The sequence below is a fragment of the Eulemur rufifrons genome, chromosome 5 (assembly GCF_041146395.1).
Source record: "Eulemur rufifrons isolate Redbay chromosome 5, OSU_ERuf_1, whole genome shotgun sequence".
In the NCBI taxonomy this organism is placed as follows: domain Eukaryota; kingdom Metazoa; phylum Chordata; class Mammalia; order Primates; family Lemuridae; genus Eulemur; species Eulemur rufifrons.
In genome coordinates, this window is record NC_090987.1 from 54,772,047 (window position 1) to 54,842,900 (window position 70,854).

The window sequence follows — 70,854 nt, forward strand, 5'->3', positions numbered from 1 at the left end:
GCGCCAGGCAAAGAAGGCCAGCTGCAGCCGGGCCACCTGGGGGCCTCGGCACGGCTGCGCTGTGCCAGGAGTCTGCATCGCCTGGCGCCAGGCCGGGCCTCGCAGGCATCAGTCTTGGGCACCACCTGTGCCGCTGACACCTGCCCCGCAGGCACAGGCCCTGGCCTGCAGAGTCCCGTGGCCCTCCCATCTGGCCGGCTGTGGGCACTGGAGCCGGACCTCAGGAGGACAAAGGCGCCTCTGCAGGGAAGGGCCACGAGCCCTGGATGTGGCTGAGGGGCAGAAGATGTGGCCATGATCAAGGCCCGCTCTGGGCTCCGAGGCTGCACCTGAAGAAGGGGCACTCCATGCCCAGCTGGGGGCTGCCGGGTGGGTCTTCTGAGGGCCTGGATCCCAACAGCTGCTCAGAGAGGTGGCAAGCAGAGGGGAGGACACCTAGGTGACCCCCAGCCCGTGTTCTCCAGGGGATGGCTGCGGGCTGCCTCCTTCTCCCCCATCTTGGAGAGCCCACGCTTCATCTTTCCATCCTCCCGGTGGCCTTCTGTGCTGGGCCACTGAGGCGCTGGCAGGCATGGAGAGCACGATGTCACGATGGCTCCCAGGCAACGGGCCCTGCGCCTGAGGCTGCAGCTCTGATTGGATTGACGAGGTGGGGAACAGCATGCCAGGCAGCAGGAACAGCATGTGCAAGGCCACAGAGCAGGACACTGCACCATGTTCCTTTGTAGCGGGGCTGGGCCCTCCTCTTACTGACACTGACAGGGTCTGACCTGCCTCCTGGTCTTCCCGCTGCAGTTCCAGTCGCGGGGGGACGGGGCGGGGCTGTGCTGCTTTCTCCATCATCCTTTCCTCACGCTTCCCACGGCCGGGGAGGAGGCTGCTGACTGGCAGGACATAGCTGGGCCTCTGCTGTGGCTGCGGGGGTGACAGTGGTGACCAGGGCTGGCCCTGGAGAGAGCGAGGAGCCTGGGGCTGGGCAAGGGCTTGCATGTGGCAGGGACAGTCACCCCAGGGCCCCCAGAACCCCACGGGTGTCTCCAGGCCCAGCCTCACTCCTGTGCTGCATGCCCCCGCCCCCGGGGGGCAGGTACAGGCCCTGCGGACCGCTGCAGTGGGTCTTTTCTAACGCGGCCCGAGGGGTGCCAGGGACTGAGGGAGGGGGTAGGGATGGGGGTGAGGAGGGGGCTCCAGCCAGCTCCTGGACCCTCAGGACTCCTCAGGTTGGGCCCTGCACAGGCCCCCGTCGGCAGCAGGATGAGGCGTGAGGAGACGCGGGTCTCGCGCGGCAGGCGCTGGTCTGGGTGCCGAGCAGATGCCGCCTGACCCGCACGGGCAGCGTCCCTGTGCCGCTGCCGGGCTGCTGGGCACTCCCGGGCCTTGCTGGGGTGCTGGTATCACCGGGCAGCGTTCCCCGAGTCGGGTAAGGCGCCTGGGGCCTGGGGCTGCCGGCTGCCCTGTCTCTGCCTGTCCCTGCTGGGACCCAAGTCCAGGACAGGAGCCAGCCAGGCTGGCTCAGTGCACCCCGATGCCCCCTCCCCACCGTATTCCCACCCAGCAGGCCCTGCCCAGGAGAGGGGGTGCACAGTGCACTCCCTGCCCTCCTGGCTAGGTGACCTCGTCACGTGTCAGGCGGGGTCTCACTGCTCCTCAGCCGGTTTGCTCCCTGGCTCAGTTCGTGAGGGGCTGGGAACACAGGCGGGATGGGGCCTTGGCAAGGGCCGCCTGGTGGCCGAGGGACCCTAATTAGCTTCGTCACCCACACTCTGCACAGGAGGGCTTGGCGTGGGCAGGGCTGTTGGTATCTGTTCCCCAAGGTCCACTCAGCACCCACTACGCGCAGGCTGTGTTAGCCCGCCTGGGGGCTGGGGCAGGGCGCAGGCCACCCAAAGCCTGGCTGCAACGTTCCTGGGGCGGAGTTGGAAACCTGCCCAGCATTCCGGCCGAAGCTCATCTCGGGCCTGGGGTCGGGGACACGGCGTGCCAGACGTGCGAATGTGTGTTCACGGCGACTGACGTTTATGAGGGATGGGCGGCAGGACTGGAATGTACACACGTCGACCCTGAGTCCGGTTTGTCCTGGGGACCTGTTTCACAGCTGTCACCAGAAAGCTGTCCCCGATACCAGCAGGACCCACAAGGGGAGGGTGTGCGGGCTGCAGAAACAAGCCCCCCGGGAGGGGCGGGGTACGGGTCCACCGACAGAACTGCAGGGCCCTGGGCGGGCTCGGAGCTGGCACACACGCGCCTCACGTCACACGGTGATGCCTGCTGCACTTGCGGAGGCGCCAAGCCACCTGGTGACAGACTGTGGGCGCTGGCCAAAGAAGCACATGTCACTCGGTGAGAGCACAAGACTGCAGCTGCCTGACCCTTGGGGCAGTGCCGTGTCCTCACCGAGGACAGACAGACTGACCAGCAACATGACCCCACGGTCCTGAAGGCAAGGTGTCCCCGAGGTAGCTGGACGCCCTGGGCCCTGCCAGGGCGGAGGTCCCACAAAAGGTCTCCTGTGCCCATGTGGCCACTGTGGCAGGTGTCAGGCACGGAGCTGAGGTTTGCAAAGCAGTGAGGCGCCGCCTCCGCCTCTTCCTCTGCCCACGGGGCCACCTGCGCAGGGCTGCAGCGGCTTCTGCTGCCTCCACGTCTTCCCCTCCTTCAGCGCGGGGCCTCTCAGGTCTTCCCCAGCATGGCAGCTCTGCAGATTTACGCGTGCGGAGAGCGTCAGAGCCCGGTGCTTGCCACCTGCAGCCGCCGCTCTCCCCGACACGACACACCGCCGCCTGCTCCACACGCTCAGCGGGCCGCCTCCCACCCCAGGGCTGCCACAAATCCCTGTAGCTCAGTCCTCAGAACCCACTGCGATGGAACATTCCAGCCTTCCCTTGGCTGTGTCAACATGCTGAACAAGCAGGAGGTGTGTGTGTTTCACTGTGGCATAAAAATTTGGACTGGCAGTCCCTGGCCCTGGGACGTGCATCTTGACTGCCCACAGAGGCCTCCAGCTGTGGGGTCTGGGGGGCTCAGCCTCCTCTCCCCACCCTGGTGACCTTGGCTTGGTCCTGCCTCCGCCCCATGGGCTGGCCAGGCTCCCAGGAGGCTGATGACGCAGGTCTCTCTGAAACCCCTCGGCCCTGTCCTGGCCCCACACAGCCCCCAGCCCCTGTCCTGGCACGAAGACTCACCGTAGAGATTTCCACCTCTCTTTTTCTGTTTGGTTCTCTGGGCTCTCACTTTCATAAGAAGCCAAATAAAGACCTAGACAAAAAACAAAGTGAAATTATGCAATTTTGGTTGATGATAATAACTGGTTCTACACCCAGGGCCTGACCTGCTGTCTGTATTTAGTGTAAACTTTTCATTTGGAGACACTTATAGATTCGTGTGCAGTTGTAAGAACTAACACAGAGACCCTGTGGCCCTTCACCCAGTCTCCCCAGTGGTAGCCACCAGCAAAGCCACAGTGAGTACAGTCTAGTGTGAACTGCAGAGGTTCTCACCACCACGGGCACAAAGCGGAATATTTCCATCCCCGCCAAAGGACCCATCGCCAACCTCATCACCCTCCCGTCGCCCCTTTATAGACAAGCCCGCTCCCCACCCCCCCTTTCTGAACCCCTGGCAACCAGCAATCTGTTCTCCATTTCTATATTTTATAGTTTTAAGGAAGTCGTATAATGCGACCTTTTGGGGCGGGCTGTCTTCAGTCAGAGTGACTCTGGAGCTCCACCCACGTTGCGGCGGGATCGGCAGGGGAGCAGCAGGTGGAGTGACCGTGCCACGGCTTGGTTAGCCATTCACCCACTGAAGGACGGGGCTGTGTCTAGTCTTCGGCCATAACCAAACAAGCTGCTATAAACATTGGTGTGCAGGTTCTGGCTTTTGTGTGAACATGAGTATTAAGTTCTCTAGAATAAATAAATACGCGTGCCATTGGGGGGTCATACAATAGTTGCATATTTGCTGTTATAAGAAACTCTCTGTCTAGCTCTATATCCTATAGATTCTCTCCTGCTTTTTCTGCCTAAAAGTGGTACAGGTTTGCATCTTACACTTAAGTCTGGGATCCATTTTGAGTTAATCATTTGTGTAAGGTGTGAGGCCCAGGCGAGGCTTGGTTTTGGTCTGTGGATGTCCAAACGCTCCAGCACCATTTGTGGAAAGGCCGTCTTTCCTCCATTAAATTGCTTATGCACTTTGGTCAAAAATCACCTGGCGTATTTGTGTGGGTCCCTTTCTGGGTCCTCTATTCTGTCCCAGAGAGCCACGTGTCACCCTCCCCCAGTGCTGCCCCGTCTGGCTCGCTGCGCTATGTGATCGCAGCCTTACCGGCAGGTAGACTGGCTCCTCCCACTAACTCTCTTTTTCCAAATTGTTTCAGCTGTTCTAGTTCTTTGCCTTTCCATAGAAATGTTAGGATCATCTTGTCTACATCTCACAAAACATCTTGCTGGGATTTTGACAGGAATTACATTCAACCCGTACTTAGGCTCTGGGAGGAAAACTGACCTTCGCGGTCTTCCTCTTCCAGGGCGTGAACACCACGACTCCCGTTCATTTAGATCTTTGACTTCTTTCATTGGCATTGTGTAGTTTTTAGTGTACAGGTCCTGTACGTTCTATATATGTTTTATTTACACCTATGTATTGTATTTTCTTTCTTTTATTTTTTTCACAGTCTTTCGTATTAGTTTCAGGGCAAACTGGTGCTATAGTTTGAATGGTTTTGTCCTCTCCGAAATTCATGTTGCAACTTTGTTCCCAGTGCAACAGTATTAAGAAGTGGGGCCTTTGGGAGGTGATTAGGTTACGCGGGTCCCACCCTCACAGATGGAATTAGTATCCTTATGAAAGGGCAGGAGGGAGCAAGTTTGGCCCTTTTTTTGCTTTTTCTGTCACATGAGGACGTAGCACTTGTCCCTTCCCCCGTGGGAGGATACAGCTTGAAGGCTCCATTTTGGAAGCAGAAAGCAGCCCTCACCAGACACCAGATCTGTTGACGCCTTGACCTCGGACTTCCGGCCTCCAGAACTGTGAGAAACAAATTTCTGTTGTTTGTAATTACCCAGTCTAAGGTATTTTGTTATAGTGGCTCAAACTGACTAAGACAACTGGCTTCATAAAATCAATTGAAAAGTTCCCTCCTCTTCTACTTTCTGGAAGAGCTTGTAAAGAATTGGTGTTAATTCTTTAAATGTGGTAGAAATTTCCAGTGTAACCATTTGGGCCTGGAGTTTTCAAATTTCATCTTTGGGAGTTTTAAGATTACAAATTTAATTTCTTTAATAAGGTATAGGGCTATTCAAATTATCTATTTTATGGCAAATTGTAGCGGTTTGTATTTTTTGAGGAATTGATTCATTTCATCTAAATTGTCAAATTTATGTGTGTAGAGTTGTTTGTGGTATTCCCTTGTTATCTTTTTGACGTGTACAGAGTCTTTAATGATATCCCTTGTTTCATTTCTGACACAGAAGGTCCCTCTTTTCTGCAGGGGTTTCATTCCAAGACCCCCAGTGGATGCCTGAAACAGTGGAGAGCACCGAACGCCATATACACTGGCTTTTTTTTTTTTTTTTTTGAGACAGAGTCTCGCTCTTTTGCCCTGGCTAGAGTGCCGTGGCATCAGCCTAGCTCACAGCAACCTCAAACTCCTGGGCTCAAGCGATCCTTCTGCCTCAGCCTCCCGAGTAGCTGGGACTACAGGCATGTGCCACCATGCCCAGCTAATATATATATACATATATATATCTCTCTATATATATCTGGTTTTTAGCTGTCCAGATCATTTCTTTCTATTTTTAGTAGAGACGGGATCTCAATCTTGCTCAGGCTGGTCAGGAACTCCTGAGCTCAAACAATCCACCCACCTCAGCCTCCCAGAGTGCTAGGATTACAGGCGTGAGCCACCGCGCCCGGCCTACACTGGCTTTTAATGCCATTTCCATCTTAACTAAGAACTTTTGCAGTTTCAGGTGCAACAGCAAAACTAGCATGAATTTCTTTTTCTTTCTTCACAATTTCATGGATAGATTCATTCTTACCATAGATCTTAATAACCTCCACATACTATTTTTTTTGCTTTCCTTAAGTCGAGGACTTTCACCTTTCACTTAAAGGAAGGACTGTACAGCTTATCTTTGGCAAATCTAAATTGCCAGCATCACGACTCTTGTGCTTTGGGGCCATTGTTAAGTAAAATAGGAGTTACTTGAACACAAGCACTGCAGTACTGCGACAGTTGATCTGATGACCAAGACAGCTGCTAAGTGACTAATGGGAGGGGTGTATCAGTGTGGAGGTGCTGGATAAAAGGACGATTCACGTCCTGGGTGGGACAGAGTAGAGTGACGTGAGATTTCATCGTGCTATTCAGAATGCTGTGCAATTTAAAACTTAGACTTGTAATTAGCCGGGCGTGGTGGCACGTGCCTGCAGACCCAGCTACTCAGGAGGCTGAGGCAAGAGGATTGCCTGTGCCCAGGACTTTGAGGTTGCAGTGAGCTATGGTGACGCCACGGCACTCTAGCCCAGACAACAGAGTGAAACATTGTCTCAAAAAACCACAACAAAACTTATGAGTCATTTCTGGAATTTTCCATTTAATATTTTTGGACTATGGTTGACCACAGGTAACTAAAATCATGGAAAGTGAAACTGGTTAAGGGAGGACTATTGTATTAGTTGTGTCTTCTCTTTTCTGTCAAAAGGTTCTTTGCTAGAGGATGGCAATTTTATTGTTCTTTTCAAAGAAAAAACCCTTTGGTTAATTTTATTTTTTTCTGTTTACAGTTTCATTGATTTCTGCTCTTACCAGCTCTTATTTCCTTCCTTTTTCTGGCTTTGGATTTAATTCACTCCTTTTTCTAGATTCTTGAAGTGGGAACTTACATTATTGATTTGAAATTTTATTTTTTCTAATGTGTATATTTGGTGCTACAAATTCCCTCTCAGCCCTACTTTAGCTGTGACTTGCAAATTTTGATTGTATTTTTATTCTGTTCCATTATGTTTGATTTTCCTTCAGACTCTTTGACCTATGGATTATTTAGAAGTGTGTCGTTTAGTTTCTAAGTGTTCAGAGATTTTCCTGTTGTCTTATATTACTGATTTCTAATTTGGTTCCCTTGTGGTCGGAGAACACACTCTGTGTGATTTCAGTTACTTTATATTTGTTGCAGTTTGCCTTATGGCTCAGGATATGGTATACCTTGGTATATATTCTGTGGGAAATTAGGAAAAATGTGAGTTCTGCTGTAGTTGTATGGTGTGTCCTATAAATGTTGATTATATTCTGTTGTTTGATGGTATTGTTTGAAGTCTTTGTGTTTTCTGATTTTCTATCTAGTTCTATCAATTGTTGAGAGAGGGGTACCGAAGTCTCTGCCTATAATTGCGGATTTGTTATTTCCCCTTTCAGTTTGATCAGCTTTTTATTTGCCAATTTTGCAGTTCTGTTGTTTGGTGGATACATATCATATGCTATGTCTTCTTGGGGAATTGATCCTATTATTATTATATAATGTTCTTCTCTGTCTCTGGTAATTTTCTTTCTTCTGAAGTGGATTTTATCTACATTAATATCACCATTCTTGCTTTCATTTGATTAACTGTAGCATGCTATATCTTTTTCCATCCCATCCCATGACACATCTATATCATTATATTTGAGGTGAGTTTCTTGTAGATAGCATATAGTTGGGGCATTTTTGAAAATCCACTCTGTCAATTTGTCTTTTACTTGGTATATTTAGGCCATTTACATTTAATGTAATTATTAATATGGTAAGGCTTAAGCCTGCCATTCTGTTTACTTATCTTTATTTTCTGTTTTGTTTCTCTGTTTTATTTTTCTTGTCTTCCTGTGGGTTACCTCAACAGCTTTTAGAATTCCATTTTGATTTGTGTATAGTAAATTCCTGAAGGATGGTTTCACAGAACATAAGATTCTGGGTTGACAGTTTTTTTCTTTCAGCAATTAAAAAATATGCCACTGTCTTCTGGCCTCCATGGTTTCTGATGAGAAATATGACATTATTCTAATTGTTTCTCCCCTATAGGTAAAGTGTCATTTCTCTCTCAATGCTTTCAAGATTTGTTTCTTTTTCTTTAGTTTTCAGAAGTTTGACTACAATATGTCTTGGTAGGGGTTCCTTTGGGTTTTCCTGTTCAGGATCACTCAGCTTCTTAAATCTATGGGTTTATGTTTTTTCCAACTGTGGGAACTTCCAGCCATTATTTCTTTGAGTACTTTTTCAACCCTGCCCTCTTTCTCCTCTCCTCAGACTCTGATGACATGAGTGTGAGATCTTTTGTTATAATCCCACAGATGAGTCTCTGTTCCAGTCTATTTTCTCTGTTGTTTAGATTGCATAATTTTTATCGTTCTAGCTTCCAATTCACTGATTCTTTCCTCTGTCCGATCATTTTGCTGTTGAGCCCAGTCACTCAGTTTTCTATTTCAATTATTGTACTTTTTAGTTCTAAAACTTCCATTGGCTCTTCCTTATGTCTTCTGTTTCTTTGGTGAGACTTTCTATCTTTTCATTTGCTTCAAGGAGACTCAAGGCTGACCGATCACCAGGGATGCCCTGTCAGGGAAGGCCTGGAGCTGAGGTCAGGACCAAGTTTCTGTCAGGAGCTATGACCAACGCTGTTGGAACTCAATATGTCTTATGTCTCTTATCTTGCTTTCCTCCACTTTGGTAGGTGGGAGGAGGGACGGGAGGAAGAGAAGGTCAAAATGGGAGCTATTCCTCTCTAATGGAGCCCAGGAGGGCCAGGGTTTTGTCTGTATGCTCACTGCCAAGCTGCTGGCTGACACACAGCAGGCTCTCAAGAAACACTATTAACTTAAGGCGTGAATGAAATGCCCGCCTTTCCTCATCTCCCTGCCATGAGACTCCCCTTGTCCCTCTCCTCATGTGTCTTTGACACATATCATTGCCCAATTTCCATGAAGAGCTCATTGGCTAATGACAACAGTCATCATAATACCTAGTATGGTAGGTTGAATGATGGCCCCCGGAGTACCCAGGTCCTCATCCCCAGGACCTTTGAATGTTACCTTCTGTGGCAAAAGGGACTCAGCAAATGTGATTAAGGATCTGGAGCTGGGGAGATTATCCTGGATTATCTGGGTGGTCCCTAACTGCAATCACAAGTGTCCTTATAAGGGCAATGCAGAGGGAGACTTGACTACAGCAGAGAGAAGTGGATGCGATGATGGAAGCAGAGACTGGAGCGATACACTCTGAAGACGGAGGAAGGGGCCACAAGCCCAGGAATGCAAGTGGCCACAGGAAGTTCAGAAAGGCCAGGAAACGGATTCTCCCCTCACAGCCTGCAGAAGAAAGCAGCCCTGCTGACACCTTGATTTTAGCCCCGCAAAACTGACTTCTGACCTCGACTCTCCTGACCTATACAAGGATAAATTTGTGTTGCTTTGAGCTGTCAAATTTGTGTGATTTGTTGTAGCACCAAACTAATATACTAGTATGGATTGCGGGCTTCACCTCTGCCAACTTGAGTAATTCTCACCGTGCCCTGGGAAGGAGATTCTCTCGTTACCCGCTTCACAGATGCGGCAGGGGAGGCTCAGAGGGGCGAGGCCTGCCTGGGTCACACAGCTGGCTGGGGTGGGAGCAGTTCAGGTGGGTTTATTCATTAGCGGCTAAGCTTCTTGGGGGGTACAGATATGGGTGAAACCCCCTCCAAAAAGTTCCTAGCTCCAAAATATAAAAAATAAAATGGCAAAGTTGAAATTATTCAAAAGCATAATCATTAAAAAATCCCTCTCCCTAATTTTTTTTTTTGGCAGCCTTTGGGTGTGGGTCACTGTGTAATATGCCTGCTGTGGTGAGCAGCCAGGCCTCCTGTGTGCTGAGGGGGCCTCTCCCGGTGAGAGCAGCTGCCCAAGGGCCACGCTGCCCCGCAGGGACAGTCAGTTCAAGCCCAGCTGGCCACTTGCTTCCCTACCACTTCTGCTTCCTGAAAGAGGGGGATCCTGGCATACGCCCACTTAGCATATTTGCAAACAAATTTGTATGACAAATGATCATGTGGGAAGAGACAGAAGTTAACAGCACACTGGAGAAAAGAGAACCCACCTCACGCCAGCGTACATTACGCACTTGCACATGCAGATTCAGCCCAGGGCAAGGCCATCCCCACGTGAGCCCTGGAGGGTGGTTCTTACCATCGCGCCCTCCTTTACAGACAGATGGCCCAGATTTGCAATGCCCAGCGGTGTCCAAACTGTGTCCAAGGAGGCACCTGGCCCCAGGCGTCCTTGAGGTCCCAGCCCAAAGCTCTTCGGGCCCATCCTGTGCTCCCGGGGTGGCAGTGGGCCAGCCGGGGGGGAAGCAGCCTCCTCCCCTGTTCCCTCCCAGAGCCAGCACAGGTGGGCATGGTGCATCCCTACTCAGAGCAGGAGGCCACGAATGGTGACTAGGAGGCCACCCAAGAGTCCCATGGCCCGGGGAGTGGGGAAGCTGTGGGGTCACCTTACCGTCCTCGCTGAAGATGGGGGCAGTGTACAAGTAGTGAGTGATGCTGGGGTCTTGCTTGAAGGGACACTCCGCTTGTTTCCACGTGATAAACTCTCCAACCTGCTTGGCCAGCTCCAGAAACTTCTGCCAGGGTCACAGAGACACAGAATGGGAGGCACTCCAGTGCCTGGGGCTCCCTGTGAGGGTGAGTGGCCGCCCACGGCAAAGCCTCTCTCTCAACCAGCAGGGGTTTCAGGGATTTGGTGAGGAAGGCGGGCAGTAAGTGAGGGAGGGAGCAGGCTTTGCCCACAGCCTTCTCTAGCAAGAGTGAATATTTTATTCTCACTGCATTTATTTTTGTGGTTATTCCCTATTTATGGCAAGTGATATGTGTTTATCTAGAGAATAATGCAAATACATTTAAATAAGATGCAAGTAAATTCTCTTACATATAATGTAAATACATTTATTTAATTTTTTAGCAGTGTGCCAACTTTAAGAAGGATTTAAATAAATAGCAGCACAGTGGTGCTTGGCGGGAGCCCCGTTCCGTGGCATCCCTTGATCTGCCCTGGCAACTAGGTCTCGCCCCTGCTGCCGCTCCCCGAGGCCAGGGCCCCATGAGCACCTTGCAACCGTACCCACCCCTGGACTCTGCTCTGAGAAACAGTTCAGGAAGGACAAAAGATGGGCTTTCCCACACCTGGCTGTGTGCCAGTGTCACTGGTAGAGGAAGCTCCCAGGCCCCACAGGCCCCTACAGTCTTGCCTAAGCCCAATCTCCTCTGCGTCACCTCCGGCCTGGGTGACCCGGGCGGGAGCAGCCTGGGCCCGCCTGCTGGCCTGGCCTTGCCCCGGCCCCGCTGGCCCTCGGGAGCAGCCAGACCTGAGGGCGGGATGAGTGGTCCGCTGGGGTGTCCATGCAGGGGCCGCTCCAGGCCAAAGCACCCAGGCACATGCGGTGGTCCCATCCACAGAGCCCTTGGGGGGCCCCAGTGCACATCTACTTTCCATAGCCCCTCTGTGTGGCTGGGGTCGGAGACCCATTTTACACAGAGAGAGACTGAGGCTCAGAGCAGCGAGCGACTGGCCCAGGACTTCCTGCCCCTTGGAGTGGGAGGCTGGGCGGGGCCTCACATCCACCCGTGTCCCCGCTGAGGGCAGCGCCCTTCCTTCCTGCAGCCTGAGGGTGCTACCGCTGCCTCGTGCGCTCTGTCTGCCCAGTGCCTGCCTGGCCCATGGCCACGCGAGACATTGCGCTGGGTGGGCCCACTTTGGGGGCCAGGACACATTGGACCAGCTGAACTGGCTTCTGCGGAGCTCAGGAACTCGGGTGTGGTGACCGAGCAAGGGATGTCCAGCCCGCTTCCCTGTGGGAACCCCGACAGGTGGGCTCTCTCTGCCTGGGCAGTGGAGGGGCTTCCTGGAGGAGGGGACACGTGAGCTGACAGCAGGAAGTGTCTTTCTTTCCCTGTGCTCTTTCCAGCCTCCGGCTGACAACCTCCCCCTGCTGCTCAGGGCCCCTCGCTAGGGCCTGCCCTGAGCCCGTGCACCGGGCCCGTGCAGCCTGTCACAGTTGCTACTGTGCCCCCCGCTGGCCTGGTGCTCTCCACGGGATGAAGTGATTCTGCTTCCCCTGCGCTGGGCACAAGGCCTCGCCTGCAGTGGCAGCCACATGTGCGTGAGCCTCAGTCTCCCCAGCTGGCGGAGGGGGGTGCTGGTAATCCTGCCCTGAAGTCGGCTGTGAACTGCTGCTCTCTGCCCAGCGTCCCGTTAGGTGCCAGTGTTCCTGCTCTGGGAACTGCTCCTGGCCTGTCCCATACAGTGGCAGTCCCACCGAGGTCCCGGGACCCTACCTCAAAGTTGACGTGTCCATTGGGGAGCCGGTTGGCACAGCCCTCGTTGAGGAAGTAGATGTCTTTGATGAGCAGGCTGAAGAAGGGAACGACCACCTGGAAGGCAGGGGCGCAGTCGGCCTCAGCCGCCCCGCAGCGCCGCTCGCCGCTCCAGGGCAGGGAGGCAGCCCCGCCAGCAGACGCGGCCCCAGGGACCCGGCCCGGGCGCCGCAGCCTGGGATGCAGCGGGCGGGGGAGACTCCAGGGCAAGCCGGAGCCTGGGGCCTCATGCGCCGTGAGGCTCACGAGCGCTCTCTGTTGGGGGCGATGCGGAACCACAGAAGGGCGGGACAGGGCCGGTGACCCCGCCAGGTCCTTCACGCTGGGGCTGGGTGAAGGACGCACAGCTGCGACAACCCGTGAATACCTCTCCCTTCGCTGTGTGTGCTCACATCTGTGTGGAACAGGTGTGAATCATCTGTTCTGAAGTCTGGTGGCCAACTTTTTTATTTTTAACGTTTTTAACAATTTGTCACCCTGTGTCTCTCTTGATGCTAAAGAGCCAATCCTGATACACTTAGGGTGAGAAGAAAAGCAAAGCATTCTTGCTCTGCTGCCCGAAGGGAAAGGCTTGTGAAGCCAGCCCGTGAGGAATGGGGGTCACCTGTGTCCCCAGGCTCCTCGCGCCCCGCTCTGTGCGCCCGCAGGCTGCCCCCCCAGAGCAGCGAGATCCCCTGCAGACCACCCTGGGGAGCCTGGCTGGGCCTACGCTGCTGCTGGGGGTTAAACTGCAGCCCTCGCACAGGTATGTTCAAGTCCTAACACCCAGTGCCTGCACGGGGGACATTATTTGGAGACAGAGTCTTTGCTGATGAGATTAACTTGAGGTCACACTGGACAAGGGCTGTCCCTAATCTAGTGACCGGTGTCCTTACAGAAAGTGGGAAGTTTGGACACACAGGAGGCAGAGATGGGAGTGATGTGGCCACGGGCCAGGGAATATCTGGGGCCCCCAGAAGCTGGGGGAGGCGGGAAGGATCCCCCCTAGGGCCTTTGGGGGGAGCATGGCCCTGCTGCCATCTTGATGTTGGCCTTCTGGCCTGCAGAACTGTGAAAACTGTGAAGGAACACGTTTCTGCTGTTCTAAGCCACTGCACACGAACGCACGCTCTGTCCTCAGCCTCCAGAGCCGGGGCACGGGCTTTCAGTCCTGCCCACGACCCCTGGGAACCGGGCCCCAGCCCCAGCATTTCTGCCTCAGAGAGTGCTAGGGTCAGCCCCCACCCCCAAGTTAACAAGGTCTTTGAGGTGAGCGCCTGGGCTCTAACAACTCTGCAAAGCACAAAAGCACGGATGGCCCACCTGAGCAGGGCAGACAGGGAAACTGAGGCCGAGAGTAGCAGGGCCTGGCCCAAGGTCACCCAGTTAGTGACTGCCAGGGCCAAGACCAGACCCAGATTTGGCAGGGTGACCGGCTGCCTGGTTTGCTCAGGACTGAGGGGTTTCCTGGGAAGCAGGACCTTCAGTGCTAAAACCGGGACAGTCCCGAGCAAACTGGGGCAGACTGGTCACTCCAGACTCACGTCAACCCCACAAACATTTGCACAGGTCTTTCCTGTGCCAGGTGCTGGGGCTCGGGGGACACTGGGGGTGTGTGACACGCTCACTCCTGACCTCAGTGTAGTGGGAATAACAAAAAAACGAGGCAGCGTGGTCTGGGAGGTCTTTGCGTGTCCCCTCTCCCTGGCTGGGTTTAGTCCCCACCTGTGCTCTCAAGCGGCCTCTCCTCACACCCTTATCAAAGGGCCCCAGCGGCGGCCCGAGCGCTTCACTGCTAAGCTGTGTGTGCACAGGAACACGCTTCATCTTCCACGTGGCCCTGCGAAGCAGGGCTCTTATCACCCCACCTGATGGATGAGGAAGCCAAGGCCCAGAGAGGCTGAGTAACTTGCACGAGATCACACAGCAGTAAGTAGCAGAAGCAGGACTGGGACCCAGGCGGTTTGACCCCAGCGCCCGTCTTACTTGCTTCCTCACTGTATCAGGGGGTGGGGTGTTCTCTGTCCCCTCCACTGCCATGGTGCTGAGTCCCCAGCCCCAGTGTTGGTGCCTGGCAGCTGGACCGTGTGGGACTGGGGAGACACGCATGACAGGTAGGGCTTTATGGCCAGTGGGACTCTGCACACAGAGATGGCTCCTCTGGGGCCTGGTCTGGGCTTCCTGGAGGTGGTGGCACTGGAGCTGGTCCTTGAGAGGCAGTGTGTTCCCTGGTGGGGACTTTTCATCCCTTCCGCCATGTCCCCGCTGGCCAGGCCACCCTCACATCCAGCCTGGTCTCCCTGCCCTCGCGGCAGCCAGCCGGGCCCTTTGCATCTGCAGGTCCGCTGCCCTTGCTTCCGGATCCAAGGAGCTCAATCAGGACCCAGCCCAGCTTTGAGGTCACCCACAGAAGTGGGCCCCGTGACCCAGACTGAGACAGAGGGGCAGACAGAAGCCGGCCACAGGCAGGAAGGAAGCATAAAGTGTGGTGACCACTGAGATCTCTGGGCCTCACCAACCCAGCTGGGGCGCCAGGGGGCTATGAGAACGTGTCTAAGCACCCTTCCTTCCTCCCTTCCCTCCTTCCTTCCTCCTTCCTTGCCATCCATGAAGCATCTCCTGGGGGCCTAGCCCAAGGCCCACGACTCTCTGGAAGTCAAGGAGAGTGTAGTTAAACTCAACACACAGCTCTGTGAGTCGCCCGCTGTGGCACCGCACCCAGCGTACGTCATCCCAGCACGCAGAGCTGGGAAGGGCTCAGACCACAGGCACATGAAGTCCCAGTCTGTGCCCCGCCCCACAGCCCCTGTCCCGGCGGTGCGGGAGAGGACGGGGCAGAGAGCAGGGCCGCGCTGGCGCCTCCCCGCAGAGGCTGCAGCCAGCCCAGCATCCAGCCCCGGCCCGTGCTGCAGGCCGGAAGCCCGTGCCCCTGAGACTGCCGCACGCGCCTGTGCCCGGAACAGGAGGCAGCCTGCGGGTGCGCAGACCGCACTGCCCGAGCCGGGTGGGCAGGAGATCGGCCCTGGGCTCTGCCACCTACTTGCAGTGGAGCTGGACTAGCGATGTCTCCTCCCTGACACTCAGCCTTCTAACCTGGGACACGGCGACGCTGAAGCCCATCCCACAGGGTAGTCGTCAGAATTAAGTCTGTGGGGCTCAAACGGCCAGAATGAGGTAGGTGCTCAGCGAAGTGAGGTTCCTGCCCTGCTGCCCAGCTCCACTCCCAGGGGTGGGGGAGGCCCACCCGTGCTGGGCTTTGAGGTCCTGCCGCGCAAGATGTTTCTCCCAGAGCAGCGGCCCTCCCGGGACCCAGAGTCACTGAAGCACTCCTAGCCTGAACAAGAAAGGCCACCTGGACAGGACAGAGCCATCAGTGTGACCTGCATCTACCTGTTGGGTGGGGGGCCAGGAAGGCCTGGGGGCACATGCGTGCCTGTCTCAGCTCACTTCCCAAACCCAACCACGGGATGCGCCCGCTACAACTCCAGAGTGACTGACGGTTTCAGGAACAGCAGTTTGTCCTGCCATCCCTCAAGCTGGAGACAGACCTCCACAAGCCCCAGCAGGGGCCTGTTCCACAGATGCTCCTGCAGGAGCCCATCTTTAAAGGTACAGCAAGTCTTGGGGTTTCCTGTCTGTGGACACGCACAACTCTGATCAGCAGGCTGGCGACAAGGTTTAAGCCAGAGGATCACTGCAGTCCCAGGGCCTGTGCATGATTCCCTGTATCGGGGGCACGAGGAGAATTTGGGGGGAGAAATAAAACTGGATCAGGATGAGCAAAGGCCCCCAAATGCAAACGTATAAAAACATGACCTGTGAACAGGCCGTTTGGTGAGGAAGGAGCTTGGTTCAGTTGCTGCCAAAAATGTAAATGTGATCTGAGGCCACATAAATGAAGGTATTGTGTTTAGAATGAGGGAGGTGAAAGATCCTGTGTACTTGGAACCACAATTTGAGCTGAAATAGAAGGGACTCTGACAAACAGAGCTGTTCAGGGACCAAAGGGACCCACAGAGGGAGGGGACTGGAAACTGTAGCATGGCAGGAAAGTGTAGCTCTGGGGCCACTGACTCGGGGGAAGAGAGGAAGGGGACGTGGGGGCTCTGGAGGACTGGCGAGCAGAAGAGGAAGTGGCTTCACTCTGCGTGGTTCCCCAGAGAGGACGGCGCCAGGCAGCCGGCTTCAGCCTCTCAAGGAGTCACTTCCTATTAGTAGAGCTGCTTGAGGGGGGAGCCGTCCTGTTTTGGGAGGTGGTGAGTTCCCCGCACTGGAGGCATGCAAGCAAGGTGATGTGGCTATAGATGCTGCAGAAGGGCAGGCCTGGACCAGGTGGTCTCTGAGCCAGTAGCCAGGTTGCCTGATAAGGCCCACCTCGGCCAAGGTGGTCTGGAGCAGGGAAGAGCTCTGCGGGCAGCAGGCCTGTGACCTACCTTCTCCCTGCTGCTGTGGGCGGTCAGGGAGCGGTGGGCTGCCCCTCGCAGGGCCGTCCTGTAGTTGCAGAAGTTCCCCGTTGGGTCCATCTGGTGCTGGAAGGAGACAGGGAGGCATTTGGGCAGCCCTGCCCAGGGGATGGCCGGTGGCACCAGGCACCCAGCTACCTCGCTTACCTCGAGGATGAAAAACTTGGCCGTCTTCACTTTGGCCCAGGTCTTCCTCAGCCTGGAGACAGGGCTCATGTTCATGCCGGCTAGAAGAGGGAGGGCTGGGCTGGGGGCTGCTCCCCGGGCAGGAGGCCTCTGTGTAGCTGCAGCTGGCCCCTGAGACTGCGGCCTGGCCAGGGCCGGTCTGCGGTGGCCCCGCCCATCAGACAGGGCGTGGGTGCTGGTGGGCACGGTGTCGAGGTGGGCCCAGCCTGCGTGTGCAGAGCCTGCGCCCATCTTGTGGCCAGTGCCTGCTTTGGGCCCTGTTCTCTGGCTCTGGGGACACACTGCCGAGCCCTCTCCAAGCACCCAGAAGGTGTGCCTCAAACACGGTGCCCTCAGGACCTCCGAGGTGGGAACACGGGGGTGACGGCTGCCTGAGGCCTGTGGACAGCTCAGCCCACACCCTCCCGCCGTGCAGAGGAGGGCCCTGACTCGCCCCCACTCCAACCTCTCTGGGGTCTTCACACTGGGGGTGCCAGGCCTGGCCGGCCCACTCACAGATGATGGCCATCAGAGAGTTGAAGTTGCCGATGTTGAAGCACTCTCGGGCCACGTCGATGAAGAACTCGATCACCTGGGCCCTCTGCTTCTTCTTGGCTGGCTGAGGACGGGGCACCAGAGCCTCAGCAGCGCTGCGCTCCCGCCCGGCCCGGCCCTTCCACTTCTCTGAACCCGTCTCCCAGCCGAGACCTCAAGGCCCAGGGAAATGGCCCGGGGCTCAGGGTCTCTGAGCTCTCCACGGGCAGAGCCAGCAGACAGCCCACAGCCATGGAGGGCTCGGGTGGGCCCAGTGCGGGTGCAGGAAGCCCCTGCAGCCCGGGCGGTGCTGAGGGGCACCTCAGGAGCAACTCAGGGGGACCCGCGGCAGAAGGCACCACCTGCCCCTCCTCCCAGTCCCAGGCGTGCTCTCCCCTCCCTGGGGGCCACACGCTGACCCTGAGGCCTGTCCCCTGAGCATCCTCTCCAACACTCTCTATGGAAAAACCGCAAAGCCCCCTCTGGTCTCAGAGCCACACTGCGTCCTTGCGCTGGGCTGCTGGGCTGAGCCGACTCCCTGGTGGGCTCGCTGCAGGCCTCACTCAGGGAACCCACCTCAGCCCCGGACCGGTGACTCGAGGGTAGGAAGTGGGCTGGGCCAGCCACGCCCTGGGTCGTATTCCTTCCACACAGACGGGTTTTTCTTGCCTCCTAAACACACAGCGATTGTCATTACTGCCACTGTGGTGCCCGTGGAGACGAGCCGCCAGACCTCTTTCCCAGGGCAGCCTCGGCTGCAGAGAGCTGCCCAGCCAAGGCCTCAGCCCGCTCTTGCCAGGACAGCCTGGGTTGCACCCGTGACAGTGACTGAGCCGGCGTGGGATAGAGGCCAACCATTTTGGCCCATCGTGGCCATGGCAGACCAGCTGCCCCCTCAGCGCAGTCCTGCCTCTGCCCTGTTCTCCTTTGCAGGCGCTGGCCCCAAATGGACACCTGTCCCCACACTCTGTCTCACCACCTGCCTGGGCTTCCCCTTTTGGTGAGAGTGGGCCCAGAGGAGGGTCCCTCTGCTGTAAGGGAGAGAAGGGGCTGGGCAGGCGGGACTCAGGGAGCAGGACGTCCAGCCCCGGCAGCAGCCGGAGACCTGATTTTTCTGTACAAGCCCCCACCGCTCACAGGCTGGGTCCCTGTGCCTCTACATCCCCAGCGAGCCGCACACAAGCAGCTACAGGCCAGGCTGCCAAGGCAGGCACGGGGTGGGGAGCAGACCCCTCACTCCTTCAGCAGACAACCCTGACCCTGTCTGACCGGCCAGCTCTACCCAGAGGAGAAGTCTCGCTGTCGGAATGTCGGTGACACCCGGCGTCCTGGAGAGGGCCCAGGCTGGCCCTGGGCTTGGAGACAGGCAGAGCCCAAGATGGCCGTCTGCTTCCCTCCCCCGTGGGCTCCTCTCAACCCCGGGCCGCCCTGGGTCGTGCCCGCCGCCAGGCCACGGGCTCTCCACTCACCATGCAGATCTCAGTTGCCACGAGGTAGCACAGTCTGTTAAACCATTTCACGTAAGCCTCCAGGTTGTTAGTCTTGTCACTGAAACACGGCTAGAAAGACACACAGGACCACACTCTTGAGTAGTTTTGTCAATAACTTCTTAGAACATGAAGTCAGTGTACGATCCTTGCAGGCAATCTGGCGTCAAAACCTCAAAACCATCCAGAAATAGCAATGCTTTGGTGTGCGTCCCCTTCTAGTCTTTCTCCTATACCCTGAATGATGTTCTTTAAAATCACGCCCACACACAATCCTCATGATTCATGAACCCTGTACTTGCGATCTGCCTGCTTCCCAAGAGCTCTGTGCAACCCTCAGCTTGTGCTGATTGTGCCGCCGTTTGCGCACAAACAATGGCAAAAAACCCGAGTCACTCAGTGTGCGTGCACACCGCCAGCTGAGGTTGAACCAGTGACGCTCTTCCTGTTTCAGCCCTCATACTATAAACAAGTGTTCTTTTTTTGGCCTGATAGTGTCTTGTTTTTTGCATTTCTGTGCTTTTTGGGATAATTTCACTGTTTAGAAAGGCCCCTAAGTGCAGCGCGGAAGTGCAGTCTAGCGTTCCCAAGTGCTGCGCTGTGCCCTGCGGAGACAGCGCGTTGGGTGAGCTTCATTCAGGCACCAGCGACAGTGCTGTCGCTGGGAATTCAATGTCAATCAACAACATATGTTAAACAATGTGGCTTTAAACAGAAACAGACACAAAACAAGGTTACATTGATCAGCTGACAGAAGGGCTGCCAGGAGAGCATTGCGGAACCTCACCCTGCGTTTGCCCCGGAGCAATGGTTTGGTGTTTGCTGATTTAGTGTTTGTAACCACGTCACAGAATCGGGAATAACAAGAATCAACTGTATGTATGTATGTATCTATCTATGTCCATCCAGAACTAAATATATATTTGCCACACGAACCTTTTCCTAGGCCATAAAATATGCTTTGGAAACATAAATTTATTTTTTGAGACAGTCTCACCGTGTTGCCCAGACTGGTCTTGAACACCTGGGCTCAAGCGATCCTCCCACCTCAGCCTGTATAGCAGCTGGGATTATAGGCACAGCCACGGCGCCCAGCTTGGAAACAATTTTTAAATTGAGGTAGAACATGCCACTGTATATATGCAACACAGTTTAAAAGATTAAACTTAAGTTTACTTAAATGTACAAGTTAAAACTGCCATGGTAACTTTCAATAAATAAATAAACGGGAAAGATGGGATGGGGGACCTATTAATCCAAAAGAAAGGAGGAAAACAAAAGAAGTAAAGAAGAAAACTAAATAGTACAACAGAGCAAATCTTTATATATCAGTAATTACAATCATTGAAATTAAAAAAGATACAGCTGCTTGCATTTTCAAGAGACACATTCTGAACCCAAGGATATAAGTAAAAAATTGAAAAGCATACATGTGATAAATATCACATAGCTGTATGAATGTTGAACACAATAGACTTTAAGTCATAAAAAGACTCTAAGGCAAAAAGCATTAGGGGAGACTAAAGGGTGACTGCACAAAGACAAAAGGTTCAGTTCACCAGGAACACGCCACGCGCTGAAACTTGTCTGCACCTAGTAGCATAGCCTCAGAATACGGAGGCAAAAATCATCAGAAAGGTGAAGTTGTGCATACGGAGAAATTGAGTCCTACAGTCACAGTGGAAGATTTTAACGTATATGCCAGCAATTAATAGGTCAGGGAGATTAAAAAAAGGAAAACAAAACCAAACCCGGGATGAATATTAATTCAACACAATCCAACACAATTTACATAGCTGAGGTAGTAAATAAATATGGAAGCCTGAACTCAATTATTTGAGACTATACATTCTTTTCAAACATTTGGAAATTTAAAAATACATTTAAAAATAATCTATGGATGAAAAATGAAATAATAATGGAATTAGAATGATAATGAAAATGCTGAAAAACATAACTTGGAGGCTGTAAATAAAAATGTATTTTAAGAGAAATGAATAATCATTTATGCTTTTATTAGAAAATAAGAAAGGATAAATACAAGCTGAACATCCAACGTAAGAAATTAGAAAAAGAATAACAGAATAGACCCAAAGAAAATAGATGGAAGGAAATAAGAGAGATTACAGAAATAGTAAAGAAAACTACAATATATACAATCAACAAAGCCAAAAGATCTTTATTTGAAAAAATTAATGAAATTGATGAACTTTTGGCAAGACAAAGAAACAAAGAGAGAAGTAAATAATAAAGAATATTGGCAAGGAATCAATATGGATGTGAAGAGATTAAAAAGACAACTACATTATTGTGAATAATTTTACATCTATAAATGTAAAATCGTAGGGGAAATGGTCAAATTTCTGAAAAATATAAATTACAAACAGACTAGAAAAGAAGTAGAAAACATAAATAGTCCTATAACCACTAAAGCAACAAGAAGAATAAGCAAACAAATAAGAAAACCTTGAATCGGTATATGAAAGTCATCCCTCAAAGAAAATATCAGGCCTATGTGGTCTCACTGGCTAGTTCTACCAAATGCTCCAAGAACAGGTAATTCCAATCTTTCACACAGAATAGAGAATAGGGAAAGAGAAACAAAGACCACACAAAAACAGTGTCAGAAAGGAAAATACCAGATCAGTCTCACTCAGGATTATACTTGCCGAAATCTAAAACAAAATATTAGCAAACCGAATCCAGGGATGTCTAAAAAAGATAATGATTTTGTTTATTGTAGTTTCATTTATCCCAGAAGTGCAAGGTTGACTCAACATTGATTTTAAAAAACTATATAAATAATCATATAACAGGTTAAATGAGAAGAGAACATGTGAGTAATAGATCCAGAAAAAGAATTCAATAAAATTCAACAATCATCCATGATAAGAACTCCCAGAAAACTAGGTAGGAATAGGGTACTTTCTAAAGCTGATGATAGGCATCTAAAAATACCCTGCAGCAAACATTATGCTCCACTGTGACACATTAAAACATTCTTTTTAAAATCAGGACAAAAGAAGGATGCCAGCTGTCAACACTTCCATTTGACTAGAGGTGCAAATTGGCACGATGAACAAGAAAAGGAAAGTGTCAGTCAGATTGGGCAGGGTTATCTGCAATGACCAACAAGCTCAACATTTCAGAGGTTTAAAATGATAGATCCTGTCCTTCTTGTCCACCTCATATTAGTGACTGACACAGAACAAAAAGAATGATGATTCGATAGGAAGGAACAAGACTATCATTATCCTCAGATGATGGGACTGTCTACATTAAAAACCCCCAAAACACAGGGAAATTATTGGGATCAATAACAGCTTACAAAATTGTCAGATAAAAAATTGATATACAAAAGCAAATTACATTCCTTAAAGCAGCAACAAGCAGATAGAAAATACAGTAAGTGCACAATTGAAATAACGCACAAATATGGAAGCTGTGCTCACTTATTTGAGAACATGCATTTGTTTCAAACCTGCAGAAATCTAAAAACACATTTAAAAATAATCTATGCAAATAGATTGTTTTGCATACAATAACAAAAATACGCATAAAGTACCTAGGGAAAAATCTAACAAAACCTGTATAAGACAGGAGAAAATGATAAGACTTAGAAAGACATCATAGAGCAGACCTAAGGAAGTGGAGAGACATGCCACTTTTATGCATTGGAAGGCTCAATATGATGAACATGTAAATTCTTCCCAAACTGACCCATATTTAATGTAGTCTAACAAAATCTCCATAGGACTTTTCATGGAATTTGACAAGTGATTCTAAAATTTAAAGAGAAAAGCAAACGGTGAGAAATAGCCCAGCCACTCCTGAAGAAGACCCTGGGGGATTTGCTTTAGCAGACCCGAGACTCATCACGAGACTGCAGTAATGAAGACGATGTGTCTTGACACAGGAATGGACCAGTGGAGCAGGGTCGTGTCCCGGAACAGACCTGCCTGTCTGCGGACAGAGCGGCAGGTCTGCCAGGGCACGCCTGAGGGCGCAGGAATACATGACGGCGCAAAAACAATTGGTTATTTGTCTGCAAAAAAAATGTGAATCCCCACCTAGAGCCATAGGCACAAAATGAATTTCAGATCAAAATGTGAAGGACAAAACTTTAAAACTTCCAGAGGAAACGTAGATCATCGTTATAGCCTAAGTGGGGTGTAGGGAAGGATTTCTTACCCCCTCCCATAAAAACCATAAAGGAAAAGTTTAGTGAATTTGACTAGGTTTAGCTTAAGAACACCTGTTTGTCAAAAGACATCATAATGAGAATGAAAAGCAAAGCAACCACCTAGGAGAAGAAAATTTGCAGTACATCTAACTGCAAATGATTATTTAGTACATGTTTAAAATACAGAAACAACAAAAAATTCTTAAAAATCCCTAAGAAAAAGACAAACCACCAATAGAAAACTGGGCAAAAGTCAGGAGCAGGCACCTCACAGAGGAGAAACAAGAACGGCCCAAACTGATGAAAAGATGCTCCATTTAACAGTCTGACAGAAATTTAAGTCTGACGATTTCAACTGTCTATGAGGATGTAGAGCAAGAATAACCCCCTGCTACGAGTGCAACCCCGGATATCCTCACCTGACAGCAGGTAATGCTGCCCACGTGCCTACCCCATGACACGTAATTCCCCTTCCTGAGTACATCCTAGGGCAACAGTTCTCAACGTGTCATCCATGGACTCCTGGGGGAGCCCACAGGGCAAAGCTGTTTTCACAATAATATGATGTATTTCCCTTTTCCACTGCGCTGAGATTTGCACTGATGGTGCAAAAGCAATGGCAGGTAAAGTTGCCCAGTAGAAGGAAAAAAACAGTGAGTGTGACTTAAGAATGTCAATGCGGCAAAACTTTTTAATGACATTAAATCTCAACCCTCGAGTACACATGCTTTTCACATTCTATGCGACGCAAGCGCACACAAGGCCTCTGCTGCAGGCAGAAGTAAGCCGGTTGTCTGCAAGGAGCACTGGATTGACCTGTGAGCCGAACTGGCCACTGTTGGGGAATATCATTTATACTTGAAGGAAGGACTGCTGGACACACCATGGTCATTCAGACTTCAGTATTTGGTAGGTATTTTCTTGATAATGGGCAAACGAACCTGTCATTTCAAAAATCTACATAAACAAAAGTTTGTTGGGGTCCTCAATAATTTTTTGTTTTTTTGGAGGCAGGGTCTCGCTCTGTCACCTAGGGTAGAGAGCAGTGGCACGATCATAACTCACTGCAACCTTCAACTTCTGGGCTGAAGCAGTCCTCCTGCCTCAGCCTGCCAAGTGGCTGAGATTACAGGTGAGTGCCACCTCACCCAGCTATTCAATAATTTTTAAGAGTGTAAAAGGGGCCCTGAGACCAAAATATTTGAGAATTGATGCCCTAGAGAAAATGTGCATGCACTATGCCAGGAAACACCGTAAGAGTGCCCACAGCAGCACTACTTACACTAGCAAAAAGCTGGAACCACACGTTTCATCTACAGTAGGGTAGGCAAGTGAATGCTACGTGCAGTTTGATGTATTTCACAATAAAAGAAGTAATACTTGGAAATGGCCAAATAGCACAGACTAAAAACCCCACCCTCTAAGAGCAGCAAAATCTCCCTCCTGGCCCTGCCTCCCAGCTGTCCAGAACCCCCGGGGCAATCGGAACCCCGGAGATTGCTCACGGACGTGTGCCAGCCTGTGTCTCCTGCACCCCCCTTTTTTTGGTTACACAGGTGGTCACGCTCTCCACACTCTTTTCACTATTCTTCACTCTTTTTCTTTCCGTGATTGGGTGATCTTGGTGATTGTTCCACACTTACAGTCGGCCTTATCCCTTTCTAACAGTTGCACGCGTTCTATTTATAGAAGTATTATAATTTGTAATCCAGTCCCCATGGATGATAATCTGCTTCCAGTGCTTGGTCATAATAGACTCTGTATACCTAAATATCTTTGCACGTTCATCTTTGTGTACACGGCTGTGAGTATCTGCAGGATAAATTCTCAGGTGTGGGAAGCTGGGGTCAAGGATGTACTTAAAAGTGTGGATGCTACTGGCAAGCTGCCCTCCAAAGTGGCGGAGCCGCTTGCACCGTCCCCGACCGGGCGTGTAGAGTGTGCTTTCCCTCACACCAAGATGCGTCCATCGTTGCTTATCTGAGAGGTGAAATGCAATCGCGTAGTTTGTACTTCTTTCACTAGGAGTGAGGGCAGAAGACACAATGCTTCACTGCTGGCTCGGATTTACCCCGTTGGAAAGCACCAGGCACCCCGCTCTCTGGGCTCCGAGAAGGGAGGGCGGGATCGTAATCCCGGTGTGTGGGGACACGTCGGGAGCGCGGGGCCGGGGTCCCCTTGCCCCTGCCCGGCAGCGCGCATGGCCCGCGCTCCCCCGCGTGGCCGCTGGAGGGCACCGGCGCCCACCGAACCCACCAGGAGCGCGCCGGCCCCGGCGGAGCCTGGCGGCACCCTCCACCCCTCCGATCCCGCCTAACCCGAGGCGCCAACAGCCCGCTCCCGGCCACCCCTCCGCCCTCTCTGGGTGGGTGACCCGCTGGGCACGTCCCGCCTCCCAGGCTCCCCCGGTTCCGGGACCCGCGCGGCTGCTGGAGGGGCGCGGGCCGCGTGGGAGGGCCCCGCCAAGCCTGTCTGTCCCACTCTGGGCCGCTCCACCGCCCGCCCAGCTGATGCTCTCGGGATCCCCCCAGAGTGGACAGTCACAGGGGCGAGGGGGTCACTACTGGTACAGCCTTCTACCTTAGTGCCAGCCAGCCGGTCCTTGTTCACAAAAGCCTGGACAAACTCCTCAGGCCCGATGTGTCGCAACCGTTCCTGCGCGGGAAGGGAGAAGAGTGGAAGAAAAGGGACGGTCTGGGGAGGGCGTGCCTGCTGGGGGCCTGCATGGCGCTCCTGCCAGGCTCCCTGGTCCCCCAGGCCACCCCACAAAGGTCTCTGCGCCTGCCCTTGACACTGGGGCGTGGAGACGCTGTTGTGGGTTGTCACAGAATTCAGTGCCATCCCTGAAGGAGGCAGCCCTCCTTTCCCGGGGCAGGGGGTCAGGGAGCAATGCCTGCGGGGGAGAACCCAGGGAGCGCAGGCTCACCTCTGGGTAACCCAAATGACCTGCTCCCCTGGGGGTGGCCTGGTGGCCAAGGGCATGGGATTGGGGTCAGAATCGAATCCTGGCTCTGTCCCTTCAGCAAATCACTTAACCTTCTGTGGCTTTAGTTTCCTCATCTGTGCAAAGGGAATGATAATGGCACCTCCCGGCAGGGAGATGGGAAAGCGAGTGAGCCAGTGCGTGCAAGAGCGTGGAGTGCGCCGCCTGGACAGCAGCAAAGACTCCGTCAGGGGAGGTTTCCCGGGGAAGAAACCTGCTTCCAGCCCCTTCTCCCACGGCCTCTGCATTCACAAGGAGCCCAGCGTGCTGAGGGCTGGGCCGCAGCACCCACTTCACAAGCAAGAAGGGCTGGTGCAGCTGCTCTGGAGAGCTGGGCAGGGCAGTGTGTCTGTGAGTTCTGGGTGGGGAAACTGAGGCCCAGGTGGGGAAGGCACTAGTCCTGGGAGGATCACACAGCAGGTGGCATTAGAACTGAACCCAGTTCCTCCCTCCCATGCCTGGACCCTCAGGCAGACCAGGGACAGGCACCTCCAGCCCTCCTGTTCCTTGTGCCAGTGCTGGGAGATTGCTCCAGGGCCCAGAGTCCTCCGGAGATGCCAGCTGGCCCAGCGTGACAGGCCCAGGCCCCAGGTTATGCTGAGAGCAGGCAGCGGGTAGCGAGATGGAAGGGGAGGTGGCTGCTGTTCCCAGTTGCTCCCTGCTCTGGGTCTGGGAGGAAGGTGGCGCGGGCCTGCTCACCAGCTCCACGTGGGTCAGCTGCTGGGCCAGCGTGTAGGGGTCACTGCAGACACCGAGGAGCTCCCTGTGGATGGAGGCTGGCGGCTTGCTCCTGTAGGAGATGGGCTTGTCGGCCCCCACCAGACCTTCCGGCCCCTGGCCCAGTGCCTCGAGCCTCTGGTGCAGAGCCTGCAGGAGCTGATGCATCCTCTTCCGGTATGCCTGGGGGCGAGGGGCAGGGTGGGAAGAGGGCGCTCAGGCCTGCACACCCAGCTCCAAATCTCCAAGGTAGGAGGAGGGCAGGCTCCGAGGCTCCAAGTGGATGGGACCTGCCCCACCCTGAAACAGGACCACAAGTTCAGGCCGGGTGGGGAGAAGGCTGCAGGGATATGGGGGGAGCCGAGAAGAGCACACATTAGGGAGGGTGGCAAAGTGTTGGGGGGCAGCTCTCCAGGCAGCAGGGCAGAGTGGGGTGGGTGCTGCCAGGACACCAGAGGAAGGGACAGAGGAGACAGGGAACAGGCCCTGCCCTGGATGACTGGCCTTTTGTTTGGCTTTGATGGGCCCATCTCCCGGGCCCAGTTCAGAGAGGCCTTCCCTGACCAGCCCTGCCGACCTGCCCTCTGCTCCCAGCAGTTCTCATCCAGGTCATCCCATGTGACTTCTTTTACGGGACCACTGTGAAGACAATCACGTTTGTTTACTCCCTCACTAAGGGGCTGGGAGGTCTGTGTTGCGACCTCTGTGTGAGCTGAGCCCAGCCCAGCTCTGGGCACGTAGTGGGTGCTCCACAAAAAGTTACTACAGCACCGCGGTCCCCTCCCAGCCAGCCCAGAAGGACAAATTCCTGCGGTGGGCCATGCCCTGGGCTGAGTACAGGGATGGAAGGGCATGGACCCCCTCAAGGGGCACCTACCCTTCCACCCCCAAAGAGCAACTGGTTATTTCCCCTTGGAGACCTCTGTTTCATGGAAATGCCATCATACTGGCTGGGTTATTAAGACATGCCCCCTGGGGTTTTCGTCCAACCCACAGAACAGGCCCCTGAGCTCATCAGCTCGTAGCAAACATCACACCCAGAGGTGGATTCAACCCCCCAGGAGCCAAGGAGTTGGCCTGAGTGCTGGCAGAGGCAGCGTGGGCAGCTGGGAGCCATGCCTCTGGCAACCGGTTTGCCATCAGCCAGACAGCTCGTGTCCAGAAGCCTCAGAAAATAACCAGTGGTGAATAGTCAGAACTGTCAGGTAATTAAGGTAGGGTGCGTTTTCCTTCATGCTCTTTTTTTTTTTTTTTTTTTTTTTTTTTGAGACAGAGTCTCACTCTGTTGCCCAGGCTAGAGTGAGTGCCGTGGCGTCAGCCTAGCTCACAGCAACCTCAGACTCCTGAGGCTCAAGCAATCCTCCTGTCTCAGCCTCCCGAGTAGCTGGGACTACAGGCATGCGCCACCATGCCCGGCTAATTTTTTTCTATATATATTTTTAGCTGTCCATATAATTTCTTTCTATTTTTAGTAGAGATGGGGTCTCGCTCTTGCTCAGGCTGGTCTCGAACTCCTGAGCTCAAACGATCCGCCCACCTCGGCCTCCCAGAGTGCTAGGATTACAGGCGTGAGCCACCGCGCCCGGCCCCTTCATGCTCTTTTGAAACACACAAGCCTGCAGCATTCTGCAGGTGTGGCCTCTGGCATGCTGGCTGTGAAGGATTGGGAGCCTTGACCGTTTCTTGGGGCCTCTGAGAGGTCCAAGGGGCCCTGCTACTGTCTGAGGACGGCGGTGCCCAGAGCTCTTGTGATGGAGGTGGCTCCTGCCCAGCCCTTACGGCAGTGCATCTTTGAGAAGCAGCCATAGGCAGCTGTGGTAGAGCCCGCAGGACAGAGGAAGGGGACAAGAGGCTGCTTAACCCTAAGCCCATGTCGTGGGGTCAGACCAGAAGGGCCTGCGGGCTAGCTGGGCATCGAGTGGGTAAACTGACCTCTGGCTCTTCCGCCTCTTGCCCACCAAAGGAACGGCCCCTCTCAGCAAGACTGCACGCCAAGATGTGGTGAGCATGCTGCCTCCCAGGTTCTGGGAAGATGGGGAATGGGGTCCAGCCATGCCAGCCCTGGGGGCACAGTCAGCCGCCTGGGAGCCCCGACCCCTGCATCACGCTCCAGTCTTTCTCCCCCGCCCAGCCAGAGTCCCACAAGCAGCTACACTGGCCACACGTGTCCTCGCCTCCCACTCACTCCTTGGCCACCCCATCTGGGTGTCACTTGCATAAGACCCTATTGTCACCATAGCTAATGGCCATTTCTCAGTCTGCATCTTCTTTGGCCACCTCCACCCCAGCCTCTTGGTTGCTCCTGCCTGTCTTCCTATCCTGGTCCTCCTGTCTCAGTCTAGACCTCTCTCTTCTCACTCTTTCCTTTGTTCCTGGGTGTTCCGGTTCATGTCCACAGTGTCATTTGATGTGCATGTGTGGACAGTGCCCACATTTACACATGCAGCGTCCCCCTCCTGATCTCCAGAGTCACAGGACATGGCCTAGCTGGACCCTGTGCTGCACACAGATGTCCTGCTCTCCCTGCCCAGGGCCAGCCTCCATGCACACAGGCTCGGAGCCCCCTCCTCCCCACTCTCTCCCTCATACCCCTCCAGGCCTCACTAGCCCTCTCCATTTCATTTTCTTCTATTTCCACGGGTCTCCACCACTGTCCCTGTGGTCCAGGTCACTGTTGTCTCCCTGGTGGCTGCAGCGGTCTCCCCAGTGGCCCCATTGCATCCATGCCAGCTTCTCTCCACTCTGGCTACAGAGTGGTCTATTCGAGGTGCAAACCTGATCACTGCCTCCCTCTTCCTTAGCTACCTCCATGGCTTTTGCAAAGACAAAAGCCCCAGTGTGGCTCTAAGGCCCTGAGGTCAGCTCTGGCCACCCTCAATGGCTCAACATATCCCTTGCTCCCTGACTGTGCTCTGGACACAAGTCACTCTTCCACCCCTTTGACCCCTTCTCCCCCCACGCCCCCCATGTCCTGGCAGGGCCTGGGCATCGTCTTCCCTTCTGGCATGTGCCCCTTGACCCCTGGACCAAAGCTCAGGCAGTGTTTCCCCAGACAGGCCACTGGTGCTCAGAGCACCACGCCCTTCCGTTGCACCACTTGCCCACTTCGTGGCTTCAGAGCCCTCAGGGAGATTATTCTATTCACGTGCGTCTCCTCTCCACAGACCACACGCTGCACTCAGACGACAGCGGGCTGCTCTTTGCTCCTCCCAGCACCAAGGGCAGGCCTGGCCCACGGGAGGTGCCCACGCACAGCTGCTGGGTGGGTGACGAGCACGGCCTCACTGCCGACCGTCAGACATTCTCCCCACAAGGCTGTCAGGGCAGACTGCAGGGGCCTTGCCACAACCCAGGGTGCAGTGCATCTGTGCCTGTCCCTTTTTTTAATGCAGGTAATTTAGCAGGACTTGTTTTTATTGAACCAATATTCATTCCTAATAATTATTTCCTGTTTGCTAATTCACTTGGAATATTTCCAGTGGTGTTAACTTAAGCTTATCTGTCTGTTCTTTCTCGAACCTTCCGCTCCCCCTCTGATGTGGGGATGGTATTTGCCCTTCTCTTCGACTTCCTCTCATTTCCTGATTTCTACACTCTGTGGGTAGATGCTTGGAGACCCCCTAGGTAAATGTGGGCAGGCGGAGACCAAAACCACGGAGAATGTCAGGGCGCTCCCTGTTGCTTGGTGAACCCACGTTTGCAGAGTGCCAGGATGTGCCCAGGTGGCACAGCACCTCACCCTCCTGCCTCGCTGGAGCCCTCTCTCCGACTGCAGCTGGGAGGGTGCCCGGCAGGCTGCGAGCTCTGGAGCTGTCTTTCCATCTATTTCCACTGCGCCATCTGCTGCATGCACAGAGCTGGGTGTGAGGGCACAAGTTGTCCAAGTGTGGCCTGGGTGGTGGCCACGGCTCTCCAGGTGTCTCCAAGTTCTCTTGGAGTGGGCGTTTCACAGCTAGAACCACCTGTCCCTGGCTAGACAAGTGCCGGCCCCTGTTCTCTGAAGTTCTTGAAAACTCCCTCCCGAGCCAGCCAGGGCTGGCATCCTCCTGGGCTCAGCACATCCTGAGCAGGCAAGAGCTCGTGAGGCGCCTGGGGCTCTGCTCCTTCTGCCACCTCTGTCCTTGGAGGGAGCCTTGGAGCGCAGCGCCAGTCTAGCAGACAGTCCATGGGAGCAAGGGGAGAGAAGACCAGTCCACAGGGAGGGGCTGTCGAGTCAGCCGCGTCCCAGAGCTGGCCCAGTGCGGCTGGAGCACTGCTGTCCTCCTGTCCTTTCTCCCATACCCGGGGCTGCCACTCTCTGGGTCTTCCCTGGGCTCCCCCAGCCTCTCTCAGCCTTGGCACTGGCCCCCCTGAGCTGTCACTACTGAGTCCAACCGACCGGGAGGCCCCTCAAGGGCAGGGCTGGCCATGACACACCCCTGGGTCTCCTGCCAGCTCAGAGTGGCCCAGAGCGAGCGTCTCAATGCAGTGGTCAGATGCTGGGAAGGCTTCCATGGGAGTCCCCAGAACCCACAGTCACGGAGAGTGGCTTCCTCAGCTCCTCTCCCAGTTTTGCTCCCAGCTGCTGAGAGGTGGTGGGGAGCAGGGGGAGGACACGGCAGCGGGGCGGCGGGAAAGAGGCTCTGATGGGGAAGCCCCCGCAGAGGGCCCAGAAGGGAGCCCCTCAGCCCTGGCCCTGTGCGTCTTCTCTACGTCCCTGAGCTCTGCTGTTCTCACAGCCCTGTGAGGGAGGGATTATCACCTCCCTTTTACAGAAGGAAATTTAAGGCTCAGAGAAGTTAAAGTAACTTGCCCAAAGACACATAGCTCTGAAAACACCTGGCTCATCTCATTACCTCGTGCCCAGAACTTTATAGCCTTTGATCCCATCTCTGTGTGAGAAATCTTTTGAAAGATAATGCTGAAGTAGTTTTGAAGCAAAAGATACAATGTCTATGGTTTGCTTACAAGAAATTTGTGGGGAGGGGAAAATGAGTGAGGGAATAGAAGAAACAAGTTTAGTAAAAAGTTGGTAACTGTTGGAGCTCGGTGATGAGTACAAAGGAGTTCCTAATTACTATTCCTTACATTTGTGTATGTTTGAAATGTTTCATAATGAAAGTTCCATGAAAGTTAAAAAGGGCCGGGCGCGGTGGCTCACGCCTATAACCCTAGCACTCTGGGAGGCCGAGGCGGGTGGATCGCTCGAGGTCAGGAGTTCGAGACCAGCCTGAGCAAGAGCAAGACCCCGTCTCTACTAAAAATAGAAAGACATTATACGGACAACTAAAAATCTATATAGAAAAAATTAGCCAGGCATAGTGGCGCATGCCTGTAGTCCCAGCTACTCGGGAGGCTGAGGCAGTAGGATCGCTTAAGCCCAGGAGTTTGAGGTTGCTGTGAGCTAGGCTGACGCCATGGCACTCACTCTAGCCTGGGCAACAAAGTGAGACTCTGTCTCAACAACAAAAAAAAAAAGTTAAAAAGTATGCCCGTATGCCTGAATTCTGGGAATAATTCGTTTCTCATCATAGCTCGCATTTGTCTGGTGCCGAAATGAGAGCACGCATGATTTCGGGGACCCCTTAATGTAAAGCTGTCCAGTGGGGACAGTCATTATCCCCGTTTAACTGATAAGGAATCTGAAGCTCAGAGCAGCAAAGCCCTTTGCCCAGGGTCACGGCGCTGTGGCTTCTGAGTCCTGACCTGACCAGGTGCTCTAAGTCCTGCGGACCCGACCTCATCATCTGGCTCCTCCGTGCTGTGTGGGCGGGCAGCAACCTGCAGTCTACCTGCCACCATCCCATGTAAAGGGCCAGTGCCAGAGGACATCCTTTTCTGGTGGCTGCTTTTTTGTGGCAGGGCAACTTGGGGATACTGAAGACACCAGGGAGCACGCCTGGCGGGGGCCGGGGTGAGGTAGGGGGTGGTCTCCTATTCTAGTCCACACCACACGGCCCTGGTGACAGGCCTGACAGGTTCTCAGGGTTGGTGAGGAGCCACTGGCTTCCCAAGGGGAACCAGCTCCAGACTTACACCCCTCCCCCACCACCCAGACGTGGTTCTGCCAACACCAGGCAGATCAAATAAGGGAGGATAATCCTGTATTGTCATATGACTTAGACCTCACTGTTGCTGAAGACCTGGGGACGTCTCCCTGGGGGAAGGGGAAAGCATAAAGCAGGAGACTGGGCTCTCAACCCTTTGCATACCCTCTATCCCACCCACCCACCTGCCATCCCCACACCCATCTCTCCTCCACTCACGTGCTATCACACACCTCCGCTTTATACAGCGACCCACCCACAGATCCAGCAATTCACTCGTCTATCCTTTCTTCCTTCTAACATCCACCCACCCACCCATCCATCTACCCACCTTTCCACCCACCCAGCCACCCACCAAACACCTTTCACCTGTACTCGTCTCTGCCCACATGCTATCTCCCCTCTATACAGTTAACCTACCCATGGTGCCAGCAATTCACTCATCTCTCCTTCCTCCTTCCTTTCTAACATCCACCCACTCACACGTCCACCCCCCCCACCTTCCCATCCATCTAGTCATCCATCCACCCATGTACCCGTCCACTTTTCCTACTTTTCTGCCTCCTTTCTTTCCATTAATCTTTCCACATCTGCTCACCCCACACATCCACCTGCCTATGCAGTTACCCAAACACCTGTTCCTTCTACACCATCCATAAAAGGAGCCAGCTGTCCACCCAGCCAGTCAGCTGGCACCCATTCTCCCCGACCCCCATCTATCCAATCATCAACTCTTCCCTGACCCTGTTCTGTGCTGTATCCTAAGCCAAATGTCACGATCCTGAGATGGCATTATGGCTTCCTGTTGCCCAGCCTGCCTTAGCAGTTGTCCTTTGTCTTACATGCAGCTGGTTCTGCCATGTCCAGACCCACTTTGGGGCACATCAGTAGGTACCAGCTTGCCATGTTCAGTTTCTTCCTAGGGCAACTGACATGTCCCCCACCCATGTTCTCTCTTTCCAGATAATGCAACACCAATGTTGCCCACAGCGTTATTCTGGGGATGCTGATAAACCTGCTCCTTCTAAATATTCCAGAAGACATCTGTCACCATAACCTTGGGGGCTGAAGATTTTTGTCGTCCTTTCACCCATAAGGGAAGTGGGGCTTGGAGGCCCTTAAGTACTCTCCCCACAGTAGGACAGCCGGGAGAGCAGAGTGGGTGCCGGTTGCCGAGGCACCTCATGCCCAGTACACCTGCTGCTTTCCAGCCACTGGGGTGTCCCAGCACCTGGGCCACATTTACCTGTCTGTGGTTTTAGCTGCAGGGGCGCCTTTCCCCGTCTCTTCCCCTAGCCTGCCCTGGGGGCTGCGAGGGTCCCGGAGAATCTGCCCCGTCAGTGAGTGGTCCTTATCCACACCACTCTTGTTCTTTGGTTCATCCTGCAGAGCTCTTTTCCTGCCCCTGATTTGCAGGTGCTTGCTCAGGTCAGAGCACTGACCACCAGCCCAGCCCTGGACATGGCGCTGGGCAGGAGGGAGATCTCTGTGGCAAAAGGCCGAGGACGAAGGCCGAGCCATACCAAGAGCCCACCAGTGGGGCTCCTCTCCCCCACCATCGGATGCCTCCGTGAGAGCAGTCAGGAGAGAGGTCAAGAGCCAGGCCTGCACCCGGAGGCCTGGACCCCTCCCCGCTCTGCAGTGCCTGATCCCTCAGGGGTCAGAAAGGGGCTGATTCTGGAGGGCTGCAGTGTGCAGCGTGGGGGACAAAGGCTCTGAGAGGCGGCCCCAGGAACAGGCTTGGCCCGGGATGTGAGCGTGGAGAGAGCGAACGGCCCCGCCCGGGTTCGCCCACCTCGTCACAGGGGGCGATGCGGCCTGCCACGTCCTTCAGGTGCCCGATGGCCGACTCCTCCTGGAAGTCCCGCGGGAAGGTCTCGGTCCACTCGGCCAACAGCTGCAGCAGTTTGGGGCCAAACTTCCGCACCCGGGCCTGCAAGGCAAGGCTGCGAGGGGCGGGCCACTGGGTGCGGGCGGGCGTCCGGGGCGGGGCGCCTTGGCCCTCGCTGCAGCCCTTGCCCGGGCAGGCCTCGTGCCTGCTCTGCGCCTGGCCGGACGGGCACCGGGTGGCAGTGCCGCCCTGCTGGTTCCCACAGGGGGTAGAGGGCACGGACGCACATTTGGGGTGGGGCCATCTGTGTCTGCCTGCCCAGCTTCGTTCTCCCTTTCTGCGTCTCCATTTCCCCTCCGGGACTCCCTCTCCCTCACTCCCGCCCCAGGGGCGGGCCCAGTTAGTGCTGGCCAATCAGAGCACCGCACGCTTCCATCCTGCACAGTGACTGGCTCACAGATGGCATGTGACCTAGGCTTGGCCAACGAGGTTGAGACTCTCTCCGGACCTGTGGCGAATTGCTCTTCCGCGTGGTGGGAGCAGGTAGAAGGCGAGCCTGGCGCCGCAGGCCACTGTCCCCGCAGGAGCCCAGCCCTGAGCGAGGCCAGCGGGAGCCGGCAACAGGGCGGGGAGGGAGAAGGACCACGGTTCAATGCTGTCTTTTGAGCTCCTGGAGCCTGCGGTACCTGAGACCTGAATGTTACCTGAGCCAGAAGTCCCTTTGCTTTAGGCCAGTCGAAGTCGGGTTTCCCTCACTGTAACAGCAGGGCCGACTGCCGAGCCAACAAATAGACAGTGGCAGCCCACAGGATCCGCCAGGAATGGAGGAAATGTCGTGGGGACCATGGGAAGGCTGGGCCCTTCAGCTGGCCCCACGGGGAAGGGAAGGTGGAACAGGTGTGCTGGTGGAAGGAAGCCCAGCGGAGGCTGCGGGGCCCTCCCAGGCCACAGACGCAGGGTCCTACTGGTCGGGCTCCCGGTACCGGGTCTGGGCTTGATGTGAGCTCAAGGGCTCCCATAGGGCATCAGAAAACTACACGGGAGTTAAATGTCCCTGCTGGGTCCCTTCTGGCTCTGGATCTCAGACAAGTCAGAACCCCCCTATGTAGCCACCCTGTCAGAAAAGCAGGGACAATCACTGCCTTCATGAGTGCATGGCAGGGGGGTACTCAGAAGCCCTTCGGCCTACCCTGCCTCTCACCTTGTCCAGCACCGGCTTGTCCAGCTCCTGCTGCTCGATGCACAGGTGGCAGACCCGGGCGAGGAGCTCCTGGGGCTCGATGAAGAGGCGAGAGCTCAACAGGAAGGTGAAGATGTAGGCTTTCTGAGGGACACATGAGAAAGAGGGCACACTCTCAGGAGGGCATAGGGAGGGGCATGCCTCCCAGCCTGCCCCACCCCACAGGCCCAAGGCCACTCCCAGCCCTGTGTCTCACTGTGCCCACCTCGGGGTAGTAGTCGGCTGTGGGTACCAGGTGCTGGATGAGGGTTTCCAGAGAGGCTGAGGTTGGAGCTCCGTCCAGGAGGGACTGCCTGGCCTGCTCGCCATCTGTGGGCTCGGCGGGGAGTGGGCTGAGGTTGCCTGGAGTGACCATGTTGGAGGCGCTCAGTGTCTGGGGCATGCCTACCTGTAATGGCAAGGAGTGGCAGGGACACACCTGAGCTGGGGCCTGCTCAGACTGGGTGGGCTCTGCCTCCCACAGTAGCTTCTGTGCCCGCTTGAGTCCAGGGATCATTTCCTGGGAGGGCTTCCCGGGACCTTGCAGCATAGCCTCCATTCTCCTCCTTCTTACAGCCCCTCAGCTCTCTCTCACCTCTTCTCTACTCTCAGCTTCCCATTTAGGGGCAGGCCCCTTCTGGAGTCTGCCTCCTCCCCACCCCCCTGCCTCCACAAAGGTTGACTTGGCACACCTGAATGATCAGGATATTCCCTGTTGCTGCTGCCATAAAGATTGGTTCAGGGATAGGCCTGATCCAAACTGGGGGGCTCAGGTACACTCCTAGAACTTCTGTGGCACTTGGAAGATCTCTTCCCCCTGGGGTCTCTGAGCTGGTACAATGTAAGCCCAACACTGATGGGGCCATCTTGGCACCATGAGGGGTCAGGAAAGTGGGCATGCTCCTGAGGACAGCATTGGTGACTTTGGATCCTGCTGTGCCTGAAGCTGATCTGTGGACTTCGGTCATTCTGGGCAATCTGTCCAGCCTAACCTCCTAACATTCCCTGTTGTACACTTTTTTTTAAGAGATGGGGGTCTCACTATGTTGTCCAGGCTGGGATGCAGTGACAATTCACAGGCGCCATCATAGCACGCTATAGCCTTGAACTCCTGGGCTCAAGTGATCCTCCTGCCTCAGCCTCCCAAGTAGCTGAGACTGCAGGTGAGCGCCACTGTGTCCAGCTATCATGATACGTTCTTGGTGCCAGCCATGCACTCTCCTCCAAACACCTTCTCCAACTCTGAGTCACTGCACATATTGTTCCCTCCCACAAGAAGTCTCTCCCACCATCTTCACTCCCACCTCCCTCCAGACATAGGTGAAATGCCTCCTCCTTGGTGGCACCTTCCCTGCTTCCCTGCAGCATTCCCCCCAGGCCACACTTGACCTCTGGTGAATGCCAGCAGATTCCCTTGTCAGCTTTCTTGGTGCCTGGGGGCACTGCTGTCAGTGCCTGGCGCAGAGAAAGGCCAGCTGCAGCTGTTTTGGTGTCTTCTCCGCCCAAACCTCCTTCAGGACATGCCAGAGCATGTCCTCTGTGAGCTGGCACTGAGTACACACGTGTGCAGGGAGCCCACACCTGCTCCCTGAGGCTCTTCCCCTTATCCCTGTGGGCCAGTCTTCCTCGAAAAGGTGGGGCCCTCACATCACCGTGTTGCCCACATTCTCAATCACGGTGTCCTGCGGGCTCACCACAGGGTCTTCCAGGGACTCTTGAGTCTCCCCTGCTCATACCACCCCTGCTGCCCTGTGGCAGACCCTGACCCTGGCCCCAAGTGACCCTGCCCTAGGAGCAGAGACAGAGGGATGTTGGGGTCAGAGGGAGCCCCTCAGAGGGCGGTCCTGTGGGCGTGTAGGTGTGGGAGGTGCCGGGACTGGGTTACAGCCTGGGGAGGGCTCAGGCGTCAGTGTGGACAGCAGCCTGGATAGTCCTGGCCCTGGGGCAGACACAGCTTTGTTTTCACCTCCGAGGCACTCCGTAAGTGGTCAGTTTTCAGCCGGTGAAACTGTAAAATTTCACAGAACCGCCTCCTGTCCACCTGTTCAGGGCTGCAGATGCTTAGCGGAAGGGCAGCCGGCTGTGGGGTGGACTCGGCCAGGCCTCACACCCAGGGCCGGTGCTGGAGCCCGATTCCAAAGGACAGAAAACTTGCAGCCTGGCAAGGTCTGCTCTCTCCTGCTGGACACCTGGCAGCTGTCCACCCTGCAGCGCTGGGCCTGCCCCAGATCCCAGTTTAGTTTTCCCGAAGACAAGACAATGGCAGGAGAGGGGTGAGTCCGGGAACCTCTCTGCAGGGCAGGGTGGTCTGCCAGACAGTGGGAGGGGCCACAGAGGGCCTTTCTGAGGGAGGCCAGGGTGTTGCCACTTCTAGAGACAGAGGGAAGCTCCCGAAGCACCTCAGGGCCTAGTCTGGAACTGGGTGCTGGGTGTGGGGTGCTGGGCACATTGGGCCGGGGACAGTGTTCAGATCCAGTTCTGCTCTGGAGTGACTAGCTCACGTGGGGGCTGGGGTGCTGGCGGTTGCAGAACCATTGTGACCCTCAGGGATGCTCAGAGAGAGGGTGGGCTGCTGGTGGCCCTCCGACCTCCAACCACCCATGGTGTCACCAGCTGGACCGAGGCCTGGGTCTCAATGAACGGGCTTGGCCTTGTGCTGCAGTGTCTGGTTTCCTCCTGCTGTTGCCAAGGGCCATGAATGCATGCATGTATGCACGGAGCAGCTCCTGGCACTGTTCCAGGCGCTGGGGACAAAGCACAACTTCAGGGAACCACTGCAGGGAGGAAAAGCTGTGCAGAGACTGTCCCACTGGCGGATGTGCCCGTGAGGAGAAAGGATGTGCCAATGACAACTCCTGTAGCTGGATGTTCCTGGGAGACCCCCCCAAGAGAGGGTGGGGGCTGCCACCAGGGGGGTGCCCCCATCAATCCTCTTGCCCTTCCTTACAGGCGGGCTGGTGCAGACAGCACCAGGCGGGCGTCTACCCTTGGCCTCTGCGTGAGGACAGCTGCGGGCACAGAGGACCCTGCTGCCCCTCCACCCACCTTGGACAACCCAGCCTCCTCCGCCCACCAGCGGGGGCTCCAGCCTGCCTGGAATACAGGGAGGGGCTGGGGGCGTGAGGGTCTGCACTGAGGACTGAGGGCAGGAAGGAGTCTGCACAGAGACACGCCAGGCAGAGGGACCGGCACGTGCAGAGGCTCAGTGGAGCTGGGGGCCGGTGTGGTGCTGTTACAGCCACGTGTGCTTAGGTGGCAGGAGCCAGGCAGTAGCTCCTGGAAGGATAGCAGGGAGCAACCAAGTTGGGGATGAGGGGGTGTGCAAGGGTGGTGGGCACATCACATTCCTGTGTGTGCACAAACAGCCACGTGACTTGCCCCCAACCTCACCCCTGTGTGGCCCTTCCCATAAGTAAGTGCTTTCGTTAGTTTCTGGCCTATGTTTCTACAGCTTCCTCATGCAAGGACAGGAAATATAAATACATATTCCCCCTTTTCTGTTTTTATGATAAAAAAAAAGTAGCATATTGTCCACACTTTCCCATGCTGGGCACTTTTCACTAATGATGCATTTGGGGATCTTTCCATGGCAGGGCAGGGCACTTTTTTGGAAACCACCTCACAATATTTCATTGTTTAGATGTGCAGGAGTGATTTTTGTTTTTATTTTTTTCCTGGAAGAGCAAAGTTGTGAAGAGGAGTAATTTTTAAAAGCCAATGATGAAGCAACCCAAGTGCCCATCAACGGCAGAATGGATAAACAGAATCGGCCTGTCCATACAGCGGGGTACCACTCGGCCTTAAAAAGGAAGAAAGTTCTGACGCACAGCACCTGTGGGTGGACCTTGAGCACCTTACGCTGAGTGAAACAAGCTAGTCACAAAAGGATAAATAACTCCACTGTGTGAGGGACCTAAGGCAGTCAAGCTCACAGAGACAGAAAGCAGAGCGGTGGTTGCCAGGGGCTGGGAGGGTGGGAGCTTGGGGAGTCGGCGTTCAGTGGGTACAGAGTTTTAGTTTTGCAAGATGAAAAAACTTCTGGAGAGGGATGGTGGTGATGGTCGCACAATAATGTGAATGTACTTAATGCCACTAAACTGCACACTTTAAAAATAGTTAAGATGGTAAATTTTATGTCATGTGTATTTTAATAAAATTTTTAAAAAGCCAGTGATGCTGGGAAAATCATTTCTTGTTACAATTTCCCCTGATTAGTGAGTTTCCCAGTCTGTGTTTTTGAGAACACAGCCCGAGTGATGCCCCTGGCCTGGGGGCTGGCGCTCGGGGGGACAGCACAGACGGGTTCTGAGCCCGCCGAGCCCTGTCTCCAGAGCCGTTTCCACCTCTCTGCCTGGCTGGGGGCATGTGGCCCAGCGTGTGAGAAGGGGACATGTGCGCGGTCTGGCTCCGGTGGGTTTCTGCTTTACACCCGTGAACGAGCAGGACTTAGTACAGCGAGCTGTGCTGGCAGGCGCGCTTCGGTGGCCCCTTACACACCGCGGGGCCGGGGTTGGGCGGGGGCCGCACTGTCACAGTCCCCGTAATTGTACCAGGATTTTGCTCAATGGGCCAAGAGCCTTATGTTTGCTAGTGTCTATTTAGCCTAATCCAAGCCTCGGAAATTTACCCCAAGAAAATAATCTCAGTGGGGAAAGCTGTGGAAAGAAAGGCATTTGCTTCGGCATCGATTCCCGGCAGCGAGCACGGCCTAGGGTTGCAGAGGACAGAGGGGACGGCGGGTTGCAGAGGACAGAGGGGGACGGCGGAGACGACCGCGTACCCGCTGGCGGAGCTGCCGAAGGGTGGCTGCGAGCGCTCGGCGCACAGGACGCGGACGATGTCACTCATGCGGGTGGAGACTACGCGGGGCTGAGACGCATCAGTGATGGCCCCATTGTCTCAGTGTCCCTCCTTCCAGCTGAGGGGAGAGCTCGGTCATCGGGTGGAGACGTGGGATGGCAGAACCCGAGAGCACCCGAACAAGGCTGTGGTGTTGCCGCCCCGGGACGAGGTCACCGATGAGACTCTGGGAGCAAATGCCTTGCTCGGGCATGAAACCGGAAGTGGCTGAGCCAAGGCCCGCCGTTGCCCTAGGCACGAGCTGCTGGCTGGGTTTCCCCTCCCACGGCTCCTAGTCCTGCTGCCCAGCCCCCAGCCTCTGGCATATCTGGGTCTCCAGGCCCCAAGTCTGGAGGTCCTGTGGCTCCTGCAACCCCAGAGACAGCCACACAGACTGTGAGGGACTGGTCTCCAGAGAGACAGGCTGGCACAGGCGGGGGACCCCGGCGAGCCACCCTGCAGCAAGGGTGCACTGATGCCCGCCAACGTCTGACTGGGCATCCTTCCTCTCTCCGCCACCCTGCAGGCCCAGAGCTCACCCTGCCTGGGCCTCTGGCACAGGCAAAGTTTCTGGGACAGCGTGGCTTAAGCCTAACTCCTCTCTGGGACACCGGGAAAAATGTCTGTAAGGACAAGGGCTGACGGTGGTTGGCTTATAAGGAAGGTGCAGCCCTAGAGGACAGACCGATTTGCGTTCCCCTAATTTTGACGGAGATGTGGGTACTGGAAACAGCTAACTTTCATCTGCCCCTGACCATGCAAAAACGTACTCAAGGGCCCTGCTGCTCCTCCCCAGCGAGGGCTGGGAGACGGCGGCCCGGCTGTGGTGATGAAAGCCAGCTCTGCTGGGCTCTGCGGGGCTGGCCCGATGCTCAGAGCTTCCAGGGTAAGAACCCCTGGACCCCTGACTTCTATGTTTCTGATTTTAAGGGTAGCAATTAATTATATTTTTTAAAAAAGCCACCATGGGGGCCACACAGTGGGCCAAAAGCACATTTAGATATGACATCTCTAGCTCCCAGGTGGCAGTTCACAGCCCCCACTCTGCTGGGGTCCCCATAGCCCCCAGCATCAGTGGCTGGTGTAAAATGGAAATCCATTGAACCTACAGAAGAAAAGCATGTGGCTGGTCAGTGCAGCATCTTGCGGTCTGGACAGAGATAGCCAAGAGGACAGAGGCAAAAGGTGTTCCTGGAGGACCCCATGAGCTCTGACAAATGGCCTCACGTGCTGAGAAGAGGGAGACAAGCCCCCTCTTCAGCTTACAGAGAGGAGCCAATAAGACTGAGCATGCAAAGCACCCAGCACAGTGCCCACCATGGAGAGGAAAGGCCACCAAGGCCAGCGCTCCCCATGGGAGCTCACCACCTGCCAGGGCTGGAACCACAGCACGGGTGGCCACTGCTCCAGCTGCTAACCATGGCTCTGCACCCAAAAGACTCACCAACTGGACTCCCCGGTTCACTAGGGTTTCCGTGCTGTCGCATCCTGGACAGCCCTCTGCCCTCCTCCAGCCCTGCAGCTGGAGCTTCCGAAAGCCGCCATCAGCAGCTGCTGGACCTTATTCCCACCAGGCTACCCTCAAAGGCTGCAGGAGGCCCACAACACCAAATCAGAGCCACTTTTGCCCTTGCCTTAATAAGTAGCAGAATTTTACATGTTTACACATTCTTGTCCTTTCATTTGTTTCCCCTCTCCTGTTATATCTTTTAAAAAATTGTGGTAAAATATACTGAACATAAATTTACCATTTTAACCATTTTTAAGTGTCCAGTTCAGTGGCATTAAATACATTCACATTGTTGTGCAGCTGTCACCACCGTCCATCCACAGAACTTTTTCATCTTCTCTCCTGAAACCCTGTGTCCATGAAACAGTAACTCCGCATCCTCTCCTTCCCCAGCCCCTGGCAACCACCATTCTACATTCTGTTTCTGCATATTTTAACTATTCTAGGTAGCTTATATAAGTGTAATCATAAAATATTTGGTGTTTTGTGTGTGTCTGGCTTATTTCACTTAGCATGTGAAGGTTCATCCATGTTGTGCAGCATGTGTTGGAATTCCCTTCCTTTTTAAGGCTGAATAGTATCCCCCGTACATGTAGACCACATTCTGTTCATCCATTCATCCGTCAATGACATTTCTGTTGTTTCCATGGTTGCCACACTGTTTTGCACAGCAGTTGCTCCATTTTACATTAGCACCAGCAACGTAAAAGGGCGCCAATTTCGCCACATCCTTGCCAACACTTGTTTTCTGTTTTTTTTTTTTTTTTTTATAACAGTCATCTTAATGGGAGGGAAGTGGTATCGCATTGTGGTTTGGATTTGCCTTTCCCTAAAATTTAGTGAGGTTGAGCATCTGTTTGTGTGCCATTTGTATATATTCCTTGGAGAAATGCCTGTTCAAGTCTTTTGCCCATTTTTTTTCAAGCAAAGAAAATTTAAGTCAAAGAATTGATTACACAACGGAATGTAACTACTGGCCCTTCTAGGGCTTAAGGAACAAAAGAGAAGGGGTGGTCTTCTCAGACCTAGAAGATCAGAGTGTCCCAGTTCTGCTGGGACTTCTAGTGTGGTTGCTGCTAGTATCTCTGAGGAAACACAAGGCAACTAGTTCTGAGAGTCCTCTTTTGCCCGTTTTTGAATGGAGTTGTTTGGCATTTGTTGTTGAGTTTTAGGAGTTCTTTATATATTCTGCATATTAATCCTTCATTAGCTATGTGATTTGCAAATATTTTCTCTCACTCTGTAGGTTATCTTTTTACTTTGTTGATCATGGCCTTTGAGGCACAAAAGTTTTTCATTTTCATGAAATCCAATTTTGTTTATTTTTTTTCTTTTGTTGCCTATGCCTTTAGTGCCATATCTAAGAAATCACTGCCAAATCCAACATCATGAAGCTTTCCCTCAATATTTTCCTCTAAGCATTTTACAGTTTTAGTTCTTACGTTTATGTCTTTGATCCATTTTGAGTTAATTTTTGTATATTGTATTAAGTAAGGCTCTATCTTCTTTTTTTAGCATGTAATATGCAGTTTTCCCAGGAGCATTTGTTGTGAAAGCGTGTCCCCATTCAATGATCTTGTCACCCTTGTAAAAATCATTGACAATACATGTGAAGGTTTGTTTTTGGGCTCTCTATTCTATTCCATCGGTCTATGTGTCTGTCTTTATGCCATTAGCACACTGTTTTGATTACTGTAGCTTTGTAGTAAATTTTGAAGTCAGGATGTTTGAGTCCTCCAACTTTGTTCTCTTTTAAGATTGTTTTGGCTATTTGGGATCCTTTGAAATTCCATATGAATTCTAGAATAGAATTTTCTGTTCTGCAAAAAAACAATTTGGATTTGATTGGGATTGCATTAAATCTGTAGATAGCTTTGGGTAGTACTGACATCTTAACAATACTAAGTCTTCCAGTCTGTGGACATGGGACGGCTTTTTTCCACTTATTTGTCTCTTCTCTAATTTCTTTTAGCAACATTTTGTAGTTTTCAGCATACAAGTCTCTCATCTCCTTGGTCAAGTTTATTCCTAAGTATGAGTTCCTAAGTTTGTTCTTTTTGATGTTTTTGTAAATTATTTTCTTAATTTCCTTTTTGATTTTTCATTGTTAGCATGCATAAATACAACTGATTTTTGTGTGTGTGTGTTGATTTTGTATCCTGCTACATTGCTGAATTTGTTAATTAGTTTTAATAAGTTTTCTTGTGGAATATATAGAGTTTTCTACATATACGATCACATCATCTTCTTTTCCAATTTGGATGCCTTCTATTTCTTTTTCTTGCCTAAGTGCTCTGGCTAGAAGTTGCAGTACTACATGGAAGAGAAATGGTGAGAGTAGGCATCCTTGCCTTATTCTTAATCTTAGAGGAAAAGCTTTCAGTCTTTCCTTATTGAATATAATGTTAGTTCTGCGCTTTTCATATATAACCTTTATTATGTTGAGACAGTTTCCTTCTAGTCCAGTTTTTTTGGTTAGTGTTTTTGTCATGAAAGGGTGTTAAATTTTGTTTAATGCTTTCTCTGCATCAATCAAGATAATCATGTATTTTTTCTTTATTCTGTTAACCTAGCATATTATATTGATTGATTTTTCATATTTTGAACCATCCTTGCATTCCAGGAATAAATCCCACTGGTATATAATCCTTTTAATTGCGGTTTAATTTGGTATATAATCCTTTTAATTGCAGTTGAATTTGGTTTGCTAGTATTTGTTGAAGACTTTTGCATCAATGTTCATGAGTTCATAAGGGTTATTAGTCTGTAGTTTTTTTCCTTATAGTGTCTCTGTCTGGCTTTGGTATCAGGGTAATGCTGGCCTCATAGAATGAGTTATGCAGTGTTCCCTCCTCTTCAATATTTGGGAAGAGTTTGAGAAGAATTGGTGTTAATTCTTTAAATGGTAGAATTCACCATTGAAGCAATCAGAACTAGGACTTTTTTTTGGTTGGGAGGCTTTTGATTATTAATTCAATCAGTTTACTAGTTATAGATCTATTTAGATTTACTGTTTGTTCATGATTCAGTCTTGGTAGGTTTTGTGTTTCTAGGAATTTGTCCATTTCATCTAGGTTATTGAATCTGTTGGCATTCAACTATAGACAGTATTCTTATAATCCTTTCAATTTCTGTAGAATTGTTAGTAATGTTCCCACTCTCATTTCTACTTTTAATATTTTGAGTCTTCTCTTTTTTTCTCTGTCAATCTAGCTAAAGGTTTGTCAATTTTGTTAATCTTTTTGAAGACCCTTTAGGTTTTATTTATTTTCTCTGTTTTTATATTCTCTATTTTATTTATCTCTTCTCTAAGCTTTATAATTTCCTTCCTTCTGCTAGCATTGGGTTTAGTTTGTTCCTATTTTTCTGGGTCCTTAAATTGCAGTTAGGTTGTTGACTTGAGATCTTTTTCCTTTTAAAATGTGTTTATAGCTATAAATTTCCCTTCAAGCACAGCTTGTGCTATATACCATAAGTTTTAGTATGTTGTGTTTTTGTTTTCATTAATCTGTAAGTATTTTCTAATTTCCCTTGTGATTTCTTCTTCAATTCATTGGTTGTTTAAGAATGTGTTGTTTAGTTTCCACAAATTTGTGAATTTTCCAGTTTTTCTTCATTATTGATTTCTAATTTCATCCTGTCATTGTTGGAGAAGTTACTTTGTATGATATCTAGCTGTTTAAATCTATTGAGACTTGATTTGTGGTTGAACATATGGTATATCCTGGAGAATGTCCCATGTGTACTCTAGAAGAATGTGTATGCTGTGGTCACTGAATAGAGTGCTCTCTATATGTCTGTTAGAGCTAGTTGGTTTATTGTGTTAAGTCCTTTATTTCCTTACTTATCTTCTGTCTGGTTGTTATATCCATTAATGAGAGTGAGATATTGAAGTCCCCAACTATTATTGTAGAGCTTTTTATTTCTCCTTTCAATTTTGTTCTTTTTTGCTTCATATATTTTGATGGCCTGTTATTAGGTATATAAATGATTATAACTGTTACATCTTCTTGCTGTATTAAATCTTTGATTGATATATGATGTTCTTTCTTGTCTCTGGTAACCCTTTCTTAAATTAAACTCTCTTTTCTATTATTAGTATAGCTACCCCCACTCTCTTTTGGTTACTGTTTACATGGAATATCTTTTTCAATGCTTTCATGTTTAACCTATTTATGTCTTTGCCTCTAAAGTGAGTCTCTTGTAGACAGTATATAATTGGATCTTTTAAAAAAAAATCCATTCTGCCAATCTTTGTCTTTGGACCAGAGATTTTAATCCATTTACATTTTAAATAATAACTGTTAAGGAGTGATTTACTTCTGCCATTTTGCTGTTATTCTCTATATGCCTTATATATTTTTGTCCCTCATTTCCTACAGTACTGTCTTCTTTTTTGTTTAGTTAATGTTTTGTAGTGAAGCATTCTAATTACATTCTCATTTCACTTTGTGTATATCCTATAGCTATTTTCTTTGTGGTTATGATGGGGATTACATTTAAAATCCTAAAGTTATAACACTCTAATTTGAATTTACCAGCTTAACTCAGTAGTATACAAAAACTCTGCTCCTCTACAGCTCTGTTCTCATCCTGTTTCAGTTATTGATGTCACAAAATCACATCTTTATGCATTGTGTGTTCAAAAGCATAGATTAATAATTGTTGCCTTATTGCATTAGTCTTGTAAATCATATAAAAAATAGAAAGTGGAGTTACAAATTATTACCATAATACTAGCTTTTATAATTGCCCATGTTTTTACCAGAAAATTTTATTTGTTCATACAGCTTTGAGCTCTATTTAGTGTTCTTTCATTTCAACGTGAAGGATTTCCTTTAGCATTTCTTTTGGGCAGGTCTTGCGGTAATAAACTTCTTCAGCTTTTATTTATCTGGGACTGTCTTAATTTCTCCCTCATTTTTGAAGAACAGTTTTGCCGTGTATAGGATTCTTGATTGACAGGTTTTCTTTGGGGTTTTTTTTTTTTTTCCTTTCAGCACTTTGAATATATCAATCCACTGCTTTCTGGCCTCTAAGGTTTCTGATGAGAAATCTGTTGATAACTTTATTGAGCATCCCTTGTATGTGATGACTTGCTTCTCTCTCGCTGCTTTCAAGATTCTCTATTTGTCTTTATCTTTTTTTTTATTTGGAGACTGAGTCTCACTTTGTTGCCCCAGCTAGAGTGCAATGGTATCATCATAGCTCACAGCAACCTCAAACTCCTGGGCTCCAGGGATCCTCCTGCCTCAGCCACCCAAGTAGCTGGGACTACAGGCACTCACCACTGTGCCTGGCTAATTTTTCTATTTTTGGTAGAGATGGGGTCTTGCTCTTGTTCAGGTTGATCTTGAACTTAATCTATTTACATTTTAAATAATTACCATTAAGGAGGAACTTACTTCTGTCATTTTGCTATTTTTTCTGTATGCCTTGTACTTTTTGTCTCTCATTTTTTGTTTGTTAACTAAACAAGAAAGAAGACAGTACTTGATGGTGATGGTGTCCCACAGGTTCCGTAGGCTCTGTTCACTTTTCTGCAATCTTTTTTCTTTCTGTTTCTTGGATTACCCTATCTTCAAGTTTGCTGATTCTTTCTTTTGCCTGCTCAAATCTGCTTTTGAATGCCTCTAATGAATTTTTCATTCCAGTTATTATATTTTTAGCTCTAATATTTATTTTTGGTTCCTTTAAATGGTTTTTAGAAGAAGAAGAGAGACAGAAAGGGGAAGAGGAATTATTGAAGAAATAATGGCTGAAAACTTCCCAAATTTGATGAGAAACACGAATATAAACATCCAGAAAGCTCAACAAACTCCAAGTAGGATAAACTCAAAGAGACACACAATGAGACACATTATAACCAAACTGTCAAAAGATAGACAGGGTGGGTGCAGTGGCTCACGCCTATAATCCTAGCACTGTGGAAGGCCAAAGTGGGAGGATTGCTTGAGCCCAGAACTTTGAGACCAGCCTGAGCAAGAGTGAGACCCCATCTCTACTAAAAATAGAAAAACTTAGCCGGGCATGGTGGTGTGTGCCTGTAGTCTCAGCTACTCATGGGGCTGAGGCAGGAAGCTCACTTGAGCCCAAGAGTTTGAGGTTGCTGTGATTTTGGCTGACGCCATGGCACTCTAGCCTGGGCAACAGAGTGAGACTCTGTCTCAAAAAAAAAAAAAAAAAGAAAGAAAAGTGACAATAAGCAGCAGAATACAGCTCCCTGATATTTGGAGGACAAGGTGCCTATTATTCACCCTGGCTCCCACAGGCTGCTCCAGGAACACACGCACAGCTGCTTGCCACAGGGCTGGGGGGTGGGGGTGGGAGATGGGTAGCTGCTACTGTGCTAAGAGTGGAAACTGACCAGAATTAACCGTGATTTACTGTCCAAGATTTCCTCTGGACCTGCCAGCTTTCGAATAGACTCCAGAATTCCAAAATTGTTACACCACACAGATTCTACCAGTTCAATTGTTATTTGGGTGGAGAGATGGAATCCTGATGCTTCCGACTCCACCATCTTCCTGGACATCCTTCCATTCTATCGGCAAGTGGCTACTGCCACTGGGTTTTGTATATGGATTTTTATATCTTATTAGTTCTAATAGTCTTGGGGTTTGCAGAAGCCAATCATGTCTATAATTAATGGTAATTTCATCTCTTCCTTTCTGGTGGTTAAACTTCTCTCCCATTTCTTGTCATAATGTATTGGATAGAACTTTCTAGCTGAAACAATCCTGGTGAGAATAAGTATCTTAAATTGTTCCATCTCTCCATTAGGGTCAGGTATGCTCTGGGGACAGAGCTGAGAGCCCTTCTGGATGATGTTCCTAGTTGCCCTGCTACAAACACAGAAGTTGCAGCTTTTTGAGAGGAGCTGGGGCCACACAGCCCCTCATCTGCATGTGCCATGGAAGCTCCAGGACCTTTACAGTCCCTTCCTTCCCCTGCCATGAGAATTGCTGACAGCCCAGCCCAGCTGGGCCTCATCAGAGCCCGTGTTTCAGTCTCTGTCAGTTTTACTTCTCTCTGTGTGGGGCCCCCAGAAGCTCCGAGAAGAGGCCTGCGTTCCAAGCTTTTCTCACAGGGGCCAGGCCAGGCCTTTCCCTGGGAATGTGTCTGGAGCCTTGGCTGGCCCAGGGTGTTGCTGAGAGGGCCTAGTGGGCACCTTTGCTGGGAGCTACTTCGGCTGCTTCTTCAGGAACATGGACAGTCCCTGTCTGTGCCTTAGGGGACAGGGATCTGGAACTCAGGGCTATTTCCAAGAGTCCTGGATAAAGTACCTGCTCCACCTCACCCAGACAGGTTCTGACCTCCAGGGATTTCAGTTTGAAGAAGAAACAGACTCTGTATCACGCCTCATATGTCATTTGTTCTCGTATGTCAATGTCATTTAATCCTTAAAATGCCCGTATGGGAATGACTGCCCACTTCACAGAGGAGTGCACCTGGGCCTTAGGGGTAGAGTTGGGTGGACAAGGATACCAGACGGTGACCAGTGGACTTACCCTGGATCCCTGGGGTCCTGTTCCAGGCCCAGCTCCCGGCCCTGGCCCTGTGAGAGGGAACTGGTAAAGACTGAGTGGAAGACAGACATAGCCTGAAATTTTAGCAGGGCAGCTGGGCTCAGTGGCTGGGAACTGAGAGAGGACAACCTGAATACTGGAAGCCCCAACATGCCTGGCCTCCAGGAGGCAGGAAGCCCCCTTAGCAGCCGCTGATGGGCTCGGCTGAAGGAGAGGTCTCAGCCCACAGCCCAGCCCTTCCCCACCTTGCACAGGAACTTTGGGGAGGAACCCCCCAGCCCCGTATGGGCCTGGACTGTGCCAGTTCATGCTTGGCTGCTCAGAGCAGTGACAGTATCTTTTCCAGGCCCCCAGAATCTCTGTGGTCCTCCTCTTCTCTCTCTCTGGAAGAGCCCAGAGCTGAGACTCTCAGGTCATTCCAGTTTGGGTCCCATGAAGGGTTGCTCCCTGTCCCCTGGTGTCTGAAGGGATCCTGTGGGGGCATCAGGGCCTCCCCAGGCCTGAGCCCAGAAGCTCTGCCTGTCTAGGCTGGGAATGTACCTGGCCTTGCCCTTGGGGGCAGGAGACTTAGCTGTGAGGGAAGGGCCGGCCTGAGTTATTTCGGGGCTCCATATGGCTTTCAACTCCTGCTGACAGATCCTGCTGTTTCGGCTTCTCAGGAAGCTCTTATTTCTGAGAGCTCAGGGCCCCCAGCTTGGAGGCAATCTGTTGGGTGCAAGTCAATGTACCAAGACCCATAGCAGATTGGTAACTAAAAATAAAGTTCTCCAGAGAGGGAAGAGGCAGCCTCTTTTCTGCTCTATGCTGCATCCAGTCCCTACTCTTGGTCCATGTTCTCGATTATTTCCTGAGGACACGCGTCTGAAGGGGAGGCACTGCCCAATTGCTTCCCCAGACCACAGTGAAGGGGTCTTGTTTCAGCCTCCCAACCGCCATGCTTTGTTGCTTACAGGAACTGCTCCCCACTGGCTGGACCCTGGGCAAGCTGAGTCCTGGCCAATAAGAGTGCAGCATTCCCTCCCCTCTCCCCTGAGCCACTGTCCAGGGTTATACAGACAGAGTAGAACATGAGCCCTGATGGGAGACTGCCACCAAGAGATGTTCTCTTGATAGTTTTTCCTCTCATTAATTTTTTAAAAATTAAATACAAAAGAGTCTATAAGCATACCTACAACTTAATAATAACTATGCAAACATCTGTGAACTATTGTCCAGGCTAATGAAAAGAGCATTACTAGTACCTTAAAATACCCTATGCACCTTCCCCAGTCAGCGCCATTCCTCACCCCCTAAACTTTAGGCCATGACCCCCCGACCTTTGTGCCGATTGTGCCCTTGCTTTTCTTTATGGTTCTACCTGTGTCTATCCCCAAACAATGTCCTGCATTTTCTTTTTATTCAGAACAAGTCATGACATGTAAGATCCTGCCTAGTTTTGAAAGCAGAGGGCAAGCCCGCACTAGCCGTAGGGAGAGCGTGGCACTGCCCCTGCAGGACGAAGGCTCTGGGAGGAGGTGAGCGGGTCAGTCTCCAGGTCGTGGTCTGACTTCCGCTTCTCTGGCTGTTGACAAGGCCCCTCTGGGAAGGGTGTGAGCAAGGTCACGAGGGAGTGTCGGGAAACAGAGTCGTGTGCCCGGCAGGGCTGTGGTGTGGGCCAGGTACTCGACACGCAGCAGAAATAAGGTCAGGGCGGGGGTGTCCTGTACCTTCTGCTCCTAAGCTTACATGGCCTCCCTCCAGCTCTCGGGGAAAAGCTGGAGACTTCTGTGGGTGATGTGCGTGCCCTCAGCAGAGCAGGAGAGACCCTCATCAGCGTGTGGTCAAGATGAGCCAAGTCCTGCTGAGAACCTGGGCCAAGCGCTCCTGGGCATTCTGTCGTCAGTTAAGAAGATGGCCTGATGGAGAACAAAGTTGGAGAACTGACACTACCCAGCTTCAAGACTTACTATAAAACTATACTTGGGCTATAAAACAGCGATCAACAGTGTGGTACTTGTGAAAGAATAGACAGATAGACAATGGAACAGAATAGAGAGCCCAGACCCACGTGCATGCAGCAAACTTATGTTTGACGAAGCAGCAAAGGTAGTCCAGTGGAGCAAGGATAGTTTTTGCAACACATGGCACTGGAACAACTGGGCATTCACATGCAAAAAAATGAATCCAGACACAGATTTTCCTACCCTTCACAAAAATTAACTCAAAATGGATTACAGACCTAATTGTAAAATGCAAAACTATAAAACTCCTAGAAGATAACATCAGAGAAAATCTAGATGACCTGGGGTTTGGGGATGACTTTTTAGGTATAACACCAAAGGTATGATCCATTAAAGAAAGAATTAATAAGCTGGACTTCATTAAAATTAAAAAATTTCTGCTTCTGCAAAAGATATTGTCTAGAGAATAAAAAGAGAAGCCATAGACTTAGAGAAAATATTTGCAAAATACATATCTGACAGAGTACTGTTATCTAAAATATACAAAGAACTCTTACAACTCAACAAATCAGTGGATTAAACAATTGGCCAAAGACTTTAATAGACACCTTACTAAAGAAGATATAAGATGGCAAATAAGCATTTTAAAAGATGCTCCACATCACATGTCACCAGGGAACCACAAATTAAACAACAAGATACCACTATACACCTATTAGGGTAGCCCAAATGCAGAACACTGACAACACCAAATGCTGACAAGGGTGTGGAACAACAGGAACACTCATCATCGTTGGTGAGAATGCAAAATTGTATAGTCACTTTGGAAGACAGTTCGGCAATTTTTTGCAAAACAAACATACTCTTACTATATGATCTAGCAATCTCACTTCTTGGCATTTATCCGAAGGAGTTGAAAACTTATGCCCACACAAAAACCTGCACACAGATGTTTCTAACAGCTTTATTCATAATTGTCAAAACCTGGAAACAAGCAAGAGGTAAATGGGTAAATGAACTTTGGTACATCCAGACAATAGAACAGTATTTACTATTAAAAAGAAATGAACTACCAAGCCATGAAAACACACGGAGGAAATGTAAATGCATATTAGTAAGTGAAAGAAGCCAACATGAAAAGACTACATACGGTATGATTCCAACTATATGATATTCTGGAAAAGGCAAATCTATGGAGAACTTAAAAAGATCAGTGGTCTCCTGGGGTTAAGGGAAGGGAAGGATGAAAAGGCGGATCACAGAACATTTTTAGGGCAGTGAAACTACTCTATATGATACTATAATGGTGGATACATGACATTATACATTTTCTAAGACCCATGGAATGTACATCAAGTGTGACCCCTACAGTAAACTATTGACTTTGGATGATAATGATGTAGCAATGTAGGTTTATCAACTGTAAAAAAATGTACCACTCTGGTGGGAAATGTTGATAATACGGGAGCCTATGCCTGTGTGGGGACAGGGGATATATGGGAACTCTCTACTTTCTCCTCAATTTTGCTGTGAACCTAAAAATGCTCTAAAATAACAAAGTCTACCAAAAAAAACATATGGCCTGAAGGAAGTGAGGGTCTTGGTGATGGCTGGGTCACACTGTTGCAGTATGGCTCAGTGGCCCTCCTCATGTGGTGCAAAGTTGGCATGATGAAATCGCCTTTCACCATTATCCAAGTAATTCCTTCTCCCTTATGTGTTGGTGTCCTGTTTCCTGTATTTTGTGTCTTCTTTCTTGGTTTAGTTTTTCATTCTGATGGAGCACATCCTCCAGTACCTTTTTGAGAAGAGGTGCTTAGAGAATTTTTAAGATCTTATGTGCCTGGAAATGTTCTCATTTTACCATCTTATTTGCTGGTAATAATATGATTGATAGTTCAGCAGGGTATAGAATTCTAGGTTAAAAGTCATTTTTCTTCATAATTTTGAAGGCGCTGTTTTCTGGCTCCTCTCTGAACTCTGTAGAATTTTCTTTTTTCCAGTATAGTGACCAAACATTCTGGTTTGCCTAGGATTATCCTGGTTTAAGTACTGAAAATCTCATGTTCCAAGAAACTCCTTAGTCCCAGGCAAACCAAGACAGTTGGTCATGCCAGTCCCACATCATCTGAAATTTCACAGTGATGCACCTTGATATGGATCTTTCTATGGCCCCTGTGTGGAGCCCTTTCCAGGCTCACAAGCTGGGAGCTCATGCCCTTCAGTACTGGAAAATTTTCTTCACTGATGATTTCCTCTCCTCCGTTTTCTCTTTCTAGAATTCTTGGTGTTCAATGTTGGACCTCCTGGACTTGTCCTCTAATTTTTAATCTTTCCTTTCCTATTTTCCATTAAAAAAATCTTAGCATTCTACTTTCTGAAAAGTTTTCAGTTTTATCTTCCAAATCTTCTATTGTTTATTTCTGTTGACATGTTGTTAATGTCTATGAGGTATTTTTTTTTTTTTTTTTGGTCTTGAATGTTACTTTTTAAATGCATAACATTGTTCTTTTTTTCGTAGATGTAATATCTTCTCTTACCTCTCTGAGAATATTAGTGATGTTTTATTTGAAGTCTTCTTCTTCCTGCATTGTCTTTTGTTTCCTCCAATTTGCCCTTGTCTTTCTTTGCCTTGGTTTCCACCAGCCAGGCTGGAAGCATTCCCTTGGATGTCTGGGAATCCTTGGCCATCAGATAGAGACTAAGATGCTGGGGGGACACTCTGAGGGAGAGGATAAGTTTTGTGGACAAGCTCAGTGAGGAGATCCGGGTGGGCCATTTTTGGGGGGAGCTCTGGTGCTGAAGTTGGGAAGAGGAGTGGTGGGTCTAACTCCTAATTGTTGCATCCCCTTAACTGATCCAAAGGCTGGGGATTTGACTTTCTAGGGTCTTCTCTATCATTGGTAACTTACCCATCTACTTTCTCTCTTCCTGAATTTCTTGCTATTTTTGCTACTTCTGTTCTCTGTCCTTGTGGGTTTTGTGTTTTTGTTAATTTTGACTCTTCAGTGAGGTTTCGGGAGGTTTCAGCCTCCCCTCCTGATGCTCTCTTTCCAGTGGCACTAGAGCTTGAGCAGACAAAGGCCTGAGCTGCTGGTGGCCCTGCAGCCAACAGGGGAGGCAAGCAGGCCTGAGAGGGGGCAGGAGGACAAGCTCTGAGCACATTATTTGGGTCCTGAATCTAGCTGCACCCCAAGTTAGCCCTGCTGGTAGAATTTTTATTTATGTGAAACAGTAAATTTCCAGTTTTTTTGTTTTGTTTTGGCCAGTTTGAGCTGGGCCTTTGTTACTAAAAGTAGAAAGAATCTTGATACCAAAAATTTTCTCCCAGTGATACTCCTGCCTGTAGGGCTCACGGCTGCCCACTCATGGCCTCATTTATCCCATGGAAGGTGGACAAGGATGTACCAGTGCAACAGTCTCTCTGGATGCCACTTCCTTGCTAATTTGGAGGTGTTTCCTGCAAATCTCCTCTGTGCTTGGTGGTGACTCAGTAGAGCACCCTTCCTAGATCCCTCCTGCAGGAAGCCATTTGGGTCCATCTGGGCCTAAGGAGCAGACAGGTGTCAGTGAGGCCTCCCAGGTCTTGTCAAGGCACCAACTTGCCCTTCGAGTGTAGTCGGCCTCTAGGGTCTCCAGACTGGACACCTCCTGCCCCCAGGCACCTGGGCACATTGCTTTGTGAGCCTGGAGACCCAGGCTGTATGCAAGGGCTGGGCTCCATGCTGGGAGGGCGTCCCGTCTGTTGGTGACATACTGACCATCACTTCACACCTTGGATCATTCCACCTGGCTCCCTGAGGCAGGGACAGGCCCCTGAGTAGCCTACACCCAGATTTCTACCCTCATACATCTTCCCTATCACCTTGTCAGCTTTGCCTCTGGGAAGAAAAATCTGGCTCCTTATTTCAGGTCAGCATGTACAATACACCTGTCACCCACGATACAGTGTTAGGAAATATTTTAAAAATGCTTTTAAAGCTGAAATACACAAAATGAACGTCTAGATAGGAGCACAGTGTGGGGGGGGGGGGAGGAAGCAAGTAGAGGAATATCTACTCCACTAAGGGTCTCACACCACAACAGTCCACGCACCGCTTAAGAACCTCCCTGTAAAAACCAGGCAGATCTCTAGTATAGATTCACAAACGATTCCTAGAAGCGCTTTAAGGCATTTTCCTTACTTGCATATATCTTTATAGCATCTGTCTTCATAGCATAACACGGCATGGCAATATTAGGGAAATGTGTCAGCAAGACATGACAGAAAACTGAGGACGGGACACACGCCTGCATTTGGCACAGCCCTGGAAGGCTGTGGGTGCTGAAGAGAGGAGGGGTGGAGGCCTGTCACTCAAAATAGGGACCAATTTCCCCACCCTTTCCCCATTCACAACCCAGCCAGCCTGTGTCAGAGCCCTGGGGAGGAAGTGGCCTCCACGAGCAGAGACAAACAGGACTCTTCTGGGTCCTTGACTTTGATACCCCTGGGAGAAACATCATAAAGAGAGGCAAAGTTCCTCCACAGCCCCCAGAACAGAACGGTTTCCCTGCCTCAGGGGAGAGGAAGGTGCAGGGAGGCCCTGGGGACACAGGGGCCGGTGGTGGCAGCAGATGGCGCTCCCTCTGCCTTGCTCCTGGACCGTCCTTTGGGAGCGTGGGATCTGGGGCAGAGGAGGCTGAGCCTGTTTCTAAGGGAGGTGCCCCAGAGAGGTGGCAAGAAATGGCCCTGGGGAGGGCCTGCCTTCGCCACACCGCGGAGAGAAGCCCTGGTGGCGGGAGAGGACCGGCAGGAGGAACCTGTCTCAGACTGCGGCTCACCCGCCGACCGGACGGGCCACGGCACCGCCCAGGGCGCCCTGAGGCTGTCCGGCATCGTGTGCCTGACCCTCGCTCCGCAGTCTCGGACGCCTCCCGGGGGAGGGCAGGTGTCTACACGGACCCGCATCCGTACCCCGGGAGGGTGGGGACTGCGGGGGCGGCGCCAGGGGGCGCCAGCCTGAGCCGAAGCTCGGGCAGTGTCACGTCCTCTGCGCCACGTGGCTCACGCCCCACCGCGCAGGCTGGCAGGACGCGACCTCCCCGGGACCTCTCAGGTCACGTCGTGCAGCCCTGCCTTTGGGGTCCCTCCACATGACATCACCGGGGTTACTGCCCCATAGCCCTCGCCACCTACTGCGATTCTCGTGTCTTTCTTCTCTGTCTCCCAAGACTAGGAGCCTTGGGACAGGGTCTCTCCTATGGGTGGCAGCACCCCCAGTGCCTGGAATGCGGTGGGCACACGGTGGGTACCCCAGAGCGTGTTTGAGCCGAATAAATGGGCGGGTGGAAGGGTGACTGTTAGATGTCCTGTCTGGCCGCTGACCTGCGACGTGGGCTCTCTGAGCCTCACGTGCCCCCTGAGCCCCCAGGAGAGGACGTTTGCACCAGCGCATGCGCACTCCAGACCCCGGCTGGGCGGTGACACCCCAGCGGGGACCTCGGATTCCCAGAAGCGGAAAATGGAATCCGCCTCCTGCTTAGACCCCTTTCCGTGGTGCCCCGAGCAACTCGAAGCAGAACAGCCTTTCGTTAGTGGCCTTTGATAGCAGCTCCCCTTGTCCCATTAAGGGACTTATTTTTACAGGTCCCTCATTACTCATACTTTGGTGTTCTTAGCTGTTGTAGTTCTTTTGCCTTTGCATATTCATTTTAGAATCATCGTCTATCTCTACAAAAAATCCTGCTGGAATTTTGACTGAAACATATTAAGTGTGTAGCCGGGGGGCGGGGAACCTTTTCATGCTGGAAGCCGCAGTAATTTAGCTGTAATCAAATAAGGCTACATTCAAGAAAGTTCAATTAGACATACTTTAAAAAATGTACATTATTTTGTAAAAATCTAACTACTATGTACTTACTAATTTCAACAAATGAAAACTATTTGTTAATTTTAAAGTTTTAAACCTTTGAATGACTTTGTTGTGTCTGCTTTTTGTTGGAAAGCATTTGAATATTTGGTGCAGCGTGGAGGTCTGCAGTTTCAGTTGATCCTCTAGATGGGTGTCAGTCACTTGCGACTTTAAGGGCATCTTGATTTGGGTAGGAGAATGTAGATTCGCAGCAATAAGTGGTTGACAAGCAAGAAAGCATTTTGGGGGCATGTTGCTGAGGGCGTGGATATTCTACTGCATTTTTCCATATTTCAATTGGATCTTTCTTAGCATCAAACAATGACTTTAAAATGTCATATACTGAGAGCTCAATCAATTCCATCTGTAGTTCTTTAGGTGCCTTGGTGACATCAACTAGGGGAGGCTGAAATGCTAATTTGAGTGTGATGTCATGATTCTCAAAGTCAGTGAACCTTTCATTGTGTTCTCTAATTAATAGGTCTGTATCACTATGTATTTTTCAAATGACTCGCATATATCATCCTGCTCATCAATGACTTTTGCTAATTGGGGAAAATATTCATCTGAAATTTCCTTTTGAAGAAGTGTTTAGAAAAAAGGTAGCTGTTTTTTTAAATGCTTGGATTTTTTTTCCACATATCACTTAGTTTTACCTTATTTTACCAAAATATTTGAGTCATTCTGATTTGACATACTGCACAGAAATGCTGCATTCCTATAGAAATCTTTCAATAATGCACATTGCTGTGTCTGTTCTTCATAAAATTTAACTATCTGTTCTCGCAGAGATAAAAATTTGGCTAACACCTGTCTCTGCAATAGCCAACGCACTTTAGAACGATACAGCAAATCCACACTGATACCTCATCTTTCAACTTTAGCATGTTACGAAACTGACAATGCCATGTTGCATTTGCACGAATATATTGCAGTTGACAATTTGTTGCAAAGTGTCACTTACAATAGTAGCTTTAGCACAGAGATGTTGCTGATGCGAGATACAATGAAAAGAAATGAGAGCATCTGGATCTGGTAATAAGTTTTTTATCTGTGCAATAAACCCTTCATGTTTTCCTGTCATGGAATGTGCACTGTGTGTACATACACTCACTAAATTTACCAAATTCAGTCCAACTTCACGACATTTATCTTGAAAGTTGTTGAAGATATCTTTTCCCCATGTTCTGTTCATAGAAGTGCCCAAAGTGAGTAACTTTTTGTAGTAAAGAAAATCTTCTAGGATGGGAATGCTGTACCTGTAGAAATCATGTTATAATGGATTCATTCCCAATCAAATACTAAACTTTTTATAGAAAATATTTCTAAAATTTTATCAACAATGAATGGATGGACTTGCTCTCTACGTAATATGAAATTATCTATTTTATTAAAGTTAAAAATGATAGCAAAAAAAAAAAAAAAAAAGAAAATCTTCTGTTATGACCCGAATGAGGTATAAAACCTGCACTAAGTTAGTAGCATCAGTTGATTCATCCAAAGCAATTGAATAATATATATTTTCATTTTGGAATATTGCATGAAGTTATTCTGTTAAGTTGACCACTAATTCATGCTGCCAGTTATGGTTCTCCTTGAAAGAGGCAGTTGTTTGTACTTTGAAATGTTATCAGGGTCGAAGCATCCTACAACTTTAACAATGCATTTTTTTTCACAATTTCTACATCACTGAATGGCTTCCCTTTTTGCCCAAGTATGTAAGCTCCTTTATAAATTGCTTCAGTGGCATTATTTCCAGGTCTTACTGCTGCTTGACCTTTGCTTTTGCTTTTTATCTTTTAATTTCTGCAAAACAACCTTTTGTGCCTCTCTAATTTAAAATATTTGTGGTTCTTATGAGTGTTATAATGCTGATGACCATTGAATTTCTTTAATGTTGATGATGTTGTCACAAACCAAGCAAATCATCTTATCTTTAGCAGAAACAAGATAATGTTGCAATCCCTAACCTTCATTAAAAAATCTGTTTTCTTCCTTCAGCGTTTTTTTGGTCTTCTTTGACATGATGGGCTGTTAAGCAGACAGAATTAAAAACTACTGTGTCGAGCTGTGCAACTATTCGCAAATTCCACTTCAAACATGAACACAGTGCACGTTGTCAAAAGCTGATAACAGAGTGTCCTATTGAGCCCCATAAACTCCCGCCCACCGGCCTCGTGCGGCGGCGCCAGTCAGGCGGGGGAGGTTAGAACTAAATCACGGGCACAGCAGCGCCAATTTAGCCCTTAGGGTTTACTAATGTTCTAGTTGTGCCGGTCAATCTGGGAGGATTATTTTATGGAAACTTATTTTTATTCTTTGGTATTTTAAATATGTCCATTTTAAAAATAAAATATAAAAGATGAGCAAAAATGTATTAATAAAAATAAAAGGATTCGTTCTGTAAAATTTGGACTCAGTCAAAAGGCCACACTTAGGGACCTAGAAGGCCACATGTGGCCTTAAGGCTGCAGGTTCCTCATTCCTGATGTAGATTAATTTGGGGAGAACTAATATTTTTACCATGTTGAATATCACCATCCATGAACACAGTATGTCTCTCTAATTCACTTAAGTCTCCTTGATTTCCTTCATCAGAATTGCATAGTTTTCAGCATGCAGATCCTGCACACAGTTTGCTAGATTTATACCTAAGTATTTAGGGGTATCTATAGCAAATGTCATTGTATTTTAAGTTTTGGTTAGTGATTATTCATTGCTAGTACAGAGAAATATGGTTAATTGTTGACCTGGGATCTTGGAAAACACATGTATTCATTCTAGTTTTTTTCCGCCTTGGGATTTTCTACATAGAAAATCATCCTGTTTGCTCCTGCAAACAGGAGCAGTTTTATTTCTTGCTTTCCAATCTGTATGCCTCCTTTTGTTTTTCTTGCCTATTGTACTGGCTAGGACTTCCAGTAGGATACTGAATGGGAGGGGTGAGAGTGGGCATTCTGGACTTGTTCCTTATCTTAGGGAGAAGGCATTCAGTCTTTTACCATTAAGTCAATATTAGTGGTAGGTTTTGTGGAAATACCCTTTATTAGATTGAGAAAGTTCTCTTCTATACTTAATTTGCTGAGTCACAAATAGTTGTTAAATTTTATATGATGCTTTTTCTGCATCAATTACTATGATTATGTTTTTGGACTGTTAGTGTGATGGAGTATATTGATTGATTTACTAATATTGAAGTAGTCTTACACTCTCTCATATATATACTTCTGGATTTTATTTGCTAATATTTCTCTGAGGATTTTTTTTCATAAAGGACATTGGTCTGTAGTTTCCTTGTGTTGCTTTGTCTAGTTTTGGTTTCAAAATAATTGTTCTCATAAAATGTGTTCCCTCTCTTCTATTTTCTGGAAGAGATTGTATAGAATTGTTATTTCTAACTTAAATGATTGTTAGAATTTACCAATGAAATCATCTGGGCCTGGAAATTTTCTTTTCTAAGGTTTTAAATGATAAATTCAATTTCTTTAATGGTTATAGGACTGTTCAGGCTATCTATTTCATCTTAGGTGACTTTTGGAAGTTAGTTGCTTTCAAGGAAGTGGTCCATTTCATTTAAGTCACCAGATGCACGTGTGCAGGGTTGTGATAGTGCCGTCTCGTCCTCACAGTGTACGCACATCTCTGGTGATGACCCACTTTCATTTCCGATGTTTGTGTCTTCTCTCTTTTTTTCTTTGTCTTGCCAGATTTGTCAATTTTATTGATCTTTCCAAAGAACCAGCATTTGATTTAGTTCATCTTCTCTATCATTTTTCTCTTTCCGCATCACTGATTTCTACACTTATCTTTATTATTTACTTCCTTATGTTGGTTTGCTTTGGGTCTACTTTGCTCTTCTTTTTCTAGTTTCTCAAGCTGAAATTTCATTGATTTATTTGAGATCTTTCTTCCTTTCTAATGTAATAATTTAATGCTATACGTTTATTTTAAAAATAAAGCCATTTATTTTAATTTTTTTCTTCTTTATTTTTAATTATTATGGGTACCATAATATTTGTATATCTTTATAGGGCACAAGTGATGCATTGATACAGGCATACAGTGTGGATTAATCAAATCAGGGTAATTGGGGTGTCATCACCTCAGGCATTTATCATTTCTTTGTTTTAGGAACATTCCAATTCTACTCTTTTAGTTATTGTAAAGTATACCCTAACTTATTGTTGATTATAATCACTTTGCTGTGCTATCAAATATTGTTCATTCTATCTAACTAAGTTTTTGCACCCTTTAGCCATCCCCTTTCTATCCCCCCTCCCCTCTACCCCTCCCAACCTCTGAGAACCATGATTCTACTCTCTGTCTCCATGAGATCAATTGTTTTTAATATTTAGCTCCCACATATGAGTGAGAACACATGAGATTTGCCTTTCTGTGCTTGGCTTATTATACTTAACATGATGTTCTCCAGTTCCATCCATGTTGTCGCAAATGGCAGAATTTCATTTCCATTTGTGACTATATAATAATCCATTGTGTATATGTACCACAATTTCTTTTTTTTTTTTTTTTTTTTTTTGAGACAGAGTCTCGCTCTGTTGCCCGGGCTAGAGTGAGTGCCGTGGCGTCAGCCTAGCTCACAGCAACCTCAAACTCCTGGGCTTAAGCGATCCTACTGCCTCAGCCTCCCGAGTAGCTGGGACTACAGGCATGCGCCACCATGCCCGGCTAATTTTTTGTATGTATATATTTTAGTTGTCCATATAATTTCTTTCTATTTTTAGTAGAGACGGGGTCTCGCTCTTGCTCAGGCTGGTCTCGAACTCCTGACCTCGAGCGATCCACCCGCCTCGGCCTCCCAGAGTGCTAGGATTACAGGCGTGAGCCACAGCGCCCGGCCCACAATTTCTTTATCCATTCATCCACTGATGGACACTTAGGTGGATTCCAAATCTTGGCTATTGTGAATAGTGCTGCAGTAAACATGGGAATGAAGATAGCTTTTCAATATGCTGAATTCCAAGTTCAAATTCCATATATATCCTTCTTTGGATATATACCCAGCAGTGGGAGTTCTATTTTTAGTTTTTTGAGGAATCTGCATACTGTTCTCCATAGTGATTGCACTAATTTACATTCCCATTGACAGTGTACAACCATTCCCCTTTCTCCACATCCTCATCAGCATTTGCTATTGCCTTTTTGATGAAAGCCATTTTAACTGGGGTGAGATGATATCTCATTGCAGTTTTGATTTGCATTTCTGTGATGACTAATGATGTTGAGCATTTTTCATATACCTGTTAGTCATTTGTATGTCTTCTTTTGAGAAATGTCTGTTCAAATCTTTTGCCCATTTTAAAATGGTATTATTTGATTTTTCCTATTGAGTTGTTGGAGCTCCTTATATTGATATATTCTAGTTATTAACTCCTTGTCAGATGGGTAGTTTGCAAATATTTTCTCCCATTCTGTGGGTTGTCTCTTCACTTTGTTGATTGTTTCCTTTGCTGTGGAGAAGCTTTTTAGTTTGATCTGATCCCATTTGTCCAATTTTTCTTTGGTTGCCTGTGCTTTGGGGTATTACTCAAGAAGTCCTGGCCCAGATCCATGTCCTGAAGCATTTCCCTAATGTTTTCTTACATAGTTTCATAGTTTTAGGTCTTAAAGTTTTTAATCCATTTTGATTTGATTTTTGTATATGGTGAGAGATAAGGGTCTAGTTTCATTTTCTGCACACGGATATCCAGTTTTCTCAGCACCATTTATTGAAGACACTGTCCTACCCCCACTGTATGTTCTTGGAAGCTTTGTTGAAGATAAGTTTACTGTAGATGTGTGGATTTATTTCTGGGTTCTCTGTTCTGTTCCATTGGTCTATGTGTCTGTTTTTATGCTAGTACCATGCTGTTTTGGTTACTACAGTTCTGTAGTATAATTTGAAGTCAGGTAATGTGATTCCTCCAGTTTTGTTCTTTTTGCTCAGGATGGCTTTGACTATTCTGGGTCTTTTGTGGTTCCATATAAATTTTAGGATTATTTTTTCTATTTCTGTGAAGAATGTCATTGGTATTATTTAATATTATTTAACTAATAATTGTATATATTCATGGTGTACAATGTGATGTTTTGATATAAATTTCTTTTTCAAGTACTGTTTCAGTTATATTCTTACAAATTTTGATAAGCTGTATTTTCATTCAGTTAAAAATATTTTCCAATTGCTTTTAAGACTTCCTTTCTTACCTATAAATTATTTAGAAATATGTTGTTTAATTTCTAAGTTTGTGGAGATTTTTCTATTGTTGTTCTATATTTGATTTCTAATCTAATTCCCTTATGGTCAGAGAACATATTTTCATTGAGTTCAATGCTTTTATAGTTGTTGTTAAGGTGTATTTTATGTTCTAAGATATAGTTTATCTTGGTGAATATTCCATTTGCATTTCAAAAGAATGCATATTCTGCTGCTGTTGTGTGGAGTATTCTATGAATGTCAGCTTGATCCAGTTGGTTGATGATGTTGTTCAGTTGTTCTATATCCTTGCTGATTTCTATCTACTAATTATAATGATTAATGAAAGAGGAGTGTTGAAGTTTCTAACTATACTTGTATATTTGTCTGTTTTGCCTTTCAGTTCTATCAATTTTGTTTCATATATTTATATTTTGAAGCTCTGTTGTTAGGTGCATGCACATTTAGCATTGTTGTGTTCTCTTTGTAAATGATGCTTTTATCATTATGCAATGTTCCTCTTTATCTGTAATTTTCTTTGCTTTGAAGTCTACTCTGTCTTTTATTAATGTAGCCACTCCAGGTTTCTTTTGATTATTATTTTACTAATGTATCTGTTTTTCATGCTTTTTCTTTGGATCCATCTACACCATATTTGAAATGAGTTTCTTTTTTGCAGCTCAAAATTGGATCATTTAAAAAAATCCATTCTGAGAATATCTTTTAATTAGTGGTGTTAGACTATTTATAATTAATATATTTATTGATATGTTTAGATGAGGGCTACCATTTTATTTTATTAAATAGATGATTTTTAGAGTAGTTTTAGGTTCACAATAATGATTTTATTTTTTCTTTTTGTTGCCTCTGTTTTAAATTCTTCTGTTTCCCCTTTTATGCCTTCTTTTGAATTATATGAATTTTTTTTAGTATTTCATTTTTTCTATTTTTTTACTATCTCTTTGTATAGTTTTTTCATGGTTGCACTAGAGATTACATGCTTAATAGACATATTTAAACTTTCATGGTCTATTTAGAATGTTTTATCACTCCAAGTGGAATATAAAAAATTACTACCCTTAGATATCTCTACCCTCCCCCATTTATACTGTAGGTGTCTTATGTCTTATGTATTACACCCAAACACATTGAAATCACCATCTGACAATGTTGTCTTTGTTTTCAGCCATCAAACATATTTTAAAATTTCAAGAGAAAAAGAATAGTCTATTTGCACAGATAGTTATCATTTCTGTTGTTCTTCCTTCATTCCTGATGTTGTCAAGTACCTTTCTAGTATCATCTCTCTTCCGCCAGAAGAACTGCCTTTAGCCATACTTTGAAAGCAGGTCTGTTAGGAATAAATTGTCTTAGTTTCCCTTCACCTGAGTATGTCCTATACACCTTCATTCCTGAAGGATATTTTTCTTGGATAGTTGATAGCTCTTTTCTGTCAGCACTTTAAAAACGTGGATCCACTTATTTCTGACCTCTATGGTTTCTAAAGAGAAATCCACAGTCATCTGAATCATTCTTCCCTTAGGACCCAAACATCATTTTTCTCTGGCTGTTTACAAGATTTTTTCTTTTCCTTTAATTTTCAGCAGTTTGATTATGGTGTATCTGGGTGTGAATTTCTTTGTGTTTCATCCTGTTTTGGGGTTTGTGTACATGTGAGCTTATGTCCTTGATTAAATTGGGAAGTTTTCAGCTATATTCTTCAAATATCTTTTCTATACTGTGCTCTTTCTTCTGTCCTTCTGAGACTTAGTATCATAAATGTCAGACCTTTTGCTGTTGTTCCACAGATACCTGAGACTCCGTTAATTTCTCTTTCAATTTATCTCTGTTTTTCAGACTGAAGAAATTCTATGGAACTTTCTTTAATATCCCTGATCCTTTCCCCTGCCATCTCCATTCTGCTATTGACCCTATCCAGTGAGTTTTTAGATTTTGGTTATTCTATTCCACAGTTCCAAAATGCCCATTTGTTTCTTCTTTATATCTTTTATTTCTTTGTTGAGACTTTCTAGCTTTCCATGCATTTCAAGAGCATTTGCTCTTACTTGATGGAGCATTTTTATAACAGCTGCTTTAAAGTCTCTGTATGATAATTCCAACATCTACTTCTTCTTAGTGGTGGTATCTGATCATTATCTTTCCCCGTCCAAATTGAAATTTTCCTACTTCTTCACATGTCAACTAATTTTGAGTGGTGGTCTGCACATTTTGAATACTATATTATGGAGTTCTGGGTCTTGCTTAAATCCAATGGAGAATATTTGTATTTTTGTTTTAGTAGGCAATTGACCCAGTAGAGCTCAGGCCAAAAGTTCTCAGATCAGGCTTCTATGGGTTGTAGTTTCAATGTTAGTTCTGCTTTCAAAGCCATTCAGTTGGTATTCAAATTTGTATGCTACCTAGTGGCCAGTCCGAGACCTGGGCAGTTGTTTATTTTGTACTTCAGTTATCAAAGCCTATACTGTGCTGTTTAGGGTTAGATTCATGCACCTGCAGCTGGAGGATAAGCCCAGGAGTTAATAAACAACTTTATGGGGTTGCTTTCCCAAGTTCCTCCCTTTTGTGCAATTTTTATGGTATTTTCCAGTTTCCTGGGGCTCCCCTTCTTGGTCTTCCAGCCTAGCTTTCTGCTGGGGCTTTCCTTAGCTGGTTCTGCTGTGCACTTCCCGTGGCTGTGCCTGCACCCAAGGCCAAGTGGTGGGAGGACAGAGAGAAGAAGAGTAGCAGTGAATTTATCCTACCCTCTTGGGGGCAACAGCTCCTCCACTTGGAGAGGAAAGTCTCCCCTCCCTGGGAGTTTTAGGCTCCTGCAGGGCCTGTGCAATGTGACCATGAGATTACTTGTGGGCTGGGGTACGAGATAGCAAAGATTTTTTTAATGCATTTTCCCCACTCTCCTTGAGTATAAGAGATCCTTTTCTTGTTCCTCAAGCCACAGCAGAGGGTTTCTCCTGGGGCTTTTAGTCAGTGCTGATTCCCCTTCCTCGTGTCACACTGCCTTGAGTTCAGGCTGGACAATAACAGAGGAAAAATGGTAAACTCACTACCAGTTCAGTGGCTCTTCAAATTTTGATTCTCTTTGCCAATCTGCCTATTGGCAAAATTGTTATTTAGTTGCTGCTCCATGCATTCTGTCACTTTTAAGCTACATTTGGAGGGAGAGAGAGTAGAGTATGTTCATATGCTGTTGTTTATATTTATGCTATAATTTTTTTTTTTTTTTTTTTGAGACAGAATCTTGCTCTGTTGCCCAGGCTAGAGTGCTGTGGCGTCAGCTTAGCTCACAGCAACCTCAAACTCCTGAGCTCAAGCGATCCTTCTGCCTCAGCCTCCCGAGTAGCTGGGACTACAGGCATGCGCCACCATGCCCGGCTAATTTTTTCTATATATATTTTTAGTTGTCCATATAATTTCTTTCTATTTTTAGGAGAGATGGGGTCTGGCTCTTGCTCAGGCTGGTCTCGAACTCCTGACCTCGAGCAATCCTCCTGCCTCGGCCTCCCAGAGTGCTAGGATTACAGGCGAGAGCCACCGCGCCCGGCCTATGTTATAATTTTATTCTTTTTAAAAATAATGTTTGCTTTCATTATGTTAATTTTTATGGTCACTTTATATTTATGGGATGTGATACTGGTGGTTTAGGTAGGAATGTAAAGTTTTATTACAAAATATATTTATTTTAACAAATGAGTTGATTTTACAAAAAACCAGCAAGCACAGACCCAGCTCCCTGCTTGCCGTGTCCCCAGCAGGCCCCCGCATTGCCCTTCGGAGCCAGGCTTTCCAGGTCCTCTGCTTTAGGGCACCCCTCTCCCCGTTCCCTTTGAAGCTCCACCAGCTCCAGTGTCTCCTCCTGAAAGAAGCTTTAAAAAGTGCAGTGGGCAGGGGCAGGGGCCAGTGCCTTTTGGAGGGGCACTAGAGGAAGTGAGTGAAGACAGGGTCCTCTGAGCAGAGGGGGTTAGAGAAGAAGAATGGGCCAGGGATGGTAGACGTGAGCAGTCGCGGGCGTGTGGGGGGGCCCTCCCTGAGCCTCAGTGTCCCCCCCCAGCCTCAGTGTCCCCTCCCCCCACCCCGTGCACAACGGGGATAATAAGCCTGCGCAGGCGTGTACAGGCTGTGAGCACATGTCCCCAATACAGCGCTGGGACTTGGTCAGCACCATCGTTGGCTACATCACACCACACATGTGCTGGCCTTCTCCTGACCCGAGTTCCTCCCGAATGGGCACCAAGCCCACTCTCTGGCTCAGCCCCTCAACTCTCCCCTTGCTGTCCTCTCGCACCCACTGCATTCGTCCCTGCCCCAGGGCTCTGTGCTTGCTGTTCTCCTTTGGGAACACCCTCACCTGGCTGCTTCCGCATCATCTTCCCTCAGGGATGGGGGGTGACCCTTCCCGACCACCGCTCCACATGGCGCTTGCTGCTCAATCCCGCTCCTGAACCTTGTGGCATTTCTTCATGCGCTGTGCGTCCCTCAGGGGTGGGACTGGGAGCTCCTCTGGGGCACCGCCTTGCCTGTTCCCACCCATGGCTGCACCCCCAGCACCCAGTACAGGGCTTGGCAAACACCTGCTGAGTGAATGAGTGACAGTCCCTGGGAGGTGGGCAGTGGGGGATGTGCCTGCAAGCTCAGGGCCCATGAGGCTGTCAGCGGTGACCCGGCTGCTCCACAGGGCCACCAGCCAGGCGGCAGCTGCAGGCAGGCACATGGCCTGTTTCGGGAGGGGAACAAGCACGCTATTTACCACGAGAGTGTGTATCAGACTGTGTGAAAATCCCACTTGCCCCTGAGATGTGCAAGGCAGGCGGGGCTGGGGATGAAAGTCATAGCTCAGCTCAGATTCTCTTTAACTCCCTTCCCCCAGCTAAGGGGCATGGCCCTTCCAGCCCCACTGTGGCCTGGTCCTTGCCAAGTCACAGCCCCTGGCCAGGCTCATGGCCCTCCTGCCACCTGCCACCTGCCAAAGCCAGTACCTGGGTTCCTCTCCCATCAGACCTTCTGAAGCTCCCTCAGCCCCCACAGCTGAAGTCTCTGCCACTCCTGGCCCCCCACCCGCAAGCTGCCTCTCCATCCTGGCCCTGCCGGCGCCGGCACCTGCCTTGGCTGTCCCGAGCCCCCCTGCCCTGCACAGGCACCTGCATCAGGGCACATCCCTCTCTTGCTCCCCTTGTCCTCAGTGCCAAGGTCAGAGCGTAGGGGCAGCTGTGGGTCTGCGCCCCGGGCCGGGCCTTCTGCTCCTGGCCCACTGCCTTGCCTGAAGAGGGCCTTTGGGCCTGGAGAGAAGGGGCCCTGTCAGCACTGCCGAGCCACCCCAAACTGGGGTCCCTGAATCCCAGAGAGCAGGCGGAGAGCCCAGGTCAGAAGGTGTGGTCCCGAGTTCCAGGACATGGGGCCATGTTCCCCCATTCTGGCCCCCCTGTAACCTCCCCCAGCCCAGGAGTGGGACTCCTACCCGCTTAACCTCTTCAGGGAGGGAGGACCCAGTGGAGCACGAGGGAGGGGAACCATTCTCAGCTCACGGTCTCAGGCGTCTGGGCTGCGAGAGCCTGGGACTTCAGCTTCCAGCGCAAGCAGGGGAAAGCCCAGTGGAATCGCAGAGTGTGTGAGCCTGCGGGTGGCTTCGTGCTCAGACCCTGAACACGGGTGGGAAGGGACACCAGCAAGGACCACAGTCCCCCTCCACAGCGCTGGGACCCAGCACACCCTGCGGGAGGCTCGGAGGCCCCCAGCGGACAAGCACCCCTGCAACCTCAGAGCCCACCTCTAGGCCCAGGCATTTGTTTGCAACCACACTCACGACAGGAGGAGGGTGTCCCCCCAGCGAGGACCCACTGCCCTGGAACCCCTGCCTGGCGTCCCAAGCACCCGCACCCTGCAGCAGGCGCCCTGCAGGGACGACGAGTCTGGGGCAGAAACAGCTGGTTCCGTCTCCAAGTATCTTCGTGAGTCACCCCCACCTCCTGACAAGCACCTCGCAGGCACTCCCAGGAACGGGGAACATTTGGCAAAAAATAAACGCTTTGTTTTCTCACTGAGGCTTGCGGGAGCCATTTTAAAGAATGCCTTGGAGGTTAGCCTGTGAGGCTTGGGGACCTGCTTCACAGGCACAGGCAGTGTGTGGGGCCGCCGGGGGTCTTCCCCACTGACTCACTTGTCTGAGCCTCAGTTTCCACATCTGTAAAGGGGGCTCCTGCGTCCCACCCTATAGGTGGGTCTACTGGGTGAGGAGCAGGGTTGGTGCTCCCTTGCCATGGTCCTGCCCACGCCCCCCACGGAGGTGAGGCCACCATCTCCGTGGTGAGAGCACAGGGGCAAGAGCAGCCACTGGATGTCCCAAGCCTGCCCCGGGCACACAGGCCCCCGTCACGCCCAGATGGCACAACCTGCTCCCCTGTCCCTTAGGCGCCACCTCTGGGAAGCCTTCCCCGCCTCCTCCCAGGCAGGAATTGCCTCCTGGCCCTCACTGCTGCTTGTGTCTCTCTGGCCTTTGCCTGGCCCAGCATCGGGGCCTGGCCGAGTGTGAACGGGGCCCAGGGATGATGAGGTGGCTGAGGAAATGGCGGTCACTCAGGACACTGAGTGTGTAGCACACCCGACTCCGAGGTGCTGCCCGCCCGCTGACTCCACTCAGACCCTCCCCCAAAGTCCAGCCAGGTGCTGTCTGCCGGGGTCCCAGTCCCTGCCGGCAGCGAGCCGAGTCCACACTCTCCTTTCTCCTGAATCCGCGCCCACGGCTCTCCTGCCCGCCGGCTAAGTCACTGCAATTGATGAGCAGTGGCCTGGGTGTCGCTCGGGTTGCACAGTGCCCTTTTGAACGTGATTTGCTGACCTTACTTACACCTGGGGCCTCTCCCAGGCATCAGCGAGTCTGCCTTCCCTCGAAGGACTGCAAGGGCCGGCCACCTGAGCCTGTGTTCCTGCCCGCCAGCCGGAGCTGAGCTGTGTCCCCCTACCCGGCGG

The 70,854-nt window shown here is 49.9% G+C and overlaps 1 protein-coding gene across 1 annotated transcript; it reads right to left on the reverse strand.

The window, feature by feature from the left end:
* Window positions 1-2,039: 2,039 nt before the first annotated feature.
* RASGEF1C (RasGEF domain family member 1C) lies at window positions 2,040-36,371 on the reverse strand. Its single transcript, XM_069468321.1, has 13 exons — window positions 36,195-36,371; window positions 35,951-36,073; window positions 34,714-34,851; window positions 26,875-27,075; window positions 25,773-25,847; window positions 18,992-19,081; window positions 17,505-17,607; window positions 16,971-17,050; window positions 16,794-16,889; window positions 12,343-12,438; window positions 10,508-10,631; window positions 3,183-3,255; window positions 2,040-2,695 (listed from the first exon to the last, which is right to left on the reverse strand). Exons 1-13 carry the CDS (start codon window positions 36,369-36,371, stop codon window positions 2,671-2,673), a joined length of 1,401 nt encoding a protein of 466 aa, XP_069324422.1. The 3' UTR covers window positions 2,040-2,670.
* Between the last annotated feature and the right edge of the window lie 34,483 nt (window positions 36,372-70,854).

Excerpts from the sequence above, each read along its gene's own strand:
- RASGEF1C (XM_069468321.1), bottom strand. The coding sequence starts at position 36,371 with ATGCCCCAGACACTGAGCGCCTCCAACATGGTCACTCCAGGCAACCTC. Across the intron at positions 19,082-25,772 it reads ACCGGCTGGCTGGCACTAAG|CCGTGTTTCAGTGACAAGAC; the intron begins GTAGAAGGCTGT and ends GTGTCTTTCTAG. Across the intron at positions 17,051-17,504 it reads CTCTCTGATGGCCATCATCT|CCGGCATGAACATGAGCCCT; the intron begins GTGAGTGGGCCG and ends TCCCTCTTCTAG.